This window comes from Castanea sativa, chromosome 5 (assembly GCF_040712315.1).
Source record: "Castanea sativa cultivar Marrone di Chiusa Pesio chromosome 5, ASM4071231v1".
NCBI classification, from domain to species: domain Eukaryota; kingdom Viridiplantae; phylum Streptophyta; class Magnoliopsida; order Fagales; family Fagaceae; genus Castanea; species Castanea sativa.
In genome coordinates this window covers 27278476-27350564 of record NC_134017.1, presented here as the reverse complement: position 1 = coordinate 27350564, position 72089 = coordinate 27278476, and the positions used below count along the sequence as shown (strand labels likewise).

Genomic DNA, 72089 nt, shown 5'->3' with positions numbered 1-72089 from the left:
CGCACCCTAGATCGCATTGCCAAGATTGCACCACCGCCACCCTCTAGATCAAACTCTCTTCGTCTCAATCTTGGTGTTGCCTGAAGCCTACCGCTGCTTGACTGGTCTTGTCGCCGATGACCCACCCATGACCAATCTCTCTCTTTCTCAATCTACCTCTCCCTTTCCCTCAATTTTCGATCACTCTCTCTTCCTCCCTCTCTCAGTTTGACTGAATTTTGAGTTTAACGAATAGTTTTGTTTTGATTTTTGTTTCTTTTAAGTTTATATATTGAAATTTTTTATTATAAAATTTATTTGGAAGCTGAGAAAATGGCTGAGAAAATGTGAGAAATTAGTAGAAAAATAGCATTTTCAGAATGCAACCAAACACCTAAAAACATTTTCTAAAACAATTTTCATAATGCAGCCAAATACTTGAAAATATTTTCCTTTTCGAAAAATATTTTCAGAAAATATTTTTACCTGAAAATATTTTACATGTTGCCAAACGCAGCCTTAGCTACAAGAAGAAAAGGGGGGGGGGGGGGGGAGGGAGGAAAAAGAAGAAGGTTTTATTAGCAAAAATTTTCAGTAACATAAACAACCAGCTTTCCATTAAAAGAAGAAGAAATTTTTGAAGACTTGTTTGTGTTCTAATTTTTTTTTTTATATATAGATAATTATAATATGTTGCCAACTTCGCAACTCGACTTTTTTTCCTCTTAAACTTCCAAGCACTTTGTATATGGAGAATTGTATGTGTATTCTTTTTTATGATTTTTTTTTTCCTGATGAAATTGCATGTGTATTCCGTTTGTGTTCTAACTCTTATGATACATATTGAGACAAATGAAACTTTATGATTTTCAAATGTTGTATATTAAATGAACGTAATATAGAAAGAGATAGAAATAAATATGTGGATGAAATATGCATCGTATAATTTGTATATACTCTAGCTGCATATTTGTAGAACAGAAAACACGAAGAGGGCCTGATTATATTTATATATATATATATATATATATATAGAGAGAGAGAGAGAGAAAGAGAGAGAGAGAGAGAGAGAGAGAGAGACCGATTATATTATAGGCCATAGAGAGTTAACAATATTAGACATGAAATCCTTGATTGAGACTAAAATTAGCATGAAGATAATCATATCAGAGAGTAATTATTCAATATTCCTCCGATTAATTAAATTCATAGTAAGATTCATCATTTATGTGAGAGAGAGTATTACATTGTACTTTGAGGCTACCTAATAATTTTGCCATATGACTAAAATGTGAAAACTCATTTATATTATGTTTTATTACTTACTAATAATGCCCAATTACAAGACAATACTTTAATTATATATTTGAAAAAGAAAATTACAAGACAATCCATGTGGAGTTTGGGCTTTTGGTTATCTAGACTCAATTATTATTGTGCAAACTAAAATGATATTTAGGATATCAAACCTTACTAATCACAAACTGATAACAAATCAAAGATAATGAGCCATAAAAGAAAAATTGCGAAGTTATAATTACTAGATATAGAAGCTGCTTCTTGGTGATATACCAAGAACAACTACCTTCAAGCTTGTTACCCATGGATGCAGAACTCCTTGTAAAAGTACACCTTCCAAAGCCACTGTCCACCCATGAATGTGAATAAAAGTTCCAGGAATGGTTTATCAATAATCATTTTTTCTTCTTTGTTAGATGTAAAAGTGGCCGGGGCAGCACAAATTGGACTTCTTTCCTTTATGAGCTAGGCAAGGTGGGTTGGAGTATTTGTACTTTTGTAGTACTTATATAGGCTTTGAGGGAGAGTGGCAAATTTCTCAATATCACATCAGATTTCGTTTTTACATTCAGATACAATGATTGGCTAAAGGCTCATTAATATTGTAAGACGCCTTTCTCACGCTAGGAAAAATTCATGGAATGTATATGCATTTTTCAGTATTCCAATCAATTTTCCATAACTTCTAACTTTCCAAGTTTGAGGGAAAATTTTATCCAAGCCACTTGATAAACTAAGCTGGGTATTAATTATGATAATGATGGCTAGTATTTCTACACAATGACCAACAATGTAAGTGCCTTTCCTTATTAGGGAGATTTCTTGCCCATTTTATTCCATTTATTTCATTTTGGGCAAATTCATTCCAACCAGGACACGTGATTTGAGAAAAAAAAAAAGTTGGGGAAGAGAAATAAGATTATTTTGAATCATAATCATGGAATGTCAAAATTTCAAACTGTTGTAGAAAGTCTAGAACTCATGCAGTCATGCTATCCAAGCCAACGCATTATCATTATCCACTGTTTTAGCATGTTTGGCCCAGTTGTGAGATTCTCTGTATCTATAGCCTTCAATCTTCACACGTGACACGGTAGCTGAAACTCTTGTGGGCCCTTTTTTGGACGGTTCCCCAGACCCAAACCCGATATGATATCACAGGTTGTTGAGAAGGGCCGAAGAGCAAGGACAAACTAGACTTTAGACTTTAGACTTTGGCTCGGTTTGATTAGAGAGGTGAAAAAGTGGAAAAATAGAAAATAGGAAAGGGATAGAAAAGTGAGCGGATAGAAAGACTTACGGTCTGTTTAGAATCCACTTATTTTGTTGAAACTGAAAATTTTTTGCCGAAAATACTGTAAATAAAGGTAAAAGTTAGCTGAAATAATACAGTGAGACTCATGAATAGTACTAAAAAGTATAGTATAACCCATGAATAGTAGTAAAAATAAGCTGAATAGTAAAATAAGTTGACAAAAATAATTTTTGCCAAACATACACTTAGGTTATGTTTGGTAACAGTTTTTGTTTCTATTTTCAAAAACTTGTTTTACGGAATATAAAGAAAAAAAAATTCTTGTATTTTTGAAATTAAAAACATGTTTGGTAAGTTTAAATTTAAAAAAAAATAGTTATTTGAAAAAAATAGAAAATACTAAAATATGTTGTTACTAGGATTTGAACTCTAATGCTAACTTATTAAATCAGACAGACTCATTAAAGTAAATGTGTTTTCATTGACTTTTGAATATTAGAAACTGATAACAGCATTTTGCATGTTTTCAGTTTCCTTCACAAATTGAGTTTTGAAAATTTTTTTTTTTTTTTTTTGGTTTATTTTGAGTTGCTAAACAAGTTTTTTAGTCTCAAAAATAAAAAATTATTTTTAAAAACAGAATATAAGGGGAAAAACAGTTACCAATCATACCCTTAGTTTTCTCTCCTAAATGTTTGGTTTGGGGTGAAAAAAAGAAGAGATGAAAAACTCATTTATTTGGTTGAGAAGAAAAGTGAAAAGATAGAAAAATATAGTTTGTATAAATTACTCTCATACCCCTATTTTCTAATATAAGAAATAAGTTCTTTGTGATCATTAAAAAAATACTTATTATCATTTAAAATTAAAAGAATAACATCTTATAAAAATTAACATATTATTAATATTAAAAAAAATTTGTTATTTTATTTATATATAACACTTAGTGGTGCTTTCTTAAAAAAAAAAAAAAAAGGTGAAATCCCCATTTCATAACACCACCGCTGATTAAAAAAAAGGGATAAACAAAAAGCAAAAATGCAAAACCACCGTTTGAAACTTTGAATAAAAAGGTCAGACGTTGAAAAAAAAAAAAAACACAGCGTGAATGTAACTAAATGCAAAGACACTACGCAGTATGCATAGACACTGAAAAGGGAGGTATAAATCTGGTACTTAGCTGGCATGGTGTTTTCTCTTCATGATTCTCGCTAATTTTTTGAGAGAAAACATTTTGGTGGATCTGAGGAGAAAACACCTGACCTTACCAATTTTTTCCTCCCCTTCTTCCAACCAAGTACCCACCAAAAATGTTTTATCACCCATTTTCTCTTTTTTTTTTTTCCTCAACCTCCCTAAAATCCACCCAACCAAACATAGGGAGCAAAATGTAAGTGCACAATTGCACCTGGACCCAAAAAACACACGTGGGCTCAGGCCCAATGAGCCTTAAACAATTAAATTTGTAGAGTGTGGGTTCGCAATCTAGTTTAGTGATGCTCGAAGCTTGATGAACAGGCTTGAAGGTTACAGTGTTTGCAAACAATAGACAAACAGGGCAAAATGAACCTCCTCGGATGTAAGCCAAGAACAACTTATATATTATTTCTCTTTCTTCTTTCAAAGGTTACAGTCTTTTATATTTTTCCCCTCCCCCTTTTTTTTTTACTCTCTTCTCTTTTTAAATACTTCTTCTTCTTCCCTCTTTATCCACGTGTAACGCAAATCACCCTATTAGACACCTGTCCCATCCACCACCCTCTGGAAGTCTTTAAATGATAGCAAGAAGGCTGACTTCTACTATTCAGGGGTCATTCCCCCATTAATGCGGCCAGGGAGGTAGGTGCAGGGTCTTTAATGTGAAGGTAGCAGCCTTTTTCTGATATATTTCTCTTACACCGTTGCGCTTGGAGGGTGCTTAAATCCCCCTCTTAACCAACAGTTTTTCCAGAACTCTGCCTTGATCTTTTTGGCGAATCCCAGGGTCATCGTGCGTCTGTCCGAGGAGATATTCGTCCTCGGACGAATCCTCGGACTCTCGACTCATGGGCCGACCTACAATTCTAAGGGGCTTTTAGTCTAAAACAAACTAGCGCCCATCAACAAAGCCCAATGCCCAAATACTTACTTAGGTCCTTTTAGTCCCCACAATAGCCCCTCAAAACTTTATTTTTCCTCATCCGAGGAGAAAAATAGGGTTTTGATTCGACCAGAGCTCCCTTCACACGTTTCGTACATCACCATGCGTGTGGGGGTCGTTTCATTCCTAAAAAATGCCATTTAGCGCTTCGATTTTCAGAACGCGCGCATTTATGACCGCAAGTTGCACCCTGTTCCCCACGTTCAACGGTGAGATGAATATCCAACGGTCCTCATCACTTCCTGAAAATTTGGGCGGGAAGAATCCAATTTCGAGGCTGCCTCCCGCACGTCATGACGTTTGGAAATCTGCGCCCTCATTCATTTCTTCAGAATTCAATCACATCAGAGCGTCAATCATCATCTTTTTTCTCCAGAAACCCGTGGAAACTTGCATAACTACAAACTCGTAAGTCCTTACTTTTTCTACTTTTTTCTCCTCGGATTCTGTCCTCGGCTTCCTTCTTAACCACATTCCTTTTTGAAGCTTGCCCTTTCATTTCTCTTAGATGGGTAGATTTAAGTGTTTAGTTGATACCGCCGCTGGGATGGAAGGCTTTAGGGCCAAATACCATATTCCCAGTAACGTGGGTTTGAAATACTGCCCCGCAAAAGCCGTAGGTGGTTCTAGGAAGACGGGAGAGGTCATTATCCCCATGATTGCCTTCATAGAAGGTGGGATGACCCTCCTTATGAGAAGCGTAACTAGGGAATACCTTCGCAACCATAGGTTGTGCCCAGACCAATGCGCACCCAATGTTTTTAGGGTCTTAGGAAGTGTCGACGCTCTAAATGAGCAGATGGGCCTGAACCTCACTTGGCATGATGTTGTCTTCATGTACGAATGCCACAAACTTAGGAACGTAGGCTATTACATTAAATTTCGGTCTAGTGTAGTTAGGTTAATTTCCTGTTTGCCCAAGTCTAATAAAGGCATGAAGGACGACTACCTCATCGCCTTAGGCAACTGGCACGACGGCCCTCATTGCCCAGTCGTATGGGGAGACCCAGGTGTGGCTCTTTAGGAGTTAATTTCTCTACCCCGACCTTTAATCTAAAAATCTTCTAATATTTATTTCCTTTTACACATTGTCCATTTCGATTTCTCATATGCATTGCAGATCTAACCATACTTGGCTTCTTTGGTATTCTTTCTTGTAGATAAACAACTCGTGCGCCCCCGTCTGAGCCACTGCAACGTTGCTGATCTGAACCGTATACTGTGCTCAGAAGTGTTTGTGAGTGAAGACCTACAACTTAGAGCGGCTCACCTAATACTAGGGTACGACCCAATATCCTCGGATTTCCAGGAGATAGAGAACGCGATTATCGCGGGGGATAGGAGGCGTAAGAGAATAAACGTAGCAAGGCCGCACTTTCTTGCCGACCACGACATCCCCGACGACCTCAACACCATCCTATACACGTGACCCATCGTGGCGATCCCTCTCTCGACGCACTCTCAAGCAACTGCTGTTCCGGAGGAGCAAGTATCCTCTTCGCACACGTTGGACGACGAGATAGACCAGTTTCAGCTCGAGGATGTCGAAAGACCCCGAGGAAACCAGTTTTTCGTGCTCTCCGACGAAGAAGAAGAGCCCGCTGAGGCCTCCGGAGTTACAGGCTTAATAGTTTCATATCCCAACGACGATTCCGAGGAGGAGGATATGGACGTGCTCCAAGGCCTTTTGACCAAGAGAGGCGAGAAAGTCGCCCAAGAAAGAGCAGGAGGGGCCCAAGCTCCTCCGTCCTTGCCATCACCTCCACCTCCAGCCGATCCTAAACCTCCAGTTGAAGAGCCCAAGAAGAAAAGAAAGGGAGAGGCCGAAGAGGCTGATGGCGAAAAGCAGAAGAAGCCAAGACAGCAGCCTCAGCAAGCTCAGCAGCAGAAGCTGGACAAAGGCAAGGGACGTGCTCATTCAGTTGAAAGTGGGGAAATTAGGGACATGGCCGAAGTGTGCCGAGCACCGGCTACCTGAGATTGGACAGAGCACCAATCTCTTGTCAGTCCAGCATCAAGGCATTCCAACAAGGCCACACCCACCACCTGGCCGAGGCGTTAGAACGTCCCCTTCTGCTGCCCAAGGATATGGACGCCTTGGAAAAAATGAGCCAGCCTCAGCTGTTTCTTTCTTTGAAAAGGGACTTAGCCCTGGTAAGTTTTCACTTCTTACGAATATTTCATTTTTAATGATATCGGATTATTAGTAAGTGTTTTCCTGCATCTAACTCTCTGATACTTTGCCACAGGCCATTCAAGAGGTCTTTACTGCTGAGAAATTTGTGGAGGATTCTCGGAAGAAGGCCGGAATGGAGCAGGAGATACGACTGGAGATTGAAAAGTCCCTGGGCCAGGCCCTCGCAGAAAACGAGAAACTCACCTCTCAGCTGGCCAACCTAAAAAGGGAGAGAGACGGCGCTGAGGCCAGCCTGAGAACGATGAGGACTCAAGTGGAGGGGCAGCGCAAGCTTCTTCATCAAAAGGACGATGAACTCTCCAAAGCGCAGAGGGAACGCTCTGACTTGGAGAAGGAGCTAGCGCAGATGAAGAAGGAAGCTCGCACCTTCAAAGGTTTACTAGAGACTGAGAAGAAGGCTAGCTACCAAGAAGGGGTGACGGCGACACAAGACCAGCTGACAGAGGCGTTCGCGGCCTTGTGTCGAGAATACTGTCAGCAGGTCTGGGGCGAAGCCCTAAACGTAGCAGGGGTTCCTTCAACTTCCGAGTTGAGGAAGCCCGAGAATGTTTGGCTTCCCCTTGACATACAGGAGATAGAAGAGGCTCCTGGTGTCGCACCTGCCCCTGAGACAGCTCCTTCTGCTCTCCCTCTTGTGATCCCAGAATCCATTCCGGATCCTACAAAACCTTTAGGTTCCAATAAAGAGAAGGAAGGGTGTGGAGGTGCTGAGAAAGACTCAAGCCAAAGTGTGGAGCCTATTGTCCCTCCAACAACTACAGCAGACAAAGGGAAGCAAGTTCTGTCTTCCTTTGAGTTGGAGCTAAGAAACATTGAGGCAACCAGCACTTCTCAGCAAGACCCCCTTCCAAAAGTTTAGGGCCGAGCCTAGGACTTCTCTTTCTTTGTAATTAAAATTTAGCATGTAATGCATGTCAGAATAATTAATGAAAGACAATTTCGTTTGATTTTCATTTGACTTGTATTTATTTAATCTTTGTGTTTGCCATAAGAATTCCTCTCAAACTATATTTCATGAGTACATTAAGCACGAAGTAATAACGAACGCCTAACAGACTAACTTAACTATTTGCAAACATTTGAAAAGTAAAGCGTTCAAGAATCTACCCAAAACAAACTTGGTTTAGATGATAAGTAGTGCCACACTTTGTAAACCCATGCGATACTTGGAATTTGTAACTTAGAACGCTAATAATAGTAAAGTGCGGGGTCCGAGGATCCTACCTTACCAAATTTATACTTAATACATAAAGATGTATGACTTAAAACTCAATTTAACCATGGTTCTATTCAACAAGCAATCAGATATCAATCTTAACAAAGTATGTGGTCCGAGGACCATACAAAATTAAGTTTCTATTTGATATTTTAGAACATATCAAGTTTCACAAGGTATGTGGTCCGAGGACAATGCATTACCAAGTTTCTGTTTGATATTTCAGAACATATCAATTTCCACAAGGTATGTGGTCCGAGGACCATGCATTACCAAGTTTCTGTTTGATATTTCAGAACATATCAATTTCCACAAGGTATGTGGTCCGAGGACCATGCATTACCAAGTTTCTGTTTGATATTTCAGAACATATCAATTTCCACAAGGTATGTGGTCCGAGGACCATGCATTACCAAGTTTCTGTTTGATATTTTAGAACATATCAATTTCCACAAGGTATGTGGTCCGAGGACCATGCATTACCAAGTTTCTGTTTGATATTTTAGAACATATCAATTTCCACAAGGTATGTAGTTCGAGGACCATGCATTACCAAGTTTCTGTTTGATATTTTGAGAGTTGTAATTGATAAACCCATATACATTTATAATTTAAACCACAAACGACAAAAGCGCCCTTTATTAATAATAGTACCTTCGAAGGTTGTTTACATTCCACGAACGTTGTACAACTTTTTCATCTAGATCAGCTAGTCGATATGACCCTATGCCTACTACAGAAATAATCTGATATGGCCCTTCCCAGTTCGGTCCTAATTTACCCCAGGCTGGGTTTCTAGCAATACCTACAACATTTCTCAGAACCAGATCCCCAAGCGCGAGTGGCCTAAGCTTCACATGGGCATCATACCCTCGTTTAAGCTTCTGCTGATAATAAGCTATTTGGACCATAGCTGTCTCTCGCCGTTCCTCAACTAAATCTAGGCTCTTCTCTAGGAGGCCGTTGTTATTTTCTAGGCTAAAAGTACTCGTCCTCAATGTGGGGAAGCCAGACTCTAAAGGTATTACTGCCTCGGCCCCATAAGTCATAGAGAATGGCGTTTCTCCGGTGGATCTGCGCGGTGTAGTTCGGTACATCCATAGAACATGTGGTAGTTCTTCTACCCATCTGCCCTTCGCATCGTCCAGCCTTTTCTTGAGTCCACTAACTATAACCTTGTTAACGGCCTCGGCTTGCCCGTTTCCCTGAGGATAAGCTAGAGTGGAGTATCTATTTATGATGCCCATGTCACCACAATATTTCCTAAAAGCTTTACTATCAAATTGAACGCCATTGTCCGAAATGAGTGTATGTGGTACTCTAAATCTAGTGATGATGTTTTTCCAAATGAACTTCTTGGAATCGACATCCCTAATATTTGCCAAGGGCTCAGCCTCTACCCATTTGGTGAAGTAGTCGGTCCCTACAAGCAGCCACCTTTTGTTTCCTACAGCCCTCGGGAATGGTCCTACTATGTCCAATCCCCATTAAGCGAAAGGCCAAGGACTGGAGAGAGGGTTAAGGACTCTTCCAGGCTGATGGATGTTAGGAGCGAACCTCTGGCATTGGTCACATTTTCTTGCATAGTCCTCAGCTTCCTTCTGCATATTCGGCCACCAATATCCTTAAGTCAGTGCCTTATGAGCCAGGGACCTTCCCCTAGTATGGCTCCCACAAATTCCCTCATGCAGTTCTTCCAAAAGTGCCTCCGTTAATTCGGGGTGCACGTATAACAAATATGGTCCGGAGAAGGATCGTTTATATAATTTCTGATCCTCGGACAACCAGAAACGCAGTGCCTTTCGACGAATCTTGTCTGCTTCAGACTTGTCGTCGGGAAGAATGTCATTTTTCAGAAAAGATATCATAGGATCGATCTAACTAGGTCCAGGCCTTATCAAATGGATCCAGGCTGCACCAACAGTGGTAAGAGCTGGCGCTAGCAAATCTTCGACAAGGATAACCCTAGGCAAACCCTGAGCCGAGGACGTCGCTAAGGTAGCCAAAGAGTCTGCATGTGTATTTCCACTTCTAGAAATGTGAGACAAGATAAAGGAATCAAATTTAGATTGTAAACGTTTGACCTCGGTCAAGTATTCTTGCATTCTTGGGTCCCTAGCCTCCATGGTCCTCGTCACCTGGCCGACCACTAACTGAGAATCCGAGATCATGTGAACTTCCTTTCCGCCCATCCTGTGTACCATGTTCATGCCGAGCAAGACTGCTTCATACTCGGCCTCATTATTGGTAGCTGAGAACGCCAACCTTAGGGATTTTTCGAAGACAATCCCTTTGGGGGATACCAGGACGAGTCCGATGCCAGACCCTCTCTGGTTAGCTGCCCCATCAACGGATACGTTCCAAGTCAAAGGTCTTTCGTTTGTAATCATGCCAACTGATTTCTCATCCATGTGTGATTCCTTCAAAGTTTCTTCCAACAATGGTTCCGTAAACTCTGCCACCAAATCTGTAAGAACCTGGCCTTTCACCGAGGTACGTGGCATGTATTTGATGTCAAAGGCTCCCAAAATAGTTCCCATTTAGCCACCCTTCCAGAGTAGTAGGCACTACGCAACACTGACTTGAGAGGCAGTTGGGTCAAAATTACAACGGTGTGGGACTGGAAATAATGAGGAAGCCTCCGCGTGGCATGAACTACGGCTAGAAGTGCTTTCTCCAAAAGTAGGTAATGCACCTCGGCGTCATTCAGCGTCTTGCTGACGTAGTAGACCGGTCTTTGCACCCCGCTGTCGTCCCTTATGAGGACCAGGCTGACCGCACGGACGGCCACTGCCAGATACGCAAATAGAACCTCATCTACTTCAGGCCGAGACATAATGGGTGGCCGGGAAACATATTCCTTAAGTTGTTGGAAGGCTACAACGCACTCCTCGGACCATTGGAATTTGGAACCCCTTCCATTTATTCAACAGTTGGAAGAAAGGTCTGCATCGGTCAGCTGACCGTGAGATGAACCTGCTGAGAGCAGCGATCATTCCGGTTAATTTCTGAACTTCCTTTGGATTCCGAGGTGGCTGTAAAGTTTGAATGGCTCTGACCTGTGCCGGATTCACCTCTATCCCTCTATGAGTGACCATATAACCCAAGAACTTACCAGAACTCACCCCAAAAGAACACTTCGAGGCATTAAGACGCAACCTGTACTTTCTAAGTACCTGAAAAGTGTCGTCCAAATCTTTCACGTGCGCAGATATCGTCTTACTCTTCACTACCATGTCATCCACATATATCTCAATGGTCTTTCCCAACTGCAATTCAAACAGTCTGGTCATCATCCTTTGGTAAGTAGCCCCAGCATTCTTCAACCCGAACGACATCACTTTATAGTGATAATTCCCTGTTGGAGTAATAAAGGCAGTTTTCTCTTGATCTTCTGTCGCTAGTGGGATTTGGTGATAACCTTGGAAGGCATCCAAAAAACTCATCCGAGGATGTCCGACGGTGGCGTCCACTAGTTGGTCGATGCGTGGCATCGGGAACGAGTCCTTTGGGCAGGCTTTGTTTAAATTTGTGAAGTCTACACATATTCGCCATTTTCCATTCTTCTTTTTGACCACAACCGTATGCGCCAACTACTCTGGATAAAAAACTTCCTTGATAGCCCCAACCTTCTTGAGCTTGAGCACCTCCTTTTTAACGACTTCGGAATGCTCCTTGGAGGAACGCCGAGGGGGCTGCCTTCTAGGAGGAATAGCAGGATTGACGTTCAAATGATGAAAAATGAAGCTTGGGTCAACACTCGGAGCCTCATAGGGGTCCCAGGCAAAAACATCGATGTTGTTCTTTAGAAACTCCACCAATTCCATCTTCTCCTGGTGTGGTAAACATATCCCAACCTGGAAGAACCTTTTGGGATCATCCGATATCAAAAACTTCTCAAGGTCTTCGCATATGGCCTCCTCTGTTGTCACCGCGTCGGGCGCATCTAGAGTCGTTAATTGCTATAAGTCTTTCACAGCCGAGGTCGAGGACTGCGCTTCAGTCTGATGCAGCACTGCGGCCGATATGCATTACCTGGCCATCAATTGGCTGCCGAGAATCTCTTCAATGCACTCCCCCGAAGGGAACTTAACCTTAACATGCAAGGTGGAGGAAACAGCCCCCAGAGCGTGTAGCTAGGGCCAGGCAAGGATGGCTGTGTATGGGGAATATGCATTGACCACGATAAAATCCACCTCAACCGTCTCAGAGCCAGATTGCACGGGCAACCGAATCTGTCCCTTTGGTATAACGGCCTTCCCTTCAAAACTTATTAACGGTGAGTCGTAAGGGGTGAGGTCTTCCAATTTCAACTTTAGCCCCTTGAACAAGTTAGGATACATAATATCCGCGCGCCGCTGCCTTGATCAATCATCACCCTTTTTATATCATAATTCCCTATCCTCAGGGCGACCACTAGGGCGTTGTCATGGGGTTGGATGGTTCCAACCTTATCTTCCTCTGAAAATCCCAAGATAGGCATATTTAACTTCGATCTCTTCGGCTTGGAGCCCCACTCCTCGGCTTGGGAGTGTGAAACTGCCATCACCCTAGTAGGACATGAGCTAGTCCTGCCAGGCGCAATGAAGATAACGTTGATCGTTCCCAAAGGAGGTCGAGATGAATTATTCCTCTGATTATTCAAGCCAGACTGACTGCCCTGTCTGCTAGGTTGGTACAGGTGCTGCTTTAATTTTCCTTCACTGACGAGCTGCTCCAAGTGGTTCCAGAAGGTCTGACAGTTCTCGGTAGTATGACACACGTCTTGATGGTACTGACAAAAGAGATTCTGATTCCTCCTGGCAGGATCCCCCGCCATCTTACTGGGCCATCTGAAGTAGGGTTCCTTACGGACCTTCTCTAGTAGCTGGTGCACCGGTTCTCGAAATACAATATTAACTGTCTGAGGTGCCGCCGAGCCAGACTGTCCGGAGTAATCTCTTTTCTGCTTGTTGTTGTGATTCTGTCCGACCTGAAATTCCTTCTCTCCTGCAGGATAACCTTCGCCTTACCCTTTCCCTGTTGTTGGTCTTCCTCGACCCTTTTGTATTCGTCAATACGGTCTATAAGGCGACGTACACTCCGTACGGGTTTCTTGGTCAAGGACTTCCTTAAGTCATGATCGGTTGGAAGACCTACTTTAAAAGTATTGATCGCCACCTTGTCAAAATCACCGTCTATCTCATTAAACATCTCCCAATACCTGTTGGAGTATGCTTTCAACGTCTCGCCCTCCTTCATAGCCATAGATAACAACGAGTCCAACAGTCGAGGAACTCTGCTGCATGTAATAAACCGTGACGCGAATGCTCTAGTCAGTTCCCCGAATGAACCTACAGACCCAGATTTCAGACCGTTGAACCACCTCATAGCAACAGGTCCCAAGCTAGAAGGGAAGACTTTGCACATCAGGGTCTCATTGTGAGAATGTACTACCATTCTCTGGTTAAAGTGGTTCACATGTTCCACCGGGTCCGTCCGGCCGTTATAAATGGTAAAGGTGGGCTGTGTGAACCTTCTGGGGAGTCTTCCATTCTCAATCCTACGTGAGAATGGTGATTTGGAGAGTTGGTGCAACGCCCGGCTCATAGCATCGTTCCCCAAGCCCCTAGAGGGGAGCTTCCTGTGCCTATGACCTGGTGAGCCATTCTCTTCACAAGAGGATGTTCTGCTGAGGGGCGACCATGACCTTGAACTGTAACTACTTCCCCGGGATCTCCCTGAAGAAAAACTAGATGAGGATGGCGAATGCCTCCGTCTGACGCGGCGTAACTTCCTCTTAAGATGATTGATCTCCTTCTGCATGGCTTTGGCACCATCTTCATGGGTGGTACTATCTCCTCCACCGTGAGTATGACTCGCTCTAGGATACTCGGTGTGAACGCTACCCTCTCGATCCCTCCAGCACTCAAGACGCTCGAAAAGATCCTCAGGTTGCGATCCTTGCGATTCTGCATGGTGTGAGCCTAAGCCTGCCATGGTGTTCCAGTTCCTTCAACACTAGATTCCCACAGACGGTGCCAATTGTAAGTGCACAATTGCACCTGGATCTAAAAAACACACGTGAGCTCAGGCCCAATGAGCCTTAAACAATTAAATTTGTAGAGTGTGGGTTCGCAATCTAGTTTAGTGGTGCTCGAAGCTTGATGAACAGGCTTGAAGGTTACAGTGTTTGCAAACAATAGACAAACAGGGCAAAATGAACCTCCTCGGACGTAAGCCGAGAACAACTTATATATTATTTCTCTTTCTACTTTCAAAGGTTACAATCTTTTATATTTTTCCCCTCCCCTTTTTTTTTTTTACTCTCTTCTCTTTTTAAATACTTCTTCTTCTTCCCTCTTTATCCACGTGTAACGCAAATCACCCTATTAGACACCTGTCCCATCCACCACCCTCTGGGAGTCTTTAAATGATAGCAAGAAGACTGACTTCTACTATTCAGGGGTCATTCCCCCATTAATGCGGCCAGGGAGGTAGGTGCAGGGTCTTTAATGTGGAGGTAGCAGCATTTTTCTGAGATATTTCTCTCACACCGTTGCGTCCGGAGGGTGCTTAAATCCCCCTCTTAACCAACGGTTTTTCCAAAACTCTGCCTTGATCTTTTTGGCGAATCCCAAGGTCATCGTGGGTCAGTCCGAGGAGATATTCATCCTCGGACGAATCCTCGGACTCTCGACTCATGCGCCGACCTACAGTTCTAGGGGGTTTTTAGTTTAAAACAAACTAGCGCCCATTAACAAAGCCCAATGCCCAAATACTTACTTAGGTCCTTTTAGTCCCCACACAAAACATTCACTAAAAAACTTTCTTGACTTGTAACTAAATGAGATTATTTGATAAAAATTAATGTTTCCAATAGTTCCTTTTGTTATTTATTTAATTAATTTTCAAATGTTTCATCAATTTCAAACTTTATAGCGATTGAGAATTAAAAAGAAGATAAGAAAAGCCCATATATATAGATAGATAGATAGATGTATAGAAAAATTCTTAAGACTTAGGCTGGGTTTGGATACAAATTATTTCCTGCGCGTTTTTTTTTTTTTTTTTTTTGCTGCACGCTTTTCAGATGGACAAAAATGACCGTTCATGCACTGTTTATGCACTGTTCACGGGACCCACAACCACTTTATTCAGAAAAAATATTAAAAATGAGTCCCACGGTACTATTCACACATTTAAAAATTATTTTGCTACAATGTTTTCAGTTTTTAGTTTTCAACTGTATCCAAACGGATCCTTAGGCTATTTTAAAAAAATTATAAACTTATGTATTAAGGCTGCGTTTGGCATTGGTTGGAAAAGACATCTTTTTTTTATTATTTAACTTAATTTTGTTACTATTCATGAGCCTCATTGTACTTTATGGTACTATTTATGAGTCTTACTATACTATTTCAGCTAACTTTTAGCTTTATCTACAGTACTTTCATTAAAATGTTTTTAGTTTCAGCTAGAGGTGACAAATTGGACACAAATCGGAAACCCAATACGACACGATATGAAATTAGTTGGTTATGAGTTAAGACTTAATGGGTTCATGTCATATTCGGGTTGACATGACTAACCTGTTTAATAAATGAGTTGGGTTAGTGTCCTTCACATTGAACTCGTTTGACCCGTTTAATTAAATGATCTTCAAACCCTAGGTAGATAAACTTATTAGTTGTTGTGGTTTATTTTTTTGACATATTATGATTGATTATTTGTGATGTTGAGATATGCTTTAATTTTGAATTATTATTTGTAATGCAGTTACTCGTTGAATTTTATATTAAATATATTTATGTTTGGTTTTTCATAATTCAAATCAATTTAGTTAATACTGAAATTAGTTTTTTTTTTTATCAAATCTGATAAACACGTCGACATGACTGACCCGTTTAATAAATGAGTTGTGTTAAGGTTGAAGAATCCTGATTAGGAATGACAACAGATCGGGTTCGGGCCGGGTTTTTGCATACCCAGACCCGACTCGCAGGTCTAGACTCTTCCCGCGGGCCCCTTTTTTGAAACAAGCCCCAAACTTAACATCAAACCCACGTCCAAACAACCAATCCCAAAAATCCCTTCTTTTCAAATCTCCACAGCCACACCCAAATAAATAAATAAAATCCCATTTTTCAATCCTCAAACCCAGAAATAACCAAACCAACGGAGGAGATTTCGGATCCATCAAAAAATAAATATAAAGAAGAAGATAAAAAAAAAGAAATGGAGAGAGAAGAGAGTCTTGGCCCTGAGTTGAAGATCAGAGAGAGAGAGAGCTTGAGGACTTCGGCCTTGGGTTCTAGATCTAGAGATAGAGGGAAAAGTGCTTAGGTTCAACCATGGAGGCTTAACTTGGGACTGGCTATTGAGCGAGAGAAAGAGACGAAGTTGCCTCAGATGGTGGCTCGCAGCGGCAGCTGAGCTTGGCCGAGGTGTGGCTGCGTGCTAAGGCACTGAGGCGTGATGAGGCACTAACTAAGGCGTGAGGGAGTGATGAGGCACTGACTGAGGCATGAGGGAGTGACGGCTAGACTGGGTATTGGGTTAGTGAGTAGCGACTTAGGGTTTACATATATATATATATATATATATATATATATATATATATATATAAGGGGGGGTTTTAGTAATCTCACATAACCGGGTAATATCCGGGCTGGGTTTTGGGTTTTAAAAAAAAAAAAACCCATATTCGACCCTATTCTTTATCGGGCCGGGTAAAATCCGACCATTAGGGTCGGGTCGGGCCTGGTATTCGTGGGTCGGATCTAAATTGTCATCCCTAATCCTGATGCGTTTAATAAACATGTCAGGTTAGGGTTGACCCATATAGTCAAATATTCATGAGTCGACACGACACAAACCCGACATGCAAACACGAATTGCCACCCCTAGTTTTAGCTAATTAAATTGTTCTTAAACAAACTCTAAGGGTGAGTTTAGCATCAGCTTTAAGTTTTAGCTTTTATGTACATCTTTTTAAAACCTCACATTTTCCCGCTTTTTCTCACTTTTTAAAATTTTTTCAAGATACAAGTATACTTTAGCGCGCTTTTAGTAAAAAGATTTCAGCAAAAAACTAAATAAGTTGTTCCCAAATGGACCCTAAAGCATGCGATCAGGTCCACTTCAACACATAATAAACAAATGTTAATTACTTTTTTGGGGATGATGACACATTAATTTATCATATTCATCTACTAAAATTTGTAGCTCACTCTAAATATATATTGAAGACAAAACTTAGATATTAAATTTTTGTTGTTGTTGTTGTTGTTGTTGGGTTCTATTGGCCAATTTGTAAATTTTTGAGAATAGGGGGACCAAGAGTAATTATATTGGACCTAAATGTTAAAAAAACTCAAAATATATATACTACTATGATTTTTAAAAATTTTTTTTGGGGGGGGGGGGGGCATTGCTCCCCTAGTCCATGAACAACTCAGTCCCTGGCCAAGAGTGAAATAAAAATGCTGAATGGGAGAATTAGGTTTGGTTCACTGCGACCTATTTAGGCTATTATGCTAATCCAATCTGTGCATAAATCAAAAGCTTCAAAAAAGCAAAAAGCAACACAGATACAACAATAACTACACAATAAACTTGTATTATGCAATGATTAAGAGAGAATAATGATATCAGCAAGCATAAAGTATTTTAGGGAACTTGATTAAATGAGTCAAATGTTCGAGTACATTAGGTCCTTTGTAAATGAGAATCCACAAAGCCCATAAACCTCAAAGTTCATAGGCTTGAATAACCCTTATGGGTCCACAAGACTAATAAGATTTGAACCCTTGGATCAATGTGGTTCCCTTGATACTACTAAAGGAAGACTTTTCACAATGTTTCTCTCTTCAGTGTACTCGACCTAAACTCTAGATCTCCCTTATACTTTTCTGGATTTTGCTTGCTAAATGCTTCTTTTTTCTCTCCTGCAATTAGCTTTTTCTTGTTTTTTGATTGATTTTTCTCATGAATATCTTCTTCTGATTTTATATTAGTTTTGAAGGGTGTTAAATTACCATCTTCTCCTCTTTTCTTGGTACTGGAGTTGATCTCTCTGACCTGAGCTTCTATGGCTTTCTTTCCTAATTTCTTCTCATTACATTTTTTTGGAACCCATGTCTAAAAGTATTATAGTTTTTTTTTCCCTTCATAGAAGGTAGTCTCTTGGGCAAGTCAAATGCCATTTGAGGTCAACAAGGCAGAACCCATCTTCAAGACTGGGGGAGAGGAACATTTCAAAGGTTCTCCACACTTGATAGTGACTTCTCTTTATTGGATCTTTTCCTAAAACTAGTAGAGATGCCCCTTTGAGATGGGTGAACTTCAAAAGCCCCCAAGTATATTTCCTCTTTTTCCTATGCTTTACTGGCCGAGGATCCTTGAGCTCTTCCTTGTTGATAAGTTGGTTTTCAACTCTCAAATTTCAAAACTTGCTAGAATATCATGCGCCATTATCAATTTTCCTTCTACCAAGGGAACTTGATCCTAATGGTCAGTTCCTTGGTGGGCTCCTTTGGCTTCATCCCTTTTTTTGTTGGGCTTTTTAGAGATCCCTTTCAAAAATATTTTCCTTGGATCATTTGTTACTTGTGCAAGGCTTTTTCCATTACTTTCTTTGCTTTCTTTCATTGGTGGGCCTTTCACTTACCCTTTATAACTTTCCAAGCTCTTTTGCAAGAGTGCTTAGTTAGGCCATGGATCCCTTGGTTTCCCTAGGGCCTATATTTTTGTTCCTCAAATTGAGCTTTTTTCTTCTTGTAATTTTTTGGGTCTCAACAACTCTTTTGCACAATTCTTGCATCCTCTATATTGTGACTTATCCTTGATTTGTCTGGTTCAAGATTACATCTTTTTTTTTTTTTTTAGAAATGATACAAGCTAATTAATAGCATACGAAAACAAGTGAATGTCCCTCCACAATAATTTATTTATTTATTTACATTTTTTATAACATATATATAACATATTTAGCACATGAAGGTGTACTGCACAAGCATGGAAGCCACCCCGTGTGAGATGGATGTAATATATCCTTGTTATATTAATGCTATGTTTGGAAGTTTGGAGGGAGAAGAGAGTAGATGGGAATGATTATCCTCTACCTTATTTGGATGTTTTTAAAATTATGTAAGAGAGAGGGGAATAATTAGTTTTTTTTATATAGTTTGTAATTTTGCTAATATGGTAAGGGTAAATTTGGTAATTCATTTGGTAAATTATTTCTATATTCTACTCTCCCTATAAATCTCTCCAATTTCGGAGAATTAAAAATGAGGGGTTAGAAATAGTTAGAACCCTTCCGAACCCCTCCAAATCTCTCCATCTCCTCCCTTAAAAAACATCCAAATAAGGTAATTTAACTTACTCTCCCTCTCCCTACTCTACTCCCCTCTACTCTCTCTCCATCCAAACAAGCTATAAATATTACAAGAGAAGTGCTACGTCCACAATATTTTCACATCAAATTATAGGTGGTTAGTTGTTATCGATTCAAATTTGAATTTACTACTAAAATTACTTTTTTGTCCCAATAATAAGAACCAGTAACAACCTACTATTTAGTATTTGTTGTGAAAAATGTTGTGGACATAGTATTTCTCAATATTACATCATTGTGAAAGCCTACAGTTTTTACTATGTGTAGTGCTCTGACCATAGCCACAAGGCCCACAACATCTATTTGTTCCGTTGCTACATTAGTTGCATTGGGTTCATTTACACTCAAAGTTACTACTATATTAGAGCATTCCTATTGACAATTGTATATGGCATATGTTAGTGTATTTTATCATCAATGCACAAAAAACCCACTCCATCCGGCCTTCTAAACTTGTAAACTTGTAAAGTAAACTTTGTTACAATATTGCTACAATACCATCTTATATGTAGGATGGTATTGTAGCAGGCTTGTATAATTTTTATTAATATTTTATGGTGGTGATGAGTTTTTGAGAGAGAGAGAGAGGAAGAAAGACAAAAATTAGAGAGAGAAAGAAATATATTTCATTGTGTGTATATATATATATATATATATATATATATATTATTTTAGTGTGTTGTATAGGAAAATAAAAATTGGGATGTTGAGTGTATTGTAAAATGGTATGGTATAATTAATAAAGTAACTTTTTGAGATGGTAAAATAGAATAAGATGACATTTCCGGATGTGAATGCTCTTACTACTCAAATTACACCTCTAACTCCGGTCGTTTTTGTGCATGGGAAAGCTATTCTATCGATATTAAATTTAGGCTTAAATATACCTTTGGTCCATTAAGTTTATTCTATAAGTGATTTTAGTACATGAAATTTGAAATTACCATATTTATCCAAAGGGTTTAGATTGCGTCTAGTGCTTTGTGCACTTGACGCAACATGTGTCCTAAAAAAGTTGTGTCACTTTTGTATCTCATCAGTGAACACAAGCATTGGATGGATGTTAAACCCTCATAAAGTCTGACACATCATCACTTTTTTTATTGGAAACATTAAGAATAGTTAGTTAAGTTACAAGACTTTTGGCAACATTTCATCATCTATATATATACATACATATATATATATATATATATATATATATATATATATATATATATATATATATAGACAAAGCTGAGAGAAAATTCAATTAGGTTCTAAATTGGATTCCAATTATTGTCTAATTTGCTTCCTGTGTCCTATTTAAGTTTTTTTTTTCTAGGTGAGTTAATGAAGTACAAAAGATGAAGAGTCTAATATAAATAAGTCATTAAGAACTCAATAAACAAAAAAAAGAAAGAAAGAAAGAGTAAACTCGTGTATATCCAAAAGAAATTAAAAAAAAAAAGAGAGAATATAATTTGAATCTATATATGTGTGTAGTTGTAATTTTTGTTAATTGTATCATGCATATGTACGGATTATACACTAGTTTTATTAAATGGATTAAATATGATCACTTTACATTTGTAAGAAATAATTAGAATTAGTGGTTGAAGACTTGAAGTAAACGATTGGATATGACCCATGCCATTCAAGTGCAAAAGGCAATTGTTTATATAAGAATAATTTTTTATGTAAACAACAAATGACATTTTCAGAATCATGACACGTTACGTCTAAAGGAATAAGTAGCTGGAACACAAAATCAAAAACCCTACATTAAATTCTAGAGCAATCAATTTAATGAATTGATGTTTCTAAAAAAAAAAAAAAATTAATGGATTGATAGTCGCCAGTCGGTAGGGCTGTCCAAACCCATCCGAAAAAACCAACCCGCCCGAAGAAACTGACTCCGGTTGGTTGGTTTCGGTTTCCCTCCCCCCAAAACCCGAAAAACCCAAACCAACAGACAAAAACCCAGATTTTAGCAAAAAATTTCCAAATTCTAGTGAAAAAATCCAAATTCTGGCGAAAATTTTCTAGATCTCGGCGAAAAAATCCAGATTTTGGTGATATTTCACATAGATTTGGTGAGATTTTGACTGGATCTGGCGAAATCTCATAGATTCCAATGAGATTTTTGCCAGATTGGGGTTTTTCTCATTGTTTTCTTGCAGTTTCCTCACCATTTTTTCTCATCGTTTTCTCAGATCCATGACGCCGACCGACCCGTCCACTACCCGTTGAAGGTTTGATCTGTTCGACCCGTCTACTCCTGTGGTTGGCAGTGGGTGAGATTTTCTGCCACCTGATTTTGTCGGGTTAGTTCCGAGTTGAGCACAAACCTAGATTGGATCTACTTGTGGACAACCCTAATAGCCGGAATACAAAATCCCCAATTTATACATAAAAACCCAAATCCTAAAATGCAAGATCTCTAATAATTTGTTAGGCTCATTGTTTTGATCAATTAGTGGTGTCCCAAATCTAAACTTAAAATTTATTTTAGTTTTTAGGTTTATATTACATCTTTCTTTTTTCTGAAGTATAAATATATATCCCAATTCTTGATCAGCGTTCATGAAACATTTTAAGAATTTATAGACCAATATGACATCTTCAAGTTTACCGTTTACTCTCATATGAGTCACATGGGATTTTTCTTCTCAAAGTACTCTGACTTTTACTCATAGAGGGGTTCAGCAGGTAAAAATACAAGTTACACCTAGCAAATGAAAAAGAAAGGATAGTATACTCAAAAAAAAGTTTAAACGTGTTGGAACGCAAGTAACACCACACATCTTTTTGGTTGCTACAGAGACAGCCCCACCATCGGCCATCCCCCCTTTTCTTCATCCAACCAAGCTACCTTTTTTACTCCTTCCACATTCCATCATTCATTCATTCATTCCCCAACCATGAACAAACTCAAGATTTCTCACCATTTCTTCCTACTCTTCTTCTTCTCATAGGGATTTCATCAAACACTTTGCTTACACTCTTATCTTCTTCACCACGCTCACTTCAATTCAATGGCCACCACTTCTCTCTCACTACCCCAACCTTCTCTCTTCCCGCCCTCTTCTTCTTCTTCATCTTCCTCTTCTTCTTTCTTCGGTGGGACCCACCTTCGGTCCCACAAGAACTTTGTCTCTCTTTCTTGTTCATCTTCTTCTTTTTCTTCTTCCAAATTCGATACAAGTAGAGTCTCTTCGGGTCGGTTTAGGACAGTGGTTCATGCTTCTGGGGACTACTATTCCACTCTTGGGGTCCCCAAGTCTGCTAGTAGCAAAGAAATCAAGGCAGCTTATCGCAAGTTAGCTCGCCAGGTAGTAACTCAATTCTAATTCGGCTTTCTTCATTTTCCATTTTTCTTTATAACATATTGTTTATTTTCAGTTTATTGTGTTTGGTTTCCTAGAAGAACATGATATTAGAGTTGGGTTTCTGAATTATCATAAAAAAGAATTATAATTTGAGTTTCTGGGTTTTTCTCTTTGTTCATTGTTTATTGTTTTCTCTGCAACCAAACAGGACTTATAGACTGTTGTGTCTATGTAATGTGTTACTTTTTTGAAAACCTTGGTGGGTTTTTGATAATTTTGTAAATTGTGAAACTATAGAATGTTTGTGCTTCAAGTTTTTAGGAGTTGCCTAGTATAGTCCCTGTGTACTGGAATAATGAATATTCCTTTTTTTTTTTGCCCTTTTAATAAAATGCTTAGTTACTTCTTAAAAAGATAATGCCAGTGATTGATTTTGGGGTAATTGGTGATTTTCCTATGTTGGCTAAGAAATTTGGTTTCTGATATTTGTTTTGTACCAGAGACTGTCCTGTGCTCACATGTATTGATCCAGTCTGCCAGCAATAACATAAATGATATACTGTTCTTATCCTTGATAAGTAGTTTAGTGTGTGGGAAGGTGAATGCCGCTGTTGTATGTGCTCTGGATTGATCAAATTTTCAAATTGCTTTCTTTTGTTAATAAACGTGTTAGCAAATCAGATATGTGTTCTTTTGATTCTTGTTGAGCAGATTTATTTGCTTATCTTAAATTTAATTCTTTCTCTAACTTCTTTTTTCTAGTTATGAGCACTTAAAACGATACATTTGATAAGCCCTCAACACCAGAGGATATTTGAATATTTGTTTGTACATTATTCTTGCTCCAATTCCTTTCAATCCTGACTTTTACCATTTGTTTTTTTTTTTCCAAGTACCACCCTGATGTCAACAAGCAACCCGGAGCAACGGAAAAGTTTAAAGAGATTAGTGCTGCATATGAGGTATGAATGAGAACAAAAAAGTTGACACTTATTTATTTTTGATTTCATCTTTACTAAAGCAATATATTTGTTGCATCTTTGAAGCTAGTGATGAACTTTGCAGTTCCAATCTAGGCAGTTTTGTCCATCCATAGGTAGCTTTAGTCAGTAATAAATTGGTATGGACCATCCTTCATTATTATGCTTCTTGCAATTTCTACCGGAACATATAAGATGTAAAGATGAACTAGGTGCACCCATTAGTGTTTATATCTGATACGGGGAATGGAATCTTTGGTTAGGCTTTGGTGACTTATCAAAAGACATATAGTGTTTGACCTTGTTAGCTTTATGATGGTTTTGAGAAGTCTTATGTTGAGATCAGATCTAGTTTTTAGAATTTTGTGTGCTTTTCCTGTGTGCAGGAAGTATTTCCTCTTATTTAATAAGATCTTATTACTTACAAAAAGAAAACAAGAGATCAAATTTGTTGTCTTGCATTCATTGTACAAAAATACTGTTATGGATGGGGTTTTTGTAGCATTTTATTGATTTGTGGATGTATTAAACCTTACTGTATTTCTGTAAAGGGCTTTCTTGTATGCTCCTAGTTTACATTAGTTTTTTCCTACTAAAGAAACTTCTTACTTGAGTTTTAAAATATGAGATATTTGGGTTAAAATATGAGATATTTGGGTTAAAATATGAGATATTTGGGTTAAAATATGAGAGAGACTTCTGAAGTGTTAAGCCCTCCAGTGGGTGATAATGACAAAGTGTGGAGTTTAAGATTTTATAGGGAATTCAATGATTGGGAGTTAGCGGCTTCCTACTCCCTACTTCATTTCATCCAAACCCGGATTCCTAGGGGTTGGGGGGGGGGGGTGACAAGCTTTGTTGGGGGTCTTAATGAAAGTGGGAAGTTTGATATTCGGTCTTTTTATCATAAGATTCAAAATGCAGCTCCTTCTACTTTCCCTTGGAAGGGCATTTGGAAAGTCAAGGTTCCTATAAGGGTGGCATTCTTTATGTGGACAGCAGCTCATGGTCAGATTCTAATTTTGGATAAACTTATGTTTTGGGGTCGCCCTTTGGCGAATCGTTGTTGTATGTGCTGTTGTAATGCGGAATCTGTGGATCATTTGTTACTTTTTTATCTGATAGCTCATTCTTTGTGGACGTATATGCTTCGGTTGTTTGGGATTGATTGGGTCATGCCAGGTTCAGTTGTGGACTTATTATTTTGTTGGTATTATTGGCTTGGGAGGCATAGTTTTGATATTTGGAATTTGGTTCCAAGTTGTTTAATGTGGACTATTTGGACTAAACGGAATCGGCGTTCTTTTGAGGATAAGGGGAAAATTGTGGTTCAGTTATTAGATTTATGCCAACGGACCCTCTTTGATTGGTCTCGGTGTTGGCGTCTCTCGGATTTTTCTACCCTTATAGATTTCCTTTCGTCTATTAGAATAGCTTAGTGGCTGCTTGTGTCTTTTTGTTCATTTTTTTTCTTTGTTCACTACTGTGAACTCTTTGTATTTTTCTTGCTATTCCTTTATTAATAATATCTTCTTCTTACTTTTAAAAAAGAGAGAGAGACTTTAGTACCTCACCTTAGCACCTATTTATGTTAGGGTTTATGGCATAATTACTAGAATGTAAAATAACATGCTAATATATAAAGATAACAAGAATAACTCTTAACAACTTGCATAAAAAATAAGTGAAATAACTCTAATTAGCAAATTGCTTCTGTATGTTAATAAATTAGTCCCTCACCTTAGCTCATAATGTAAAATGACATGCTAATATAAATTGTAAAAAAGTCTAGGTTAGGGAACTTTATAGTGCCTAGTTTCTTAATCTTAATAAAGTTTAATTTTATTAGCTTTCCTTAATGTGGCTTTTGGTTCGGGGTTACAATTCCTAAGAATCATTTCCTAAAAGGATTTCGAGGTATTCCTTTGTTTGGTTGTAAGTAGCTCAAGGAATTCAAATGTCCACAGGCATCCCAATACCCACAAGACCTCACATTTAGGAGAATAGATATTTCCTCCAAACAGGCCAGTGACCACATTGCTAAGGTTGAGGAAAGTTTTAAATATATATATATTTTTAATAATTGACAATATTAGCCTCACTTTATTAAAAAAACCTAACCTCAATTAGATAGGTAAATGATTATGAAAGTATTCAAATTTTTATAAGCCAAGAAGTATTAAACTTATTTCCTTTGAAAAAATCAATCTAATCACACATCTAATCAATCTTCATTTACAAAAACAAGGCATAAAGAGTTTATTTTTGTTAATGCAAGGTGTTATGCATTGGAATCAGTTTTGGGAATAGTTTATGCTATATCCTAACCTTTTCTTTCTTCATTTTTATTTTGGGGAAAAGCTAATCTGTTTGGCAATGGTTATGCAATTTAATGTGTTTATTCTATGCTTTAAATTTCTTTATTTGGATTCATGTGATGCATTTATTATCTTTTTTATGGCCCTTATTTTATATATAAAAATAACATTATTGGTATTTTCAATAAAAATTATAACGTATAAAGATATTTCAAGTTTATTTTATGCACAAGTATTCTGGGGGAAAAAAATGCAATCCTTTAGAATTCCTAAGAATTAGTCAAACTTAAAAATCTCATAATTGCATAAATCTTGTCAAACTAAACATGGGCATCATTACGTTCCTAGGCAATCACATTACTAGGAATTTAGATGCCAAAGGTTATATTGGAATCTTCGATTCAAACACCACATAAATGTGGTTCCATATAAAAGCGTACTTTTTGAATTTTGTGTGTTGAGTCTCCATGGTGTTTTGTTAATTGGGCCTGGATTATATTTGTTCCCATAATCCCAGCTCCATCTTTTCATTGTTTAAACTCAAGTATTCATATGCATGTAGATCACTGCATCTCTGTGTAAGGTAAATGCTTTCTTGTGTAGATACATGCAAAAAAAGTCTCCATCAAATTATTGAAGCTATAGAATATGTTTCACATAAAAGGTTTGTTTATTTCTACGACCATAGCCTTGCCTCTATCCATAATCTCACCAGTATTGCATCCAATGCATTTCTGGCTGTCTTGCCTCTTCAATGCTTTCATCTGAAGCATCCATAAGTTTTTCATTGTTTACTGTCATTTGAGTCATGGACATGTATAACAATGTTTTGTGGACTTGTTATTTGAGTTTTCAATTTCTGGCTATGACAGCTGTTATCTGACTACTGCAATTTTTTTGTCAATAAAAAAATTTCAATATATTTATGATATTGTCTTTTGAATTCTGAAGTACAATACTGTCAGGTGCTATCAGATGATAAAAAGAGGGCTTTGTATGATCAATATGGTGAAGCTGGAGTTAAGAGCACAGTGGGCGGACCATCAAATGCTTACACGGTACTGCATATATTTTACTTTCATTTTATAATTTTATGTTGCAAATAATGAATTAGGAAGATGGCGTACTCTTGAAACACTGACATTGTTGGGTAATATGCAGTGCACACCCTCATTTGTTCATTTTCCATTCAGAATCTAAAGTTAATTTGAAAATTTGAAGGGGGATGGGGGGTTGATGGATGTCTTACCATGTTTCCAAGGCTTTAACTATAGAAGAGTGTTGCTTACACATCCTGTCTTTATGACATATCTCCTCATTCAATATTGCTCATAAAAAAAATAAAAATATTGTTAGCTTATAGGAGATGAATCTGCTTTAAAGGTTACATTGTTGTGATGTCTCATATTTTCTCTTGAAAGTTTGTTTTCCTATTGAAACCCAAGAAAACAAGTTTGAATTGTTGGAAAGATGAATCTGCTTTAAAGGTTTCATTGTTGTGATGTCTCATATTTTCTCTTGAAAGTTTGTTTTTCCTATTGAAACCCAAGAAAACAAGTTTGAATTGTTTTTCCAATTTTATATTCTGATAATAAATTTGTATAACAACTTATTACAGATTTAACAGTCCTTTTTTTTTTTTTTTGCAGACCAATCCTTTTGATTTATTTGAAACATTTTTTGGTCCAAGCATGGGTGGATTTAGTGGTATGGACCCAGCTGGATTCAGAACACGCCGTCGTAGTACCGTCACTAAGGGTGAAGATCTACGGTGAGTAAAAGTTTGAATTTTGTTTGAAGGATTCAAGTTGGTCTTTGATCACCATTCTTACTAGCTCAACAATAATGTTACTTAGTTGCTTGAGAAATAATGTGTAAAAGTGTTGTTAGTCTCATCTGATGTAGCCTGGCTATTTTTAGGTCTCAAATCTGTATTTATTTTTTGGACTGAAGCTTCTTAAGCCACTAGCTTGAGAAATATAACTAATATACTGACTGGTTCTGTTGCCAATAAACTAATGATTATACGACAGTTGGATTTAAGACCTTTTTATTTTATTTTATTTTTTTTTATAAAGGAAAAAAAGCTGGGTAAATTAGGTAATTTACTTACAAAACCAAGGGTACTGCCTGCCCCACTCCTTAACTTGATGAACTCTTAGAGGGAGAACACCTTATTTTCATTGTTTTATTTTGTTAAAAAAAAAAATTTAGACTGAAGTACAATTGTACCATGAAAAAGACGAGGCTTTAAAAAGCTGTACTTGCTCTTTTAAGATGAAGAAAAGCTAAATCAAGCAGGCACTATTTGAAATAATGGGTAGGACCTGCCTATCCTGAAAACAGTGACAGCAGGTAGATGTGCTTGAGACGATCTTTCTCAATTTTAATGTGTATAAGTATCAAATAATTTATATTCTATCATTGATTGATGGCTTGTAAGATAGTTTGGGATGGAAAATTTCAAGAGCATATTAAGGTCCTTATAAACCCTATGTGACAACCTTCCACTAAATATTTATGAATGAAGATATCGGATACCTAGAGCGCCTCAATGCTGCTAAATAGACAATGCTTGATTTAAGATGCTGATTCATATAAAAGCATTTCTTATTATAACTTGTAATATTCTTCTAACGATTTATGGTTAATTGTCTTCTATGTTATGAAATTTATCATTTCCTCTTGTTCTATAGTTACAATGTCACATTATGAAAATTTACTATTTTACAGTTTATTGAAGACTTTGATTTGACCTGTGGTTCAATTGCATTTCAGTTATGATATCACCTTAAAATTTTCTGAGGCTATTTTTGGTTCGGAAAAAGAATTTGAGCTTTCCCATCTGGAAACATGTGAAGTTTGTACTGGTACTGGAGCAAAGATAGGCTCCAAGAAGAGGATATGCTCAACTTGTGGTGGGAGGGGTCAAGTAATGAGAACTGAGCAAACACCTTTTGGCATGTTTTCACAGGTATCTAAGCACTCTTTGTTTTTGACTGCAGTTTTTTTGGGTTGCTTCCTGATCTTCTAATTTCTATAGTGACTTAAATATTGAAAATCACCCATTAATTCACATGAGAAATAAAAGGCTTGGTGGCTAGTTACATGGGAGGATCAGGTGGTGCATTGCAATGGAATTTGATGCACTCTTTCCAATTTTATATAATGTCCCAGAATGCAGTACATAGAGGATGCAGTGTTGGAAATTAAGTACGAATCATTTTTTATTTTTTGATAGGTAATCAAAGATTTATTACAAAAAAAAGACATCATGTTCATGATAGTGATCACTCTGAACTTAAAATGGATACAAGTAACTCAAGAAGAGATACAAACAGAAAGGAGAAAATTAGAAATGGAAAAATTAAGTATGAATCATATCTTTGAAGTGAAAAGAATTATGGTGTTTTGTGTTTTAGAGTAAGTTTTCTTGGAGAAGAATTTTCTGTGCAGGGATTCCTATTTAAGTGCTTTTTTTTTTTTTTTTTTTTTTTTTCTGTGGCATACTGCTTTGAGCAATTGTTTTAGAGCAAATAATTTACTGGTTTAGAGACTAGAAAGTTTGTTATTAGTTGGTGCTATGTGTGGAAAGGGAGAGAATATGTCGATCAACATCTTTGTATAGCTTGATTATTCAGGCTCTTTTGGTGGGGGTTATTCTCTCTCTTCACTGTTGATTGAATGATGCTGGGAACTGTCGTAGACTTGTCTGTTTCTTAGGATTGGACAGTTTGGACTATTGGTAGTGGGGAGGGTTTAGTTTTTTTTGGAAATCAATTCCTCCATGTTAAATGAGGAGAATTTGGTTGGATAGAAACAGTAGGTCTTTTGAGGGCAAGAAGAATCTTTATATGACTCACCAAGAGCCTTTTTGCTTTACTGCCACCTCCTGGTGTTTCCCGCATAGACGTCTAGGGACTAAATCCCTCCTCCCCAAATCTTTGGATGACTCTAAAGATGGGATCCTAATGGCTTTATTTTACTAGGTTTTGATGTAATTGTCAGGCTCTTGGGTTATTTGTATTTTCCGTACAACTTCTCATGCTTTTACATGTTATTTCTTTAATGGGTTGGCCTGTTTCTGCACCACATCATCATCATTTATTTTTTGAAAAATGATAGGCACGTCGGGGACACTACATGTGCCCAAAAAAGAAAAAAGAAAAAGACAGCTGAAACACATTATTCCTTCACTCCAATCTCCTCCCACTTCTTCTTCTTCTCATGTCGCTCCAGCAGCCCAGATTCTTAGATCTATTTATCTTTTACAATTTTCCCCCTACTTCCCTTTTTCCTTGTTTTTTCCGCCTCCCATGTGAAGAAAAGATGTAAATACTAAATAGGTGCTTTTCAAATATTTGTCTTTTATGAGTTAATATTAGTTCTTTGATTACCTATAAAAAAAAAATGAGTTAAAGTCACACCACCCATCAATCTATGTAGTTAAACTTGCAACTTGTTACATTTCTTTTTTCGTTATTTTGGTAGACAGTAGACACTTTATTTATTTATTTATTTTTATAGGTGATAAAGAGTAATATCAATCAAGATGAAAAATAAAAGAGAAGGAAAATACAAGGTGTTCATGATGGTGAGCACAAGAAAAAACAAGAAACAAAATCAAAGAAAATAGAGCTCAAGGGACAATTCTAAGAGAAGAAAGCAACTTTATGATAGAAGAACAATTCAAAGAACCCTAGCACCTAGACCAATCAAAAAGAGTTCGCTGGCATAAAGCTTGTAATTGAACTAGTGATTTCTCAGAATACGTTTGGGAATAACTTATTTAGCTGAAACTGAAAACTTTTGTTGAAAGTATTGTAAATAAAGCTAAAAGGTAAGTGAAATAGTACAATAGGACTCATGAATAGTACCAAAAAGTGTAATGGGACTCATGAATAGTAACAGAAATAAGCTGAATAGTAGCAGAAATAAGCTGAATAGTAAAAGAAGCTGGCTTTTTAAGCCAATGCCAAACGCAATCTCAGTAGCCTCAAAAGATTGCCGATATCTTTTTGTCCAGACAATCCACATCAAATAGCCAGGAGCCATATTCCAAATGTCTGAATTAAATTTTCCCAGCTAGTGGCTACAACAAAACATCAAACTTTCCTTAGAGCTTGGTATGACCCATTGGATCCCAAAGACTTGAAGCATATGCACCCACAGCGAGTGAGCTACAAGATAATGGAGGAAGAGATAATCCACAAATTCCTCATTATAACAACACATACAAGACCGATTCGTGAAAGAAAGACCCCGAAGCATGAGATTATCCAAGGTCAAGATTCGACAATGAATTGCTGTCCACAAAAAGAAAGCCACTCTTTTTGGAACCTTAACTTTCCAGATGCCCTTCCAAGGAAAACTGGAATTCAAAGCATCCCGAACCTTGGTAGACAGTAGACACATGTATAAATTATTAGTGGCTAGGCATTAAATATGCTTCTAAAAGAATTTTTAGCAATTATTTTAAAAAAATTAATATTTTTGTTATAAAAAACAAATTTTATAAGCTTTGAACTATATATATATATAAAATTAATTAATTAATATACGTATCCCCACCGTACTTGTGTCCTACTTTTATGTGTCATACCTGTATCCTTGCCTGTATCTGTGTCCATGCTTACTAGTGAGATTAGTTAGGGTTAGATACATGTATTCTTTTCTGCAAGAACCTAATTGCAATGCTGAAGTTTATGGGATCTTGTATCATTCTAAGGACCATAAAATAAACACATGGGATGGCTAGTTGACTTCATATTTCATCTGTTGCATGTTCTACAAACTTGCTTTATGGTTTATTGATACATACATAGAGGAGATGTTTATTGACACTTTCACAATTCACTGCTTTCCTTTCCTTCTACACTGAACTTACTTATCTTTCTGTTACTATTATTATTATTATTATTATTATTATTATTATTATTATAATTCATTGGAAAAAAAAAAAAAAAAATTTCTTTGTTAGCTTCTAGAAACAAGAACTGATTTGTATTGCTGAAGTTTATAAGATCTTGTATCATTCAAAACTCAAAAAACCAGAAAAAAAAAAAAATACATTGTGTGTTTTGTCAACTTCATCTTTCATCAGTTTCTTGTTTTGCGTACTTTCTTTATGGTTTGTTATTACTCTTTCATAACTTGCTACTTACCTTCCTTCTACACTGAACTTACTTATGTTTCTATTAACACTAGGTTTCTGTATGTCCAAATTGTGGTGGGGAGGGTGAAGTTATTTCTGAATACTGTCGGAAATGCTCGGGTGAAGGACGTATACGTGTTAAGAAAAATATCAAAGTTAAAGTTCCTCCCGGAGTTAATGTGGGCAGTATCCTTAGAGTCGCTGGAGAGGGTGATGCCGGACCAAAAGGGTATGTGGTTGAATTTTGATTTTAGCATTTGTAATTCTCATTGGGAAGATTCTTTGGTAAATCATTGAAAAGAATCTACAATTCATTGTCTTATTTCATGTGAGAGAGTAGATATATGCCATTGATATGTCTAACAAATTTATATATGACATGACATATGAGCTATGTGTTCCCCTCAACCATTGAGTGGCCTGCTTTGCTATTCAGTTGCATCTTTCCCTTATCTACTCTCTTTTCCTCCAAAAGAAATATATACTCAGTAAAGGATTTTATTGTTTCAGCAGGGGTCCTCCTGGGGATCTTTATGTATACCTTGATGTTGAAGAGATACCAGGAATTCAAAGAGATGGCATAAATCTCTCCTCAACAGTACCTATCAGTTATCTAGATGCCATATTGGGGGCACTTGTTAAGGTAAAGTACTATGAGCCCAAAAGTATTGCTTTTATTTTGATGAAGCACTTATTTTGAAGTCATATCCACACAAGGGAGGTAGTCTGAGCAGTGAGCTTTTCTTGAGAACATGAAATGAAATTACAATAAAGGTTGAAGTCAATAAAAATAAAAATAAAAATAAAATTTTTTGAACTGGGATGGGATCTAGCGTTCTGTCTGCTGGGCTGATCCTCTGTCCTCATGACCGAATTATCTAGGGATCCTGCCTAGTTAAACATGGAGTCTGACTATGAAATATGAACTAAAAGAAGCTTTTCAGCCTTGATATCTATAACACCTGTTTATTCTAAAATGTCAATGAGTTGTTGTTAAAACTACTAATAAGCTCATTCACACAAAAGAGATCAGTGGCACAAAGCCTTTTAAGTAAACCCTTCACTCTGCTCTGAATTTGTGAATAAGCATGTCCAGTCACATGGTACCCATAACCTACCTTATTATTATTATTTTTTTTTGATAAGTAACGAGAAAATTTTATTAAAAAATGAATACTAGCCAACCCGAGTACATTGGGAATGTACTATGGGGGCATAAATCAAAAACCAAGATTACAACGATCAAGTAAAACAAGAATGGAAGAACAAGAAAAATGACAAAAAACCACACTCCAATCTAGTAGAGTGTGTAAGAAAGAAGACTTAATCTCTAAAATAGAGCGTTCACAGCCCTCAAAGCATCTCGCATTCCTTTCGCGCCAAATACACCATAACACGCAATGAGGCACAATTCTCCACAACTCTATATTTCTATGTCTTCCAAACTTACCTTGCCACGACTCAAACAACTCAATAACCTTCTGAGGCATAACCCAATGAATTCCAAACAAGCAAAACACCAACGACCACAACTCACAAGCAATGGGGCAATGAAGAAGAAGATGATCCACCGACTCCCCACAATTCTTACACATGTAGCACCAATTAAGAACAATCACGCGGCGTTTACGAAGATTATCTGTTGTTAAAATCTTACCTAAAGAAGCAGCCCACGAAAAGAAAGCTACCCTTGGAGGAACCTTCGATTTCCAAATCAACTTCCAAGGGAATGATAAGCTGCTATGAGGGTAGAAAGAAAGATAGAATCCACGAACCTCAAAACCTCTACTCCTTGCTGGCTTCCAACACAACCGATCCGGACCCAATCCCCTTACCGGCGAAGAGTAAACCATATCCATGAAACAATCAAAAGATTCTTGTTCCCAATCTTGTGGAGGACGACGAAATTTAGCATCCCAATGCATCCTCCCACCAGACCAACACATAATCTCCGCTACTGAAGAATCCTTTGTTCGACAAATACAATAGAGTTCCGGAAAAGCCTCTTGGAGAGTACGATCTCCGCACCATACATGCTTCCAGAACTTCACTCGAGTACCATCCCCTACATCATACCGAATTAGTTTAGAAAAACTCATCCAACCACTCCTAATATGTCTCCACAAACTAACGCCATAAGCACTGGTCACCTTTTTTGTGCACCAACCACCCCAATCATTCCCATATTTCACTTCTATAACCCTCCTCCAAAGAGCATCGGTCTCCAACCCATACCTCCATAACCATTTCCCTAACAAGGCAACATTAAAACTCCTCAAACTTCTAATACCCAACCCTCCAACCTGCATCGGTTTACACACCTGAGCCCAACTGACCAAGTGTAATTTAGATTCCCCATTAATACCACTCCACAAAAAGTCTCGTTGTAGCTTCTCCATACGATTTGCCACCTTCCCAGGTAAAGGCAGAAGGGAAAGGAAATATGTAGGTAAGGAGGAGAGGGTACTTTTAATAAGAGTTACCTTACCCCCCTTAGATAGATACAACCTCTTCCACCCTGCTAATCTCCTTTCCATCTTCTCCAGAATAGGGTTCCAAATTGACAACTCCTTAAACTTAGCTCCTAATGGTAGCCCCAAGTATCTCAATGGAAGAGAGGATTGCCTACAACCCAACATCCCCACCAAAACATCCATATTGTAAACCACCCCTATAGGGACCAACTCAGATTTCCCCAAATTAATCCTTAAACCTGAGACCTCCTCAAATCTAGCCATGATTGCTCTCAAACATGCTATATGCGAGGGATCAGTATCACAAAAAATAAGAGTGTCATCAGCAAACAAAAGATGAGACACCATCACCGAGTTACCAGTTGTATTACCTACAGAGAAGCCTGAAAACTGACCAGTCATAGCAGCCACTTCCAACATACGACTCAAACCCTCCATAACAATATCAAAAAGCAACGGAGACAAAGGGTCCCCTTGCCGAATCCCCCTAGTACTACCAAAAAAATCAGAAGGGCTACCATTGATCAGAATGGAGAATTTAACAGTAGATATGCAACACATTATCCATTTTCTCCATTTCTCTGAAAACCCACATCGCTGAAGCATATACATTAAGAAACCCCAACTCACATGGTCATATGCCTTCTCCACATCCAACTTACACAACACTCCTGGAACACCTGACTTCAATCTACTATCAATACATTCTGAAGCAATCAAAAAGGAGTCCAAAATCTGTCTACCTTTCACAAATGCATTCTGAGAATTTGAGATAAGCCCATGTGCCACCCTTTTGAGCCGATTGGCCAACACTTTAGAAATAATCTTATAGATCCCACCAACTAAGCTAATAGGCCGAAAATCCTTAATCTCCACAGCATCCACCTTTTTAGGAATAAGAACAAGGAAAGAAGCGTTAAGGCTCTTCTCAAACACAGCCTGAGTATAAAAATTTTGAAACACTGCCATAATTTCAGCTTTCAAAATACACCAACAAGACTGAAAGAACGCCATAGAAAAACCATTCGGGCCAGGAGCCTTATCACCCTTAAAGTCACTAATCACCCCATACACCTCTTCCTCATCAAACGGCCTATCTAGCCAAATTGCATCCTCCTCCGAGATACAAGAGAACTCCACATCATCTAATAAAGGTCTATGAGCCAGGGCCAAGATATAGCTGCCTATAGAAATGAGAAATACCACCTGCTATAGCCTCCTGATCTGAGGACAATTCTCCATCCACCATAAGCCTATTAATGGAATTAACTCTTCTGTGAGAGTTAGCTATACGATGAAAGAATTTGGTATTCCTGTCTCCTTCTCTAATACAAAGGACTCTAGACTTCTGCCTCCAACAGATTTCCTCCATCAAAGTAACTTTTTCTAATTCCCCTCGAACTCTCTCCAACTCCAGCCTTTCCTCCACAACTAAATCTCGGCTATCCTCAATCATCTCTAAGTCATTAAGCTCTTGCCACAATTTTCTCACCCGATCCTCAACATTTCCAAAATCCTCCACATTCCATTTCTTCAAGTCATTTTTCAAAAGCTTCAATTTAGTGGCCAACACAAAACTCGGCGCTCCTTGGACATTATAAGATTCCCACCAAGCGCGCACCCTCTCCACGAAACCCTCCTCATTAAGCCACATATTCTCAAATCGAAACGGCCTCCTACCTCTCTGAAAAGAACCACCCTCAAGCACAATCGGGAAATGATCAGATAACAACCTAGGCAAGCGTTGTTGAGATACAGAAGGAAACTTATCCTCCCAATCTGCAGAAAACAAAAACTTGTCCAGCCTAGCCTTCGAAGCAACCACACGAGCATTAGACCAAGTGAAAGATCCCCCTTGAAGCGGGATATCCATGAGGCCTTGCTCAGAAATAAAATGGGAAAACTCCCGCATAGCCGCAGTAAAAGAGGTTACACCAGAACGCTCAGAAGGAAACCTTACCACATTAAAGTCACCACCCACACACCATGGGACATTCCACCAACTGTTCAAACCACATAATTCTTCCCACAAGAACCTTCTTTCTCTCACAGAATTAGGATCATAAATGCCAGAAAAAGCCCAAACAAATTGATCTGACACACTTGTAAATCTACAAGAAACTGAAAAACGCCCCACAGCTTCCTCCTTTTTATTCACAACCCGTGTATCCCACATCAGTAACACCCCCCCAGAAGCTCCACGAGAGCCTAGATAGGACCAATCGACATGTTGACCCCTCCACAAACTATGAATCACAGCTCTAGTTATCAACTCCATTTTAGTTTCTTGAAGGCAAATAACATCCGGCTTCCATCTCCTGACCAAATTACGAACCCGAAGCCTTTTATCCCGATCATTCAGCCCTCTAACATTCCAAGAAATAATCTTCAAATTCATTGGTGAACCACCACAGCCCTCTCCTTACTTACATTCCTCTGTTTCGATGAACCAACCTCGACATTCATAGATGTCAATAAATTCTTTAACTCCCGCTGACCTTTCTGCCCTGACCTGCCATGTTTCATTTGATCATTGATTGCCTTAAGCTTTTTATCCTTTTTCCTGGCCTCTATAGCCAGCAATAAACCCGTAATTTGCTCCTCAAAACCTTCCAACGAAGTGCCCACTGATTTTCTAAAAGCCTTAATCCGATTTGTTACCCATAGCGATAAATTATCACCATCAATCGACTCCATACACCTACCCCCCGGCTCAGAACTACACTCCAATTCCAAAGGAACTTCTGTGGCCAGAGGTACCACAACTAGAGGCTTGCCACTACACTCCCGATTCATCGGCCTCTCATTAAAATCCCCCATCTCCTCCTCTGCCTCCTTAACAATAGACCAAGTATCAACGAACCCATCACAGTCCTCTGCCCAACTAACCATCTGACCGTCATTGATAAGAGAATCATCACCTGTTACAGTCTCTACATCAGTGAATGAACACTCCGACACACTTTCTGGAGAAAGATATAGAGATAACGGAATCACTACTTGTCGACCATCCCTCAACTGGAGCATCCACTCTTTGGAATTACCCCATGATTTGTCCAACTCACTGACCCAATCCCTAATAGTGGGAGAAGGATGAATTACCACCTTACCAGCAGAAGCCTCCTGCTCCATCACTCTTACCTCCTGACCAAATACTTCATCATCCACATCCTTCGTTGTCACCGGAAATGACGACCTCTCACCCATCTTTTCTAACAGGTCCCCTGCCACCAACACCTCCTTCTCCGGCAGCTCCACCGAGGGACAAAACGTAGCTAGTGGTGCTGAAACCACTTCACCTTCAACATGTACCCCTTCCGCTGTCAATAACGGCTCGGCGGGGCACTGGGTAAGCCAGCTCGAGCTCACCGGCATGCTCGACCCACTTCCGCCAGCACTTTCCGGTGCCGATGAGGAAGAATCCGAGCCCATATTGACCATCGGAGCCACCGTCGGCCTACTCTGTGGTAAAGAGTCGATCGCCGGACACGCTAGGAGCACCTTAGCACTCGCACCCATCGCGAATGAACGCTGGCCTGAAGCGCTGGACTCTAACTTACCATCCCCAACAAATGGGCCCGTAAAACCTGGGCTGGAAATGTTTTCGGGCTGCTTGGAGCAAGCCCCTGCCTCAAAAACAAATGGGCTATTCAATAATGGGCCAGAATATCTCTTAGCTGCCTGGGCTTCAGAAGGCCCATTGACCATTCCTTTATTCACAGCCTGGGCAGAGTGATCCTTACGTGCCACCCATTTTACAGCTTGCTTATCACCCCTGTAACGTTGCCAAGACACCCGCCTCTTACCAAATTCATTTATTTCCACAGTCAAGCCTTTCCCTAACCAGCCAGCCCTCCTACTTTGACGCTCCTTACCAAAAACAGCCTCATTCGAATTCAAATTATGCAATCTGAAATTATTATGTTCCAGGATTTTCTCCTTGGACCTAGCATCACCATTACTACCACGGAGACTCCCCTCCACACCACTCACGGCAATCGGTAAACCATTATCCGCCGGAACTTCAACAGCCACCACCTTACTCCCAACTTCGACTCTCGGAGGCTGCGTTGTGTTCTCCACTACATGAAACTTCCCTATCTCCCTAATGGGGGGCTGATGCAACTGCTTCCTTGCTTGCACAGCCGCTTTTACCGTTTCAGCAAATGACCGAGAAGGGTGACACACTGAACCCGACTTAGCCTTGTACGGTAAAGCATTTGAACCCAACGCATAATGAGAAGGTTCCAACATTCTCCGTAATTCAATTCCGAAAGCCCTCCATCCTTGTTGTGCCTTGCCTGCAGGAATAATGATCGATCTTCTCATCCCGCCCACTTTTAATTCTGTTACTAGAATAAATTGTCCAAACAGGTTAGAACCCCGTTGCACTGTGTAGGCGGTGTCACCATCCCTGAGCGTGAAGAAGTGTTTGGGGTTAACCCCAATCACCGTTTGTTCCAAGCTCTGCATTAACCAATGTGTTGCGTTCCTACCCATAAAAACTGAGTGCATGAAATACTTCCTTCTTTCAAAAATCTTAAGGGAGAAGAAATTCCCCCCTTCCTCAACCACCAACTGAAACAACTTCGATTCAATAAAAAAACTGCGAAATCCACCCATATCAATCCAAACTAGAAAAGAAACATTAAACGGACACAAACTTTCTGACTAATTTGAGGTAGCCGGGCCTCGGACTCTAAGAATTATGGTTCACATTCATCAAACTATTATTATTGAAACATAACTTAATGAGGAAGACTGTTTATCAAAAAATGGGAAATGGGAAAACAAAACAAAAAAAAGAAGAGGACTGCTTATTCTGAAACACAAGGGATTCAATAAATTTTGCAGATTTGAGATTGTTGCTGACCAAGTTATTCTTGATTAGTTTGTTAGATATTGCTTTTATTGCACCTTCTACTGTGCTGCCTTTTCCAGTGCTTCCTTAGTCAGCGACTCAGTGCTTTATATGCTCAGCACTTTCAATTCAATTAGACTGTTTGACAAATGTATACCAAATATTGTATTTTACTGCTTTCTTCATCTAATGATTTTTTTTTTGGGATAAATAACGTAAGAGTTTTTTATTAAAAAATAGCCAACTCAAGTACACTGGAAATGTACTACAGTAGCAGAAATTAAGTTTCTTCATCTAATGATTTGATTCAATCCTGCCCAAACCTTGAAGTTTTCTAATTTCCTTGATGGTAATTGTAAAAAACCAGGGTCCCTTACTGTTTTTCTATTGTTGACCAACTTGTTATGGCATAAAAATGCATCTTGCATGTATGCTGCTGAACCTTTCAGGTGCTCTTAGATGAAGCCGATTTAGTTTGTTTTTGTTACACAACACTTGGTTCATGTCCAACCAGATTTCCGCAGCATACTTATTAATATGTGTATTAGCTTAGCCCTTGATGATACCTTTTTGCCTGATTTAACTTACTATTTTCCTATCAGTGCTGCAAGGAATCTCCAGCTACTATTTCAGTCAGATGAGTCTTGTTCAACTGAGTTCAATATTGGTAGATATTGATAGGACAGATGAACTTCACCTTTTATAGGTAGATGTACAATGTTATTTTTTATTAAAGGGTTAATTGTACTTTACCCACTTGTGGCTTGACCTGTTTTAAATGTGTCTATCTGTGGTTTTAAAAGTGTCACTCTACCCACTTGAGGTCACCTCCGTTAGAGTTCCGTAACCCACCTCGCTCCTTTCACCGTTAAGAACTTGAAAAATCAAAGAAAGCAAGATCTGAAAGGGGTATTTGAAAAATTATAGAAGTTGCTTATATTTTGGCTCGAGAACACTAAAGAAAAACCCTAGATTTGATATAAACTTACCAAAAAATTACTCTAATTTTGACGTCTCCAGAAGATCAAAATCCATATAAACTTATTCATTGTAAAATTCAGTGGATCTAAGTAGACAAATAAATTTGATTAGAGTCCAAGTAAACGAGAAACGAAGAAGGTTGTGGATAGACTGAACCATATACTAGTTTGTCTTCTAACCTGAAATACAGTGCCAATCTGCCTCAGTGCCTCCCCATCAGGAACTAAAGAATCTGAAAAAGCTTTTTTTTTTTTGGTTGTTGGAAAATTGGTTCAAACCTAATGTTTGGTTCGCAACAAACTTTTCCCAATCATCAAAAACCTAATTAATTCAACCAAATCCCTAAGCAGCACAACTGACAAAATTCATAAACTTTCCCAAGGGCTAATTTAGAGCAAGGGTTTGAAGATGAACATGTGCTCTATATGCGTGTTGTTTGGGTCGCAATATTGGATTTCTAAGATAGAGAAGGAATTTGTGGAGAGTGGCTTAGATCCATTTTCTATTATGTTTTATAACCAAAAAGTGTTTTTCTAATGGAAAGGGACGAGGTGGGTTACGGAAGTCTTACACAGGTGACCTTTTTTGGGTAAAGTGACACTTTTTAAATTATGGTAGACACTTTTATAATGGGCCAAATCACATGTGGGTAAAGTGTAATTAACCATTTTTTTAAAATAAGTAGGAATACTAGAACCTGAATCATGCTGTATATGTGATAGCTAGAACAGGACATTGATTTCTAATGTATATCCAACCTGAGCATATGTTGGTTGCACTAGCATAAAGTGATTGCAGAATACACACAAATTCATTAGTATTTCAAAGGCCTTTTGAATCTGTCTGATGTGATGTTACATAATCTGAACTACACATCTATCTTATGGTGGATAGTTAGAATGTAGCCAAATGCATCAATACCTTTGTTCTACTATTTGTTATGTCATTCTTTTGTTACTACCTCCGATGATTTTAGGGCCATTGGAGTCTTTCTTTTTTTTTCGCCTCAATTTCTTGTTCGTATTTTGACCCCTTGTACACTCCCTGTGTATTAAGGTGTTCCCCTTTTTTTGACATCAATAAACTTATTACTTATCAAAAACATATTTCTTGTTCGTATTTTTACTTATCAAAAAAATAAAAATATTCTTGTTGGTATTTTGTTTTTAGTTGATTAACTGAACTTCTAACATCTAAACAGGTAAAGACAGTTGAGGGAATTACTGAACTACAAATTCCACCAGGTACCCAACCTGGGGATGTGCTTGTCCTGGCAAAGAAAGGTGCACCAAAACTGAATAAACCGTCGATCCGTGGTGACCACTTATTTACAGTTAAAGTTACTATACCAAATCGTGTCAGGTATAGAGATATTTTGTTTCTTTTACTAGTTGTCATTATAACTTTGAGATGATAGTATCAACCTTTCTGCGGTTTGTGCATTCATCCCTTGTCTATTATGTATTATTTGGAATAATTCAACTTAACTAATCCTTAAAGAAAGTTAAGGAATTGGCTCTAGGGACCTTCAACTACTTGGGGATTTTAACGTTTTTGAAAAATCATGGTTTGATACTATGTTTTTAACTTTCAAGGTGTAAATTTTATGTGTTATTTTAGGTTTTTAACTTTTTCTCTAGTCATAGAAGCAGCTTGGTCTTATGTGTTTTTGATTATAACTGTGTGTGACTACTCTAACTGGAACCAATTTAGACTTGCCCAAATTAATCTTTAGACCCGACACTGCCTCAAACCAAATAAGAATCATACAGAGAATCAAAATTTGGTCTAGGTCAGCATCACAAAAGATAAGTGTCATCCGCAAACAGGAGATGAGACACAGCCAAGGATCTTCCCTCCAAGTTACCCACACTAAATCCTGACAAGCGACCTTCAAGAACTGCTTTATCCAACATCCTTCCCAGAGCTTCCATCACCAACACAAACAACAAAGGAGACAACGGATCACCTTGTCTCAAACCTCTAGAGCTACCAAAAAACCCACAAGGAGAGCCATTAATCAAGATGGAGAAGCGGACTGTAGATAGGCAAAAGGAAATCCATTGTCTCCACTTGGCTGAGAACCCACTTCTTTTTAACATTTGCAAAAGAAAATGTTAAAGAGACCTTTTGAAGAGGCAGAAATCTTTGATATTGTTCAGAGTTTTCATGGAGATAAATCTCTTGGTCCGGATGGCTTCTCAATGGCATTTTTCCAATGGCATTTTTTGGGATGTGAGCTTCTTTAGGGGTGTGCATGTTCCGGAATTAGAGGCTTTGTCAAGCCTCATGGTAACCATATACGGTTCTTCAATAAGGGGGTTTGGTGAGGATAAGATGTGTTGGATTTCTAGCAAAGATAAGGGGTTCTTGGTGAAAGATTATTATAGAATTTTAGCTAGTCCTACTATCTTTGGTTTTCCTTGAAGAAGTATTTGGAAGCAGAAGATTCCCTCTAGAGTAGCTTTCTTTGTATGGGCTGTTGCCTTAGGGAAATGCTTGATGATTGATAATTTACGAAAAAGGAAGGTGTGGATTCTGGATTGGTGTTACATGTGCAAGAGTAATGGTGAATCGGTTGACCATCTCTTCCTTCACTGTCCCATTGCTATGGTTCTATGGTCTACGGTTTTGGGCTTATTTGGTGTTTCTTGGGTTATGCCACAATCTGTTTTGGGGCTGTTAGGGTGTTGACAAGGCAGCTTTGGTCGTCATCGAAATGGTTATATATGGTCCATTGTTCCCCATGCCTTAATGTGGTGTCTTTAGAGGGAGAGAAATAGTTGTTGTTTTGAAGATTTTGAGAGATCTATTCCGGACCTCAAGCTTCTTTTTTTTAGAACTTTGTTAGATTGGTTGTTTGCTTTGCAAAACCAATCATTTCCTTCTTTTATTGATTTCCTAGATTCTTGCAATTTTTGTATTTGATTTGTTGTTCCCTTGTTCACTACCTGTGTACTAGGGTGCTTCCTTCCTTTTTGGCATCAATATATCTTATTACTTATCAAAAAAAAAAATTCTATTTATGTAATTTATATTTTTCACTCCTTTTTCTTTCCAAGTTAAAATACCAATTGACTTGACCAAGTACTTCAAAAAATTATTCATATATGCTGTAACTAGGAGCTTAAGCTGTTTCATAGAGAAAACATAATTTCAGATTTGATATATTTTTCTTTTTCTTTCTATATATGGTTTAGGGCTTCAAATATAAACCTCAGCTTATGAAATCCAAGTGACGTAGGACGGGAAACAACAAACTCTAATTTAGAACACTAGGGCAAATCTGGTATAGCTTGAAGAATTTGGGTTCGGTTTTGGTGAGGAATAAGCTAGAAAATAATAGGGATTATAGGGATTCTAAAGGGACAAGGATTAGTAGGGTTTCGGAATGAAAACAAATGTGAAAATCAAGATTTGGGTTGCTGTGAATAGTAATGTAAATAGTAACCGTGAGTAGTAAAATTAAAGAAAATAGATAAATTCTAGGAATCACACCTAGATTTCCTAGGTATCACACGTAGGGTTCCTTGACATCACACCTCGGAGAAGGTTGCATAACACAAACCATAAAAAAAAGATTCATAGCTCTTAAATTTTGAAAACATTCATTATTAATCAACTCAACAGAAAGTACTACAACTCTTTAAATAGAAGACTAATATCCCTAAAGTTGTGGTTGTGAGTTTAGAACGTATTCAAAGAAATTTTTTGTGGGGTTCCTCAGTTGAATGCTTCAAATACCTCTTGGTGGCTGGGGAAAAGGTTTGCTTACTGCGTGAGTTTGGTTTGGGAATTCAGAATTCGGTGTCGTTTAATCACGCTTTATTAGGGAAATGACTTTGGAGGTATGGTCATGAAACTACTCATTGGTGGCGGAGGGTCATAGCCATGAATTATGGGGAGGGGACGGGGGGGTGGAGTACTAGAGTTTGTAGAAGGGCTCATGGTTGTGGTTTATGGCGAAGTATTAGTGAAGGTTGGGAAAACTTTTCTAAGCATTTGTCCTTTGTGGTGGGGGATGGTTCTCGTATTCTTTTTTGGCATGATGACTGAGGACAATTCTCTTAAAACTCTTTATCCACAGTTATTTGTGTGTTCAGCAAATAAGGAAGCTTGTATTTCTTAAGTGTTAAGTCCTCCAGTTGGAGATAATGATAGAGTTTGGAGTTCAAGATTTTATAGGGAATTTAATGATTGGGAATTAGCGGCTTCCTACTCCTTCATTTCATTCAAACTCGGATTCCTAGGGTGGAGATAGTGATAGACTTTGTTGGCGACTCAATGGCAGTGAGAATTTTGACGTTCAGTCTTTCTATCATAAGATTCAAAATGGAACTCTTTCTACTTTCCCTTGGAAGGGTATTTGGAAAGTAAAGGTTCCAAAAAGGGTGGCATTCTTTATGTGTATAGCAGCTCATGGTCAAATTCTAACTCTGGATAATCTTATGCTTCGAGGTCGCACTTTGGCGAATTGTTGTTGTAATGAGAAATTTGTGGATCACTTGCTGATTTTGTGTCTAGTAGCTCATTCTTTATGGATGGATATGCTTCGGTTATTTGGGATTAATTGGGTCATGCCAGGTTTAGTTGTAGATTTATTTTTTTTGTTGGTATCATTGGCTTGGGAAACATAATTCTGACATTTGGAATTTGGTTCCGGGTTGTTTAATGTGGACTATTTGGACTGAACGTAATTGGCGTTCTTTTGAGAATATTGGAAAATCTTTGGCTCAATTGTAAGATGTATGCCATCGGACCCTTTGTAATTGGTCTCGGTGTTGGGGTTTCTCAAATTGCTCTACACTTATGGATTTTCTTTTATCTCTTAAAATAGTTTAGTGTCAGTTTTTTTTGTTTTTACTTATGTTTCCTCTTTGTTCACTATCGTGAACCTTACGTAATTTTCATGCTTTTCCTTTTTCAATAAATTTTTTTTTCTTACCTATCAAAAAAAAAAAAAAAAACTATCAAGGTGGAAGTGTTTCTATTTATCTAAAGGTGGTAGACTCACGTTATTGAAGAGTACTCTCTCAAGTCTCCCAATGTATTTTTTTTTTTTCTCTTTTTACTATTCCTAAAGCTACGGATGCTAGATTGGAAAGTATTCAGAGGAATTTTCTTTCTTTAAGGGTCTTCTGAGGCAAGTTTCAAATACCCTTTGGTAGCTTGGGAAAAAGTGTGTTTACCCATTGAATTGGGCGGTTTGGGGATAAGAAGTGAGGTGTTGTTTAATCAAACTTTATTAGAGAAATGGCTGTGGAGGTATAGTCATGAAGTTACCCATCTTTGGTGGAGAGTTATCTCCACAAAATATGGTGAGGGTCAAGGGGGGTGGTGTATTAAAGCATGCAGGAGGGCTCATGGATCTGGTCTTTGGCAAAGCATTCATGAAGGGTGGGAGAGCTTTTCTAAGCATTTGTCTTTTGTAGTGGGTGAAGGTACTCATATCCGCTTTTGGCATGATAGGTGGATTGGTGATAATACCCTAAAATTTCTCTATCCTAAGCTCTGCTTGTGTTCAGCTGACAAGGACGCTTGTAATTCTGAGGTGTTATGGCTTCTATTGGGGGTATTAGAGTTTGGGATTTAAGGTTTTATAGAGAATTTGAAGACTGGGAGCTAGTTGCATCTTATTCTCTCCTTAAGTTTATCCAATCTTGTATTCCTCGGGGTGAAATGAGTGATACTCTTTGTTGGTGGCTTAAAGGAGATGGTAAATTTGACACCCAGTCTTTCTACCAAGTCTTTCTACCATGCGATTTGGGGAACTTAGGAGCCTGTTTGGTTTACTCCTAACTCAAAACTCAATTCTCAAATCCCATTTCTCATCATTCAAACTCAATTTTCATATCTCATATCTCTATCTCTACTTTTTCCTTAACTCTATCTTATTTTTGTTTGGTTTCAAATTTGGGTGGGTTTAACTCAAAATTTTGACAAAGTGGTGGAGCTCATGTACTGTGCAGATTAGAACAGTAACATGTCTCTCTCCTCCATCTCTTTCATTTTTTTTTCCTCCTCTTTCACGAAGCCTGAAACTTTTCTCCTCCCATTTTCGGTCTCTACCACCTCCAACAATCCTCAAACCCACCAATTGCAATTCTCAAATATCCAACCCACCGCCATTGTTTTGCATCCACCACCGTACAAATCACCAAAAATCAAACCCATCCACCAACACCTTTAACATCACAACAAATTCTTTTGCATATATATATTGAAAATAAACATAAAAAGAAACAACAGAAAAAATTACCCCACAAAATCCACAACTCCAAGCCCAAAAAACACACCTTAACCCGATTAAAACGCAAATCACAACTGAAATTGAAGCCCTCTGCCATCATCGCGTGAAGAAAAAGAAGAAAAGAAACCAGAGTGCAGAAGAAAGAAAGAAAGAAAAGAAAAAAGAAAAAGAAAAAAAAAAAGAAAAAAAGAGAAGAAGATGAAAGAACCCAGCTGTGAAGAAAAGAAAAAAAAAAGATAAGAAAAAGAGAAGCAGCTGAAAGAACTCAGCTTGAAGAAGAAAAGAAAGAAAGAAAAGAGAAGAGAAAAGAGGAGAGGGAGAGCAGAAATATCAGTACGGTGGAGAGAAAAAGTGAAGAAGAAAAAGATGCTTGAGCACGAGGTCTTGAGTGTTTGACCGTGGGTCCCATAGAGTCACAATATTTACCATTATGCCACTAAAACTCAGTTTTCAACTTCTGAAAACACCAATTTGGTGTTTTAAGTTTTCATCACTCATTCAAAATTTGAGTTTGAGTGGTGAAAACAACATTAGGAAATCAAGCCAAACGAAACTAATTGTGTGGGTCCCACATTTTTTGATAACTCAATTATGAGTTTTGGATCATATCACTCAAAACACCCCTAAACCAAACAAGCCCTAGGATTCTTTGTTTACTTGGAAGGGTGTTTGGAAACCAAAGGTTCCTAAGTGAGTGGCTTTCTTTTTGTGGACAACGGCTCATGGTCGGATTCTTACTTTGGATAATCTCATGCTTAGGGGTTGCTCTTTGGCAAATCGATGTTGTATGTGTCGTTGTGATGGGGAGTCGGTGGACCACCTTCTTCTTCATTGTCCTGTTACATACCTTATGGACTTTTATGCTTCAGACCTTCAATATTCATTGTGTTATGCCAGGATTGGTGGCGGGATTGCTATTTTGTTATTATTATTTTTTTTTGATAAGTAATATGTTTATTGATATCAAAAAAAGGAAATATCCTAGTACACAGGGAGTGTACAAGGGTTAAACAATCAAGAATAAAAATTACAAGAATCTAAGAAATCAAGAAAAGATAAAAATGATTGGTTCCGCAAAGTAGCCAACCAATCTATTAAGGTTCTAAAGAAAAATAGCTTCAAGTCTGAGATTGATCTCTCCTTATCTTCAAAGCACCTGCTATTTCTCTCTCCAAAGACACCACAATAAGCAATGTGGAACAATCATCCATATATATTCATTTCGATGACAACCAAATCTACATTGCCAACATGCTAAAAGCCCCACTACAGATTGTGGCATAACCCAGCTTACTCCAAACAATCCAAACACCATTGCCCACATATCCATTGCAACCGGACAATGGAGAAAAAAGATGATCAACCAATTTACTATTGCACTTGCACATGTAGCACCAATCCAATATCCAAACCTTCCTCTTTCATAAATTGTCAATCGTTAAGCACTTCCCCAAAGTAGTAGTCCAAACAAAGAAAGCAACTCGAGAAGGAATTTTTTGTTTCCAAATACTTTTCCAAGGAAAGCAACAGTCATTAGAGCCCACTAAGAGACTATAATAATCCTTAACCAAGAAGCCCTTCTCTCTATCAAGTTTCCAGCACATCTTATCCTCGCCAAACTCTTTCACCGAAGCACCATAAATGGTATCCATGAAACTGGCCAATGCCTCTGATTCCCGAGCATGCACACCCCTAAAGAAACTTACATCCCAAAAAAGAACTCCATTATCAAGCTTCATAAGCTTTGCCACACTAGCCTCCTTGTCTCGGCAAAATCTATACAATTTCGGATAGCTAACTGCAAGGGAAGTCTCACCACACCAATGGTCTTGCCAGAATTTCACCCTTGACCTATCCCCAATATCATATAGAATGTGGCGGGAAAAAGAAGGCCATCCCCGACTAATATTTTTCCACAAGCACACACCATATGGACCATTAACAGGCCTAGTACACCAGCCACCCCATTCACAGCCATATTTCACCTCTATTACTTGCCTCCAAAGGGCAGTCCTCTCCATCCCAAATCTCCATAGCCACTTTCCAAGCAAAGCTTCATAAAAGGTCTTATCTTCCTTATCCCCAAGCCACTCGAAGCAATGGGTCTGCAGATAGTAGCCCATTTAACTAAATGGAATTTTGGTTCATCTCCAATGCCACCCCATAAGAAATTTCTCTGTAGTTTCTCAATTCGGTTAGCCACAGTTGCAGGAATAGGGAATAGATATAGAAAATAAGTAGGTAAATTAGATAGAGTGCTTTTAATTAAAGTGACTCTACTCCCTTGGATAAGTACAGACGTTTCCATCTTGCTAATCTCCGTTATATCTTCTGACTTGCCCAAATTTATCTTTAGACCAGAAACTGCCTCAAACCAAATGAGGATCATACGGAGAAACAAGACCTGATCCAAATCAGCACCACAAAAAATCAAAGTGTCGTCCGCAAAGAGAAGATGAGACACCGCCAATGATCTTCCCTCTACACAACCCACACTAAAGCCTGACATGTGACCATCATGGACAACCTTATCCAACATCCTCCCAAGGGCTTCCATAACTAGTACAAACAACAAAGGGGATAATGGGCCACCTTGTCTCAACCCCCTGGAACTCTCAAAAAACCCACAAGGTGAGCCATTTATCATAATAGAGAAACGAACTGTAAATATACAAAAGAAAATCCACTACCGCCATTTAGCAGAGAACCCACCCTTTTCTAATAACTGCATAAGAAATCCCCAGTTTACATGATCAAAGGCCTTCTCAACGTCTAATTTGCAAAGTAGTCTTGGCAAATCATATTTTAATCTACTGTCAATGGCTTGGGAATCATACTTCAAATATTTGAAATTTGATTACAAGTTGCTTGCTTAATGTGGATTGCTTGTTAAGAACGAAATCGTTGTTCCTTTGAGGACACTGAGAAGACTTTGGAAGAGTTAAAAGTTTTATGCCAGCGTAGTCTTTTTGAGTGGTCTCGTTGTTGGGGTTTTCTTATTGTTCTTCTATCTTTGAGTTTATGCTTTCTTTTAGATTAGTTTCCTGGTTTCCCTCTTATTTGTTGTTTGGTTTATCCTTTTCTTGTTGTTCATCATCATGAACAACTTGTTTTTTTACTTTCTATTTTCATTAATAATATTTCTTTGATTACCTATCAAAAAAAACTAGGATTTCTTAAAACCCTAATAAGATTTGGACTTGGACTTTATTACTAACCCAAACAAAATAACCAAGTTTAAAATAAAACTAAAGTAAGATCCAATAGACTATAAGCACAGCCCATCCTATCCTAGAACATTTGGAAATTATAAAATTGCTCTTGATACCTAAAATCAAATAAAATATAGGAAATTTGTCTTCTCAGTGTTCTCATTGCCTCTTGCATCATTCTCCCTTGGTGGGAGAAAACTCGACCTCGAGTTTTAAAGTGTTGAAGTAAAAAGAATTTAGGTTTCTTGAAGTGCATCATTGACATTGAAAAAACACGTTGAATTTGAATTTCTTTTTGTTTCTTCATTTGTGGTAGCAATGATAATAATGATACACCCACCAATTCAATTGACCCATTAAACTTTTCAAGAATGAGAAAATCAATATCTTGAAAAGTTGGTGTTGGCAATAGAACCCTACTTTGGCAAGCAACATGAACTTGGGAATAAAATGCTTTGAGTGTTACAGTCTTCACTTCTGCCTTGTAATTTTGATCTTCCCTTTCAATTTCAACTACTTCATCAACAGTTTCCATCTCTTTCGATTCTTGTTGCATTACTTTTAGCTTCCGTTGATCACTTGCATCTATCTTCAACTCAGCATCTCCTATGTTGCTAACTAGACAACTTGTACCTTTGACAAAGTCAATAGAGTATTCATGCATAGGACATAAGGGTTTTGATAAATCTTTGAAAGAAAAGTTGGTGCAATCTTTGGAAAAATCTGCTGGAATTTGAGGCACTTCTATAGGCTGGTCAGGTTTTATTTAGGTAGCTTCTGTTGCTACACCAGAATTTTTAGCTTCTAGATCTTTTCCTTCAATAACTTTTGGCTTTGATACCAAACTGACGTAGGACAAGGGGGCACAACAAACTTTGATTTAGAACACCAGGGCAAATCTGGTATAGCTTGGGTTTTGAAGAATTAGGGTTAGGTTTTGGTGGGGAATAAGCTAGAAAATAATAGGGATTATAGAGATTCCAAAGGGACAAGAATTAGTAGGGTCTTGGAATGAAAACAAATGTGAAAATCAAGATTTGGATTGCTGTGAATAGTGTTGTGAACAGTAATCATGAATAGTAAAATTAAAGAAAATAGATAAATTCTAAGAATTACACCTAGACTTCCTAAGCATCACACGTAGGGTTCCCTGGCATCATACCTCGTAGAAGGTTGCATCACACAAACCATAAAAGAAAGCTTAGCTCTTAAATTTTGAAAACATTCATTATTAATCAACTCAATAGAAAGTACTATAACTCTTTAAATAGAGGACTAATACCTAATCCTAGTTGAACTAGGATTTCTTAAAACCCTAATAAGACTTAGACTTGGACTCCTTGGGCTTTATTACTAAACCCAAACAACATAACCAAGCTTAAAATAAAACTGAAGTAAGACCCAATAGACTATAAGCACAGCCCATCCTAGAATATTAGGAAATTATAAAATTTCCCTTGATACATAAAATAAAATAAAATATAGGAAATCTTTCTTCTTACTGCCTCCTGCATCACCAAGCCTTGCTGGAAATTTTAGATTCTCATCTGTATCTCTTGGCCTTGGGCCCAAGTATCTTTTGGGTTGTCCATCAATTTGTAGTTGTTTGAACCCCAACCCTCATCATTATGTTAGACAACCAGAGTGTCTTGACCCAAATTAAGATACATGTTTAGCCCTTCATCATTATGGCTGCTAGTGCCAAGAGTAATTAAAAAAAACTAGTATAATCTTTTCCAATTTCTTTTGATAAATTAGAAAAATTCCTCCTTTTCAGTTGACTGAATTTGAGCTCATTTTCTAAATTTATATTCTTCCACTTTTTGCCCATATTTGCAGTGCCAAGGAGCGTGAATTGCTTGAAGAACTTGCGTTGATGAAGAGCACTACCAGCAGCCGTTCACGAATTCGTCCTAAAACTCAGTCACCACGTAAGTATTTGCATTTGTAATTTGTGAGTGAATTTTTTTTTTGGTCCCTTTTTGTATCCAACAGTACTCTCTCAAGTGCTAAATATATGTGCTTAGCGCCTTAAGTTCAGTATTATATTTTACTTCTGCAGTTAAAAGTAGAGAATATCAGGAGGAAAATGTTGCAGAGAAAAAGGAAGAATCAGTAGAACAAAATGATGTATGGAATAAGTTAAAAGAGTTTGCTGGGTAATAATCCTCTCTCTCTCTCTCTCTTTCTCTCTCTCTCTCACACACACACACACACACACAAACACACTGTTTTACACAATTTATTTACTTAATCTTAACGAGTGTTACCACTACTTACTATGATCCTATACCAGGAATTAACTTCATCTGTTACCGTCCTTGAGGTATTCTATTTTAATATTTGGGACTATGTCCGCAAATTTCATTTGTTACAACTTGGAAGCCTTTTTTTTCTTTTCTTTTTTCTTGAAGGGATCGGTTCCAATTTATCTTCCTCCCCACAACAAATATTTGTAGCATATATGTCATCCAATAATTGAGCCATAATGTCCAATCATGCAACGCTTGATGAATAGAGGATTCGAATAAAAGCAACAATTTCTGTTCTCTAGATAAACCACTACCTGAACATCTCCATTCCTAGCAACGAAGAAAAGGTTAGGAAATCTCTCCTTGAGAGTAATCTCACCATCCTACAGATAATGTAAAAAAAAAATGTTAGAACCATCGCCTACAACATATATGATAAAGTGCGAGAAGTTGTCACTTAGTCTTCTAATCTAATGTCCTTAATCTCATCAGAACAGCAGCTCTCCAAGTAGTTGATGTAAGACAAATTGGGGAATTTGTTTATGTGCAGCCGTGGTGGGTGGGTTTAGGATGATGAGAATTTGTGGATCTGGGTTTAGAATCTTTTTAGAAAATTGGTTAGGGCCTGTTTGGTAGAGTGTTTGGGTTTTTGTTTCCAAAATAATGTGAAAATTGTGGTTTAAAAAGCGTAGTGTAACACATTTTTTGAGTACTCATATTACAAAAAAATGTGTTTAGTAATTTGTTTCTATAAATTTTTTTAAAACTAAAAATACAAAATTAGGTGTTTTGTATGAGTATGTATTTTTAAGAAAAAGTGTGTAACTTTTATGACATAAACAGTAGATTAACTATTATTTATACAAAGAGAGAGAAAACTCCCTCCCATAAAACCAAGTTTTCCCTCTAAGCTCTCCACTCTCAAACTCTCTCCCATTCATAGCTCTTTTTCTCTCTATCAAAATCCTAACTCCATTAGCTGCCACAAGCAGCCACCTCCGAGGTGGCTCCCCCCTCTCTCTACCTGGTTCTCTCAAGCTCCGATGACCCGATCTCCATGGCTCCACCAATCAGCCACTGTGAGCCACAATGGGGGTGGCTTTACCCAGTGCTCTCTCTACTACTTTCTCTTTTATTTATAGCCAAGATTTCTATTCTTTTTGGGTTTGGTTTCATTTTTGATTGATTTGGAGACTGGACAGAGAGGAAGCTCTCTATCCTCCCAGTTTTTCCTAGATCTGTGCAATGGGGGCTGGATCAGTGATGTATGAGGCATGGAGTTTGGATCTCTGCAATGGAGGTCATGTAGGTTGATATTTGGCAATGTGGTTGTGTTCCTCTGCCTTTTGTGGAATTTTTGCTGTGAGAGAATGAAATTGAGAAGTGAGAGAGGTCTGTTGCTATGGGATGAGAGTCTGAGAGAAGAGATGAAAAGAGAGAAGGAGAGATCATGAATGAAAATGCCAAAAAAAAAAAAAATCTGTTAGGTACTGTCTCCATAAACTCAGTTTGTGTTGGTCCCACAGTTTTTACATTATTTAGAACAATGCCACCCAAAACTGTTACTTGAACATTGAAAACTACTCGAGAGTTCTCTAAATAGGTGATTTAGATCACCTAAAGTGAGAACTGTTGAATACTGTTATTTGAGTTCCCTTACCAAACATGTAACTTAAAAATGGAACCCTTGTTTTTCAGCATTTGAATCACACAAACCAGTTTTCAAGTGCTGCTACCAAATGGGCCCTTAGGGTTCAAAAGAGGAAGGATTTGATTCCTGAATAAACAAATAAAACATAAAACCTAGTTAACTACCATGGAACCTTATTCTTGGGCTTTGCCTTAATGTTATACTTTCAAAGAGGATATTGCTTCTCCAATCACACTTGAAGTGTGTTTGGTTGGGAGGGGGAGGGGGATGATTTTGGTGGAGCTTGGGTGTTTTCTTCCTCTGTCCACCATTTGGGGTGATATTGGAATCTCTCTGAATTGGGGAGAAAATTGGGGAAGGAGAGTGGCTTAGATGAGAATTTACCCATCTGCCTATCCTGTCCTGTTAGGCGTTGGTTCCTTTTTCTTTGGCTTACAAACTATATTTTTTTAATGTAATAGATGCATGAGAGTAAACTTATACAAATTACATTTTCTATCTTCTAATTTTCTTTTAATCTAAACAAATAAAATTTTCCATCTCTCCACTTTTCAATTCGCCCAACTAAATACACTAGGGAAAACTAAATTTTTTCTATCCCTTCACTTTTCCATTCCCTCATCAAGCCACCATTTTCTATCCCTCCAACCAAACAAAGCCTAAATCTAACACCCTCCTCCATAATGCATTTTCTTCTATCCCATAGCGTCACAATCATTTCCTAGCAAAGGTTGATAAAATAAAACATAGCTATTTAATCCCCAATCCTCCATTGCAAATTGGATTGCAACAGACATTCCAAGTGGAATTTGAATTCCTCTCCCATTTTACCCTAGATATTTTTCCAACCTTTTTGCCACTCCTACAGGCAATCAGAATTAAGATAAGAAATACGTTGAAAGGCTAGAAAGATGTACTTTTAGATTAGAGTGAGTCTACCGACTCTTCTGGCCAGTCAATCTCTTGTGTATGCTCTCTATAGTGGAATACCAAATGTGCCATGCCTTGAAGTGAGCTCCCAAAAGAAAGTTATTGGAGGAGATGAGACACAGCATCTGAGATTACTTGCCAACTCATCAGCATTCATTACCTCTCCAACTGGAGGAATATGCAGCCATTTTGAATTTTAATCCTTCAAACGTACAGGATTTTGTGGGGTTCATCTGAGCCTCTATTTTATGCTGAAAATTGCTAGCAAAGGGCTTGAATGTGGCACAAGTATTTAGCTCTGTTTTGGGTTTACTTTTTTAGGCTAGCATAGCTTCTCTATGAGGCCCATATTTCCCCCTATAACCTCGTTTGAGTTTGTGAGCCCCTTTTAACATTTTGGGCTTTTCAGATTACAATCAATTTACTATTAATGTTGAGACCATTGAGACTCTACTGCCCAGAGACTCACCAAGACCTAATTGCTGTTTTATGTTACCGAGCTACTGAAATTCAAGAACTTTCTGAAAAAAGTCCTTGCAAACAACCTCCCCATAATTTTCCTCAATGGTCCTTACTGAAGGGACCAGGAAAAGATATTATGTATACCAACATCACTATATCTTACTAGTGAATCTATACACTTACATAAGTGTGGCATGCTGTTACCTTTCTGCACTAATCGTTACACTTTTGTCTCTCTCTCTCATGCTTGTGTTTTTGTATTCAATAGGCTTCTTCCTATGGATTAATTCTGTCTTCATCATTATAGTATATAGTATTAATTAAAAGTTGCGGAACATGCAGGTCTGTTGCAAATGGAGCTCTAAGATGGCTGAAAGACAATCTCTAGTCTTGATACATCTTATTAGGTATGGTCCAAACTCACTGACACTTGTCTTGTGAACCAACCAAGTTGGGCTCATTTTTGTACCTCCCAAAGAACCATCCAGTTATTTGCTCCATATCTTATCAAAACATATCCGCATTGTACAACAGAGATAAAATTTCACTCTAGTGGATATTCTTTTATTGGTTTTACTTGTAATTTTTTGTTATTTGGAAAATTAATAAGAATTGGATCTGTATCTTATGAGTTGGTTAGGGTAGCAGAATCTAGGAAATGAAGTTCAAAATTGAAAGTACATGTTCTAATTCATTTGGAATTCAGTGTCAATCTAAGCAGGATCCTCTTGCATCAGTTAAGGTTATTTCTTTTATAATAAATATATTGTTGGAAATGCAGACTTTTATATTTAACAAAATACAGGCTTGATGTCTTATTTCAAATCAATAACTCACAATTGGTTGAATAGGAGTTTGTCTTCTTCCTGTGTACTGTTCGCCCTTAATGTTCAAAAGATTTTATGGACAGCTCTTCATAGAAACCTCCATTTGCGAAGTTGGGGTTTCTCTTTCTTAAATCAAAGTTTATGGATTATTACTGACCTCTCTCTTGGCTAGATTACAAGTTGAATTTTGGAGGTCTAAAAGGAACGGAAAAGTACAGTGCATGGAAATTTGTCTAAATGTAAACCGGTCCATCTTCAATATATCTCTGATAAGTGATCTTCTGATTTCTTGAATCTGCAGACTGCACTAGCTATATTCTAGCACAACTAAAAATTTTAGGGAGGAAGAATTTCCCCCCTATATTTAATTGGACTTGTTTTGTGTGTTTGACCGTCGGTGTTATGTTAGGTTTCTGTAAACAGTTTATTATTAGTTGTTTTGTTTCATTAAGTCGAGGGTTTTTAAAAATAAAATGTATGATATCCGATAGTTAAAAAGAAATAACGATCTATGTGGTGCACCCTGCCCATCCTGTTTTATAATTCATAGAGTGAAGGAAAATCTTTGGGATTTCTTTCTGGCTGCTAGCAAAATTTAGGGTAATTGTGATTCATAGACGCCGAAACTGTTTTTATTGTTACCAAAGAAAAATTGTTTTTATTGAGGTGGCTCTGTTTGTTTATTACAGACGTGTACAATTATCCAGTGAGGAAACACACATCACTGGCCAGTGGCCACCATATGAAATCACCAAGGTAGTTTCAAAATGGGTTTTATACTCTTACATCCGTTTTTTCACGTCCATTATTTTACATTCTTTTTCATTTGGTAAAATGTGGATATTTTTAAAATGCGAAAATTTTTGTATTAATTGTGGATATTAATGTTAAATAGTGGATATAAACAAATGTGAAAGGATATTTCCCCTTTCAAAATAACAAATCATAACACAATGGAAACCTACCCAAAGAACAAAACATCACTAGCCTGTCTATTATGCGTTAAGTTCATGGTCATATCCGAAAGGAACTTATCCTGCAATTTTAAACTTCAGTTATAGTAAGTACCGCATCAAAGATGTCGAAATGTAAAGATTTTGCAAAGGATGGTTAGTATATCTCTAAATATATAAAATATATTACGAGACAACTATCAGACCTGTTTGCATTTTTCTGGCAAGCTTATTAGATTTGTGGTTTGGTTGTCAAATTGTTAGCTTTAACTAACTAAGGAAATATGCACTATTTTGATCCCCCAATCTAAACCTCAAGAGACCCCTGATTTTTGTCTGAAGAAAGCTTATTCTACTATACTACTTGATTGATACAAATGGAGTGATTCCCTTTTAGCTACTTGCTGCTCTTCAACCCCAGGATTATTTAATAAGTTGACTTGAGTAGCATCCAATTGGGCCTTGACAGATTTAAACCTTTTGAGCTAAACCCCCAAACTAGAGTGGTTGAACTCTTTGAGCTTGGGTTTCAACAACAATTTTCATAAAAGAATGAACATGAAAGTGCCAATACCCTTTGATTCCATACCTAAGCCATAACTTGTAGGAAGCCCTCCTGATCGTTCGAAAAATTAAAGAACTTGAATGGATTAGGGTCAAATTCAATATTTGAGGCAAAAGAAATGGAGAAGGCAGCATGATCCAATACACCAGGAGGAAGAAATTCAACCAAGGTTTTAGGGTGAGCAATGAGCCAATTTAGATCAAACAAAGCTTTATCCATCTTGCTAAAAATCTACCCACATCTATTATTACTTCTAGTAAAAAAAGTTTCAACATATGGATTATCAAACATATCATCATCTAGGATCCACTTAGCAAGTTCAGCCTCAAGGCTAGCATTACCATGGCCCTTAAACCTTTCATTGGTCTCCTTTAGGACCCGTTTGGATGGAGGGGGAGGAGAGGGAGTAGAGTAGAGTTAGTTGACAAGTGACTAATTTTGGGCTAAATCTACTTTATTCTCTCTCTCTCTCTCCAAATGAACTATTAAAACATTTTATTAAGAAATATCAAATGTAAAAGGGACTTATTCATCGTCCTACTCCATGTCAAGAAGGAAGATGAGAAAGAGAAACAGGATTGGAGGAAGCCCAACAAGCAAAGTTTTTTTTTTTTTTTTTTGGGAAAATTATGAACAAAATTAATGGCTTCTTTATGCATAATAATAATAGACTAACATTGAAACTGATTCAAACAAACTTGATATCTATCACGATGATGTTCATAGCCCAATTAATCTTTCGGCCTTGTTTTGTAATTGCACAGAAAAACTATAGTGACCAGATGCTAGCTACAATGAGCAGCAGTGCTGGCGAGTCATTGAGTCTGCAACTCGTTGAGGTTGAGAAACTGGGTTGAGATTGATCTTTCTCTCACACCAGTTGTCTCCTCTTCTTCTTCTTCTTCTTCAATAGATTTCATTTATAATGTCTTTATTTATGTCCTTAGATCAAACCAACATCTATCCTATAATTTGACTTATATGAATGATCATATGGCTAATTCATATCAATGAAAATGGTGAAAATATTTAAATTTTTACTTGCAAGCTATATAATCATGGTTTTAAAAATAGGATGGTCACTTCAAGCATTGCATGTTAAAAGGTATTAAATCAATGCTAGGGTAAAAGTCAAAGTAATATAGTGCGCGTTTGTTTCAGCTTTTAGAAGCCAAAATACGCTTTTTGAGGCCAAAAATATAAATTAAGCATTTAGTAATGGTTTCAAAAAGTGCTTTCTCAAAAAAGTTGCATTTTGAAATACAAAAACGTTATCGTGTGGATAGTTTGTTTCAGCTTTTAGAAGCCAAAATGCGCTTTTTGAGGCCAAAAATATAAATTAAGCATTTAGTAATGGTTTCAAAAAGTGCTTTCTCAAAAAAGTTGCATTTTGAAATACAAAGGATGAAACGTTATCGTGTGGATAGTTAGGGATACTTTTGCAAAAGCTAAAACACTTTAATAAATATTAAAGTTGGAATGTTCACTTAAAAGTTTTGAGAGGATGACTAACGTTAGGGACCCAAGTCTTCAATAGACAATTGCAAAACCATTATCCAAATAGGAATATTGTCTAAATGCAAGCTTCCCATTTGCAAACATAGTCTTCACTTCCTAAGGAAAAAAGGTTTGATTAGCCATATACCAGAGCCTAGAGTTAAAGTTAAACATTGCATCTCTGGCTTGAATGGAATCAAGCTTGAAAAGAAAGAAACCCTTTTCAAAAGTGAAGGCTTCCAAAGAACTTCAGCCAAGCAAGAAGACCAGTTCACTTCTTTTTCAATAACCTCCTTAGAACATCTCCAATAGAGTAGGTAAAGCCAAAATATAGAGAATGAAACCGGAAAAAAGAGGAAAAGAGAGCTCCAACGGTCTCTCTAAAACTCAATTTTTTTTTTGCTCATGAACAGTAGCTCATCAAGTTTGATAGGTCACTGTAGATTATAATTGAATTTTTTTCATTAAAAAATTTCAGCACTTAATATTTTATCACTTCTTTCTCTTTCTTCTTTGATTTGTTTTTGGGTCTTACACTCTCTCTCTTTGTTTCTTCTCACAAAACAATTCTTGCTCTCATAAAACTGATTTAATTTAAACAACAAATTAGTCAAATTTTGCTAGAGCGACATTATTTTTTACTAAATTAACATGGTTTAAATAGATATTTAATTTGACAATGTTGTACTGATTTAATCTTGCTATTCTTTTACTAGGGGAAAGTAGTCCAAATGCAAACTAGAATTCCCTTCTTGTAGAAATAAAAATTAATTTCCTATCTTAACATTCCTTTCTTGCCAAAGCTTTTACCCTGAAACAAAGCTTACCCACATTCCTAATTCAATCCGCCCAAGTTTTTCAAAAGTGAAGGAAATTCCGTGTAACCGTATCTTTTTTATCTTTCAATGTCAGGTTGAATCAAAGTAGCTTCACATTAATCTAGATGTTGTCTTTACAGTGTAACTTTAACCTCTCCCTCAAAATCATATTCCAAGCCAAAAGAAGAAAAAACAAAATGTTCTCTACTTAGTTCGCTACTAGTGCTCTTTACTTGCAACAACTCTCTCTCTCTCTCTCTCTCTCATTTTGCAACCTAGACGTATCTTTATGTGTCATTTTTGTTGAAATGACAAAACTTAGATACAGTACCTTATATGTTGTTTCATAGATTTCGTTCTTTAGATTTAAAAATGTTATTTAACTAAAAAATAAACTTTCATCCCATGAGAAAAAATCCAAACGGCAAAATCTTAAAAGCATTACTTAAGGAATAACATCTAAGTACTGTACTTAAATTTTGCTCCTATTGGAATATCCAGCCAATTAACTCTCTCAAATAAGGGATGAGTTCTAGTTTCGCTAGGTTTAACTTCTCAAATTTTACACCCTTTTAAACTGTTGATTCCATTGGATCTAATGTATTCAACAGTTCAAGGCATTATTATGGAGAGAGGGAGAGAGAGTACATTGTCAAGCTGTCCAATGCAAATAGATATTTCATCAATAAATAATATCTTTATCTATGTCTTTAGATGAGACCATGAATGAAATTGATGGAGCGACATTATTTTTTACTAAATTAACATGGTTTAAAAAATAGAATGGTCACTTGAAGCATTGCAAACCAAGAAGGTAAATAATAAATTAAAATATGAATGCATCACCTATAGTCTATATCTAATCCTTTCCAAATTAAAGTAATATATGCATGCGCGTGCGCACACAAACTTTTATGAAACGTCGAGGAGGAGGGTATCATCCAAATTTGTTTTCAAGTAACAGTCACATAGGCTACCTACAAGTTGAGAACCTCCAGTGTGTGTACATATTGGTAACATCACTCTCAACAGGGAATTTGGAATCTAGCACACATCAATTCAATCCTAAGATGACATGATTACTGAACTCAATCACCTCTTGCAAGTTTTAATTCTAGCTAGTCTTTGGTAACTTTCAAGGGCAAAATTGATTGCAGGGACATTTCTTTTTAGAAAATTGACTTTAGAAAATGGTTCATGTTATTCCACTCTTGCAAGAAAGAATATGTAATAGAAGGATATTATATACAAGATTCTGTTCTTAGCTTCAGCTCTCTGCGCGACTTTGTTTGATCAGAAGAAAAACAGCTACAATGACGGGAGTTGATATCATAATCAGAGCCTGTACGATGTTGGGTCTGGTTATCTCTGGAAAAACTACACTTCCATACTTGATTATTGCTGCACCCACAACTGAACCAGCTACCAATTTCCAAAAATATTCCCAATCTTCCTGCTTACACCAAGGAAAGTAGTAGTAATTAGACTATGTGAAAGGGTAAACCATCATAGAATAAAAGGTTTATAATACAGTCCGTTGAACCTGCTTTAAAGTTAGGATGACAGATTAATCAACCAGTCTTGGCATCAACGGTCCCTTCTTCTGTATACATTCAAGACTAGACTTGAGAATTTTACTGCATATGTATATTAACCAAAATTGGTTCATGCAACAAGAGATTCTAGGTTTTACTCTTCCTTAATAGGAGATCACCAAAAAACTTTGACAAACCTTAAAACTACAAATCTTCGATTACTATTTGTATCATATTCATTATATTGTATTACCAAGTATTTTTGGCAAGCTCTAATATGACCACTTTATGAGCAAAACCAAACCCCTCTAGAGCCCAAACCTCCATTTCTTCCACTCAATGTCCTTGCTTTGCTCTTCTAAGAGAGCTATTTATCAGTACAATACTCCAATCGATCTACAAACAATAAGTCTACATCATAAGAATTAGTATTGTCTCATAAGGGATGCAAGATTTCTCGAGGAGAAAGAAGTGTAGCGATATCCCTTGGAACTGCCCAGATCCCATGATTGAATAAAAAGTTGGATCTACATTGGATCTTCCTTTCGAATAGAGATAGAAGTTGGTCATGCATATGAATGAAACTTTAGCTACCAACATGGTTATATTGTGTAAATACATCCAAAGACTGCATAATTGAATTTACTTGTTCTGTGGGTTTGAGATCCTCAGCCTGTTGTGACTACCTTAATCATGTAAACCCTCCTTTATGTGGCTATGTTTCTGTTACTGTTTCAGTTTTCCTAATCAATATTAAGTTCTTTAAGAGTATTATTAGCAACTATCACCATAGTTTTCAAAAGGTCACACAGGATCAAAACAAACTTATCTTTCTTGTGTTGCATTCTTAAACATGGATGAAATGCAAAAGCATGCTAGCAAACAAACTGTTGGTTTCCCCACCACCTCCATCTGAACTTAAAATTCCAATCCTCTTGATCTAACCAATGAAAGCCTTGAGGTGTTATTAGTTTGTGAAAGATACTTGATCAAGGAAAATTATGCATTCAGGCTTTTGGATGATATATGTATCATTGTTATTCTGTATGTAGCAGCCTCACCAAATAAGTTCTAACTTCAAGACATAACTCATTCGTGTGGACTGTGGACGATGAAGAAAAATTTTCAACTCTGGTTAAGACAAGGGAAATGATTGGTGAAGTTGAACCTGATTGGGGGAAAAAGGTAGTTACTACTGTCTTCAACAATTCCATCAGATTAGCACTTATCCTATCATCCAATAGAGGAAGCAGTAAACATAGATAACCAGAGTTTTAATAAAACTTTTGGACAATATAGATATCCAAATAAAAGCTAAATGTATCACAAGTCGGGCCACATTTTATGTCTACACATGCTCTTTAATTGGACTCAAAACTCAAAACTCAAAAGACACGCACCTCTTGACATGTATCTAAAGTTCATATCTTCTCTAATTCAGCAATTTGCTAACAAAAATTGTAGTACTGACTATGGAATACAAGCGTTTTTCGATATCCAAATCATTAGCTACAATGGACCCGAACCGAACAAACTTGGTGACCTTAACACATATCATTCTAATTAACCTCAAATTTGTAGAAATATGTCACAAACCCATTATAAGTAGAATATATATTATGCAAGAATTATTCTTAAAATTCACAAACAAATTAGTAAAAGTATGGGCTATGCAAAAATAAAAATAAAAAAAGATCTTTTGGCCAAATATGAAGTTACCCACAAAAGAAAAATGGTAAATTTGAAATGTATATAGAAATATATATGAGAGAAAGAGAGTAACCTGGGATGTGAAAGCACCGGTTTTGTCATTGATGTTTGGGTTCTCTGTTTCTTCATCTCTTTGAGGGTCGAGAGCTCGGATGGGAATCGTGCTTTTGACCCTTGTCCTTGAGAAGTGAACTGGGTTCTCTACGAAGAACTTGATTGTACTGGTTCTCTTTGCTGTAGGGACGAAATGGCGGTAATGGGACATGGAGTAGCAGAGCTTACGAGCTCCTCCGCTCGCTGTGGCAGATGCTGCCATTATCTGGACAATTGTGTGGAACTGTGTATCTGAATCAGATAGGTGTAAAAGCAGTTGCATAAATTTATGTTTATTTTAGAACTTACATTTACTATTTTACCTTATTTTTTTTCAAAACACCCATCTGATTATCTATTTTAAATTATATATTATTAAAACATCAATTTTTTTTTAATTATTACCTTATTTTTTTCCGCACACAACAGCCACGTCCTTTTGTAAACACAAAATTTTCAATAGTAGAAAATCAAACCATTAAAAAAAGTGTTCCACAAATATCAAAATTTTCAATAATAGAAAATCAAACAATCAAAAAAAGTGTTCTACAAATATAGTTTTGTATTAATCAAGTAGCAAGCACAATCTCTGTTTTGAATCTTTTGCAAATGAATGCCCTATGATTCTATCTTCTTTGAACTTGACTCGAACAAGAAATCTCTTTCATTTTAGTTGGAAAATGGATTGAATGGTCTTCACAACAAATCTTTAGCTTTGAGCTAATTAGAGATTTATTGAGATTTATTGTTCTTCAAGTATTCGAATGTGAAGGCTTTTAGGTTGAAGTTCTTCAAGGCTTAGTTTAAGCTCGAAGTTTATGGAAGCTAAGTTTATGGAGGCTTTTCAGAACTTCAAAGAACTCCTTCTTCGTGTGTTCTTGAGGTAGAATTTTTCCAAAGCTTTGACGTAAAAATTGGTGTTGAAAATGAGAGGGATGTCCTCTATTTATAGTATTTTTAGAGGATAAACTCTATTTTGAATTGATATGCTTGAAAATATGTAGTAGACTCTGATTGACCCAAATTTTGTTTAGAGATAATTATCTCTATTTAGCTATTTTGATAAAGATAATACTCAACAAAGATAAATAATTATCTCTATTTTATTTATTTATTTTAACAAAGATAATTATTCATCAATTTTGAATAGAAAATTGATCTTTATTTTATTAATTTATTTCAATAAAGATAATTATCCACAAATTTTAAATAAGGAATTTATCTTTATCTTGTAGGCCAAATGACACATGGCCAACTTCAATATGCCAATGTAATATCAATTTGGATGACACATGTTATTATTTGATTTAATTAATTTAATGACATATTAATTTGGAATTTGTCAATAAATTTCGATGTGGCATTTCTTAATTTACTTGACAAATTTTTGCCTCCTACACCATTATATTCATTTATCTTCGTAAATTTACAAATTTATTAATACTAATTGATGTCTCGTGCAATGCAAGAAAACTTTATACTTTTATTTTGAAATAATTTCTAACTATTATTTATGACCCTATAACACTCATCTAATGTTCAATTATAATATACATATCATTAAGAGGTGGAAAATAAAAAGAACCAAAATTATTATTGATAGGGATAAAATCCTTAAGTAGATGGACAAAAATAACAGGGGCAGACATTAGTGGCAGAGTTGCCAAAAGAGATGCCTAAGCACTCTGCCTACCCAAGAACTAGTGGACGGGCTCATGACCTGGACGGAGAGGCAAGGCAATGGATGGACTCCTTAAAGTAGACGGGTCCACGGGAGACGGCTTGATGATGCCACATGGCATCTATGTGGCATGAGTAGTCTCCAAGAATCCTAGTATGGAAATATCTTGCATTCTACACCCAACAATGATTAGAGGAATTCCTACAAGGAAATGATCCTATAAAACGCGAGTATTAATGAGAATCTTCTCCACAAGGAAATGCCTTCTCTACCAAGAAACTAAGGTTATCTCTACACTACTATAAAAACCCCAAAACCCTCACAAATCAAGATACGAGTAATTTTCCTAGCTCTGGCACTCTAGAATTGTAGAAATTCTCTCTAACTTAACCTTCTGAGGGTATTTGGCCGGTACCACACCGGTACTCTCTATAAGGTCTTCTTTGTTTTTGTTTCGTAGGTTCTATCTAGAGCACGTGAGGACCATGTGACTCATTGACGATTTTTGGCATCATCAATTATGAATATACATAATTAAGAATATGAATATATATATATAGCCTAAATGAATTTCACAATTACTTAATTATTTTGGCTAATTAAAGTGTACAATTATCTTTTACATTCCTTGAAAGAGAGTGGACAACTAGGCATACAATTTGTTGGCTTCAAGAGTTTTCTACATTAGAAATTAAAACAAAAAAAAACAAATTGAGGGAATTATTGTTTCTATCATATAAATTTTTTATTTATTTATTTTTAATAGATTCCTTTATATAAAAGAAGATGGTGTAGAAATAATCAATTTTTGTGCAAAAATACTATCATCGATAGGAAGAGGAAAGAGGAAATAGATGTAGCACTTAATAATAAGAGTCTTATTAGGAAGATTGTAGAGAGAGTCTGTTGATACCTATTTTCACGACATATTTTCTACAAGCATTCAACTAAGCCCAACTTCCTTGTGGGTCCAATTCATATATTAAATTATGTTCTATTCATTTTTGTATAGCCCAAGCCCATGCAACTCATTGAACGGTCTTCATAACAAATCTCTAGCTTTGAGCTTATTAGAGATTTATTGTTTTTCAAGTCTTCGAATGTGGAGGCTTTGAGGTTGAAGTTCTTTGAGGCTTTAGAGGCTTCATTTGTTGAGCTTCAAGGATTTGAGGTTTGTTGAAGTTTATGGAGGCTTTTCAGCTTGATTCCAATAGAACTTCAAAGAACTTCTTTGAATGTTCTTCGTGTGTTCTTGAGGCAGAATTATTCCAGAGTTTTGACGTAAAAATTGGTGTTGAAAATGAGAGGGGACGTCCTCTATTTATAGTGGTTTAAGATAAACTCCATTTTGAATTGATATTCTTGAAAATATGTAGTAGACTCTAATTGACCCAAATTTTGTTTAGAGATAATTATCTCTATTTATTTACTTTGATGAAGATCATATTTTGATAAAGATAATACTCAACAAAGATAAATAATTATCTCTATTTTATTTATTTATTTTAATAAAGATAATGATCCATCAATTTTGAATAGAAAATTTATCTTTATTTTATTAATTTATTTCAATAAAGATAATTATCCATAAATTTCAAATAGGAAATTTATTTTCATCTTGCGGGCCAAATGACATGTGGCCAACTTCAATATGCTAATGTAATATCAATTTGAATGACACATGTCATTATTTGATTTAATTAATTTAATGTCATATTAATTTGGAATTTGTCATTAAATTTTGATGTGGCATTTCGTAATTGGCTTGACAAATTTTTGCCTCCTACACCATTATATTCATTTATCTTTGTAAATTTACAAATTTATTAACACTAGTTGATGTCTCGCGCAATGTGCGAAAACTTTATACTTTTATTTTGAAATAATTTCTAACTATTCCTTATGGCCCTATAACACTCATCTTATGTTCAATTATAATATACATATCATTAAGAGGAGGAAAATAAAAAGAACCAAAATTATTATGAATATACATAATAAAAAATATGAATTTATATATATATATATATATATATATATATATATATATATATATATATATATAGCCTAAATGAATTTCACAATTATCTAATTATTTTGGCTATTAAACTTTACAATTATCTTTTACATTCCTTGAAAGAGAGTGGACAGCTAGGCATATAATTTGTTGGTTTCAAGAGTCTTCTACATTAGAAATTAAAACAAAAAACAAATTGAGGGAATTATTATTTCTATCATATAAATTGTTTATTTATTTATTTTTAATAGATTCCACCAAATAAAAGAAGATGGTGTAGAAAAAATCAATTTTTGTGCAAAAATACTATCAGCGATAGAAGAGGAAAGAGGAAAGTGATGTGACAATTAATAATAAGAGTTTTATCAAGAAGATTGTAGAGAGAGTCTGTTGATACCCATTTTCACGACACATTTTTTACAAGCCTAATTCAACTAAGCCCAACTTCCTTGTGGGTCCAATTCATATATTAAATTAACTTCTATTCATTTATGCATAGCCTAAGCCCATGCAACTCATTAGAAAAATTGAGAAAGTGTGGTTTGGAAGGTATGAGCCGATTCCTTTGGACCTTTTGCATGAGCCTAGCTCACATGTGCTACCAAGCTGGCTAGGGACACAAGTAGCACCTCAGGCTCATGAAGGAGTTCTTGTACCTAAAATTTCCACCCTAAAAGAGCATTTATACTCTAGTTGTCTGTGGCCCAAAGTTTCTACCTGATCCCATTTTTGCCTTTAAAACATAGTTGGCTCTTATTGGCGAACTCTAGCTGCTAGCCCTCACTTGGGTGAGTATTCCAATAACCTGAAATGACTAACAAAAGGTAGCCAATTAGAGCAAAGTCCTTTATTTCCAAAATTATGTAAACAGCAACCAACTCATTTCTTAAGCATAAAGCAAACTACACCAAATCATGGAAATAGCACTTAGGAGGTCCAAAGCCTCTCCCTTTGCCCAAAACCAGTCATTAGCAATACCCCAAATTCAATATAAAACTCTCTTTAGCTCAAAACGGACCGATTACGTTTTCCCCCACAGAGTTGAAACTTTAAAATAAAAACTCATTCAGCTAGTTAACATTCTCACAATTCTGAAACTTAGGGGTGGAAATATGGTACAGGAGAACCTTCCCTCTCTTTCGCACAACCTCTCTCAATTTCCTATTTTTGTTGACTATGGGTCTAAGTTTTGAACATGTTGTGTTTCTATGCAATTTTCAGCATTTTTGTTATTAGCATTTTGATTTCTCTCTTGTTAAAGCACCATTAGCCTTTGTTTTTATACATTGTGAATTTTGAGTTTGATTCTCCACAAATAATCGCTTCTAGAGAACCCAATGGGAGATTTGGGTCTTTCTCTCATTTTTGGCAACAGAGTCTTTTCAAAGTGTGTGTCCTATTTTATGATGTCAGCCCATATTTTGGAGAATACAAGAAAAAGTTAATGTGGAAGGGCCAGGCCTGTGTCATAATATGTAACATAATAAGTGGGCTTGGGCTTTTCATAAGGTTTGGTCTGAATTTAATTTAATTTTAAACTATAGCTTTTGATACATGATAGAAATTCTACTCTAACCTAATTTAAGTGTATATGTGTGTGAAGCTCCCTCTTGGAGACTTGAATCCCAACCCTTGCCCCCCACACCCTACAAACACTTATACTTGTGGAGTGACCATCGCACCAAGAGTGTATGGTGGTATGTTATCTTTTGGATAACAATAAAAAAAAAAAAAAAAACTTAATGAAAAGAGGTTAAAAATGCTAAATGAAATATTAGAGCACCAAATGACAGGAGCTCATCCACTCCCGTATGAGGTCTCTGCTTTTCTATATACAAGTTGAAATTTGGCTATTAAAATCAAGAGCGAAATCCCTTATGTTACCAGCAAGGTTGTCAAAATTGGGATTCTACATAGGATCGTTGAAGGTAGGTAGGATCGTAGATCATAGAATAGGATCATGAATCGTAAGATCCTACATATTTTCAGATTTAAAGCAAAAAACACATTGTTAATGACTTTTTATGTTGAATAATCACGTAAATTATAAATTCATCCATAAAAAAACTAAAATTTGCATTATATTATGTAATTTGCATGTTATACATCGCTAAGACTATACTAATGAAACAAATATATTCAATTTTGACCCAATGTGTCTAAGAAGTTCAATAAATGTTTAATTAGCAATCAAATACCAAAATATTTATCAAAACATATAGAAAATATTTTCCAAGTTCTAAGTTCCAAGTTTGAAATCCAAAATAATTTAGCAAATGGAAACTAGCTAACTACAATATTAAATCCGAAAGTAAGATGAATATTAAGGTGAAGTGAACATTTACTTATTCTCATTCTAAGGTTCTTATAACCATCGTCCTAAATTCCTAATCATTATCATCCATTTCATCATCTATGTAGACATTATATATTTGTATAATAGAGCTGTAAAAAACATAAGATACAATTTCACACTCAACTATTCAAGTTCTACTACTCAGCAACAATTAAAGAACATGCTCAAAAAAATCAATCAATCAATATACAAATACAACTATACAAGCATAACTGATAAAATTATATATAAAAAAATATGTTAGTAATATTAGGACACTAATTAGTATATTGATCAAATAAATTTAACAACATTATAACTTAAAAGGCAGCAAAGCCAACATCAAATTCTTCATTTAGAAATGAAGAAGCATTATAAAAATAAAATAAAAAGTCATACCATCATAACATGAAAAAATAAAAACCCTTAAAGTTTCATCAAAACAAAAAATTTATCTCATAAAAGAAAAACCAAAAATTTATGTTTATGGTAGGATCCCATACGATCCTACGATTCTATATAATCCTACATGATCTTACCATTTTTACGATTCTAGTGCGATCCTAAACGTTTTGGTGAGGTGGGATTATAAAATCGTGCAATCCTACAATCTAGATCGCGATTTTGACAACCATGGTTACCGGTGCTTAAAACCAGAAATTATAATTTTTCCATAGAAAGAGAACAAACTCATCTATATTTCAAAAGGAGTCAAAGAAGAACCCTAGACAATTTGGTAGGAGGAAAATTTTGAAATATAGATATATTGAAAAGGGAAGATAATTCCTGTAGTTTAAACATCCGGTTTTAAACTAAAAACATATACATATTGGGGATTTAATATGCTAACTTGAAAAGGAAAAGCAATGGTGAGAAGTTTCAGAAAACCAAAACAGTATTTGAAAAAGAAAAGAATATGCTGACCTTTAGAAAATAATGTTGCAGAGAAGAGATGAGGCAGAGCAGCAGATCAGATGGCAATTGCAATAACTATTGAAAGGATGAAGTGAAAGGTGTTTTCTTCTGTCTTGAACGAATGAGTTTTAACGTTTGGGTTTGAGTTTTTAGATGCTTGAAATTGTTTCATATGGTGTATTTATTCGCTTTTTTTATATGTAACGTGGCAGAAGGTTAAAGGGGCATTTTTTCCTACGTTGTAGCACCGTCTTAATTGCAGGAAAAGACTTCTACTTTTATATATAGTATATTAGATATATTGATGATTGATTATAACAACCATGTAATACTTATTTTATTATACAAGTAGGGTGCTCTAGACGATAAACACAATACTTTTTATAAAATTTTTAACACCGCACAAAATGATAGACGTCAATTATTTTTGGTTCTTATATAGTCCCAAATTTTACATTATTTTTTTAACCACGACAACAACTTTATCACTTGTTTTAATTTTAACTAGTCTTTGGTAACTTTCATTGGCCAATTTGATTGGAGGAGCACTTGTTTTGGGATAGTTGACAATAGCAAAATGTGTCATGCTATTCCACTATTGCGAGACGGCCGGGGTCAAGCATATAGATATGGGCAAGTGAGGCAATGACCTAAGACCCCAAAATAAAAGAAGGCTTTTACTTTTATCAAATATAATGTAATATATTTATCACCACTGTGCACCCTTGGTGTGGTGGTCACTCCATAAGTATAAATACTTGTGGGCTGTGGGGGCCAAATGCTAGAGTTCAAGTCTCCAAGAGGGAGCTTCACACACATTTACACTTAGATTAAGTTAGAGTAGAAATTCTATCTTGTATAAAAAAAAAAAGTAATATATTTATCTCTATATTCTAATTAAAAAAATTATAAATATTTTTATTGGTTAATAGAATGCATTGTGTATTAAAAAAGCCTCATTGTATCTCAAAACACAAAAGATTAAGAAGGGGAAGAGACAAAAATAGTCAAAATACCACTAACAAAATTAAATCTAAATTAATAGGAGACAAATTCATTAACTCAAAATTAAAATTAATACCAGAAAAATTCATTAATAAATCCAATGTAAATATCTTGAAATAAGCTAAAATAGAGACTATAAATCTCTAATAACAAAAAGACAGGAAAAAAACATCTCTCATCTCTTTATCTCTCTTTGTCTTCCCATCTTAATTCTTGAAGAAATTAAATCCTAATTTTTTTTTTCTCATTGCTCACCGCGGTATTCTTCATCTTGATTTTTGTTTTTTAAAGCTTTCTTTGCAATAGTTTCTTGTAGTGGATGGTGTGCCGTGCATGGGCATAGTAGCTTATACTAATCTGATTAAGGTAACCTCTCTCTTTCTCTCCGAAATGGGAGAAATAGGAAGAGTATTGTGATAACTGATAATAACCTATTAACTGTGGAAAGAAAAAGACTTGAGAAAGAGATAAAAGAAGAAAGAGATAAAAAATTTTGAACCCCACAAGGCACAAGTTCTCTTAGGTCTTCCCCACCTTAAGTCCATTTTCAAAACACATCCATGTTCAACTTGAGCCTAAAAAAGAAAAATAAACATTAAACTTGAGCCTAGAAAAAAGAATCACACACAAAGCACAGGGATGCCCCCAACAAAACTATCGCCCCCTTTTTTTTTTTCTTCTCCCAAATAAAGCTCCTAAGCTATATATCCACTTTTAATTTTTTTTTTAATATAGAAAGTGTGTGAATCTATGTTATATATAAATTTTTTTTTATTTTATATAATGTTGGTGAATCTAATTCTTGTAAGTTTATAAACAAAAATCATTCTACCTAT

General features: G+C 36.8%; 2 protein-coding genes across 4 annotated transcripts; one reads left to right on the top strand and one right to left on the bottom strand.

The window, feature by feature from the left end:
• The first annotated feature begins 22334 nt into the window (after positions 1–22334).
• On the top strand, positions 22335–56048 carry LOC142636400 (uncharacterized). 3 transcript variants are annotated; one of them, XM_075810612.1, is made up of 12 exons: positions 22335–22780; positions 23671–23739; positions 27041–27133; positions 27725–27846; positions 28854–29049; positions 32283–32458; positions 32740–32872; positions 41747–41907; positions 51847–51938; positions 52070–52166; positions 52304–52333; positions 55645–55778. In XM_075810612.1, the coding sequence occupies exons 1-11, from the start codon at positions 22484–22486 to the stop codon at positions 52308–52310; spliced, it is 1443 nt and encodes a 480-aa protein (XP_075666727.1). In that variant the 5' UTR covers positions 22335–22483; the 3' UTR covers positions 52311–52333; positions 55645–55778. The 3 variants fall into 3 exon arrangements, with proteins under 3 accessions (XP_075666727.1, XP_075666726.1, XP_075666725.1); XM_075810611.1 differs by lacking the exon at positions 52304–52333 and having other exon boundaries at positions 32743–32872; positions 55645–56048; XM_075810610.1 differs by lacking the exon at positions 52304–52333 and having other exon boundaries at positions 55645–56048.
• A 4792-nt stretch (positions 56049–60840) lies between these two features.
• On the bottom strand, positions 60841–63563 carry LOC142634389 (uncharacterized). Its single transcript, XM_075808680.1, has 2 exons — positions 63281–63563; positions 60841–61415 (listed from the first exon to the last, which is right to left on the bottom strand). Exons 1-2 carry the CDS (start codon positions 63521–63523, stop codon positions 61230–61232), a joined length of 429 nt encoding a protein of 142 aa, XP_075664795.1. The 5' UTR covers positions 63524–63563; the 3' UTR covers positions 60841–61229.
• Between the last annotated feature and the right edge of the window lie 8526 nt (positions 63564–72089).

Coding starts and splice junctions, on each gene's coding strand:
- LOC142636400 (XM_075810610.1), top strand. CDS start 22,484: ATGGCCACCACTTCTCTCTCACTACCCCAACCTTCTCTCTTCCCGCCC. Junction 32,873..41,746: donor TATTGGGGGCACTTGTTAAG/GTAAAGTACTAT, acceptor ACATCTAAACAG/GTAAAGACAGTTGAGGGAAT. Junction 51,939..52,069: donor TCCTAAAACTCAGTCACCAC/GTAAGTATTTGC, acceptor TTACTTCTGCAG/TTAAAAGTAGAGAATATCAG.
- LOC142634389 (XM_075808680.1), bottom strand. CDS start 63,523: ATGGCAGCATCTGCCACAGCGAGCGGAGGAGCTCGTAAGCTCTGCTAC. Junction 61,416..63,280: donor CCGGTGCTTTCACATCCCAG/GTTACTCTCTTT, acceptor TGGTGTAAGCAG/GAAGATTGGGAATATTTTTG.